At 37.8% G+C, this 56,769-nt stretch overlaps 6 protein-coding genes, 1 long non-coding RNA gene and 1 pseudogene across 13 annotated transcripts; 4 read left to right on the forward strand and 4 right to left on the reverse strand.

Annotated features, from left to right (window-relative positions):
• Window positions 1,504-4,336, forward strand: LOC18780892 (annotated as a pseudogene).
• LOC18781479 (pirin-like protein) lies at window positions 13,373-16,189 on the forward strand. The gene is made up of 6 exons (XM_007211641.2): window positions 13,373-13,619; window positions 13,771-13,820; window positions 13,919-13,957; window positions 14,054-14,082; window positions 14,603-14,769; window positions 15,509-16,189. Exons 1-6 carry the CDS (start codon window positions 13,513-13,515, stop codon window positions 16,011-16,013), a joined length of 897 nt encoding a protein of 298 aa, XP_007211703.1. The 5' UTR covers window positions 13,373-13,512; the 3' UTR covers window positions 16,014-16,189.
• LOC18778489 (beta-(1,2)-xylosyltransferase) lies at window positions 25,908-29,810 on the forward strand. Its single transcript, XM_007213779.2, has 3 exons — window positions 25,908-26,788; window positions 27,417-27,566; window positions 28,480-29,810. The coding sequence occupies exons 1-3, from the start codon at window positions 26,114-26,116 to the stop codon at window positions 29,200-29,202; spliced, it is 1,548 nt and encodes a 515-aa protein (XP_007213841.2). The 5' UTR covers window positions 25,908-26,113; the 3' UTR covers window positions 29,203-29,810.
• Window positions 30,395-31,605, forward strand: LOC109948866. Its single transcript, XR_002271328.1, has 2 exons — window positions 30,395-30,841; window positions 31,137-31,605. It is a non-coding gene; the product is annotated as an uncharacterized LOC109948866 (long non-coding RNA).
• LOC18779405 (ribonuclease P protein subunit p29) lies at window positions 32,475-35,708 on the reverse strand. 2 transcript variants are annotated; one of them, XM_020562638.1, is made up of 9 exons: window positions 35,174-35,708; window positions 35,034-35,069; window positions 34,859-34,935; window positions 34,521-34,786; window positions 34,138-34,206; window positions 33,901-33,959; window positions 33,594-33,695; window positions 33,303-33,409; window positions 32,475-33,165 (listed from the first exon to the last, which is right to left on the reverse strand). In XM_020562638.1, exons 1-8 carry the CDS (start codon window positions 35,403-35,405, stop codon window positions 33,312-33,314), a joined length of 939 nt encoding a protein of 312 aa, XP_020418227.1. In that variant the 5' UTR covers window positions 35,406-35,708; the 3' UTR covers window positions 32,475-33,165; window positions 33,303-33,311. The 2 variants fall into 2 exon arrangements, with proteins under 2 accessions (XP_020418227.1, XP_007211657.1); XM_007211595.2 differs by having other exon boundaries at window positions 32,475-33,170.
• Window positions 42,162-47,795, reverse strand: LOC18778446 (cytochrome c oxidase assembly protein COX15). Of its 6 annotated transcripts, none has more exons than XM_007213851.2 (10): window positions 46,851-47,795; window positions 46,449-46,503; window positions 46,155-46,263; window positions 45,328-45,589; window positions 44,362-44,660; window positions 43,760-43,985; window positions 43,433-43,678; window positions 43,214-43,324; window positions 42,611-42,742; window positions 42,194-42,488 (listed from the first exon to the last, which is right to left on the reverse strand). In XM_007213851.2, exons 4-10 carry the CDS (start codon window positions 45,490-45,492, stop codon window positions 42,318-42,320), a joined length of 1,350 nt encoding a protein of 449 aa, XP_007213913.1. In that variant the 5' UTR covers window positions 45,493-45,589; window positions 46,155-46,263; window positions 46,449-46,503; window positions 46,851-47,795; the 3' UTR covers window positions 42,194-42,317. The 6 variants fall into 6 exon arrangements, with proteins under 6 accessions (XP_020417127.1, XP_007213913.1, XP_020417125.1 ...); XM_020561536.1 differs by having other exon boundaries at window positions 45,328-45,582; window positions 46,828-47,795; XM_020561534.1 differs by having other exon boundaries at window positions 46,828-47,795.
• Window positions 47,882-50,168, reverse strand: LOC18780647 (40S ribosomal protein S8). The gene is made up of 5 exons (XM_007211936.2): window positions 50,057-50,168; window positions 49,814-49,886; window positions 48,842-49,175; window positions 48,310-48,497; window positions 47,882-48,135 (listed from the first exon to the last, which is right to left on the reverse strand). The coding sequence occupies exons 1-5, from the start codon at window positions 50,058-50,060 to the stop codon at window positions 48,057-48,059; spliced, it is 678 nt and encodes a 225-aa protein (XP_007211998.1). The 5' UTR covers window positions 50,061-50,168; the 3' UTR covers window positions 47,882-48,056.
• Window positions 51,782-53,667, reverse strand: LOC18779607 (berberine bridge enzyme-like 17). Its single transcript, XM_007212329.2, has one exon. The coding sequence runs from the start codon at window positions 53,612-53,614 to the stop codon at window positions 52,022-52,024; it is 1,593 nt and encodes a 530-aa protein (XP_007212391.1). The 5' UTR covers window positions 53,615-53,667; the 3' UTR covers window positions 51,782-52,021.

A 56,769-nucleotide genomic window follows, 5' to 3' on the forward strand; every position in this document is an offset into this window, starting at 1 on the left:
CTATATTACTTGAACGAATTTTGTGCTTGCAATAATTCCACAACAGTCACCATATAATAAATATGAGGTAGAGAATTTTAAACGTTTGGACCAGGGACGGAGCCATGAAAAGAATTCGATGGGGGTATCTCATTAAAGTTTCACAATGATCAACTTCATGCTTGTGATAAGTGGCAGCTAATAAAATTTCAGTAATGGGTGAAACCAAAATTTTTTGCAGGTGCCGTTTCTAGTCACATCAAGTCATTCAAAAGTGGAAACAATGGCCAGAGACACCACACCAAGTCAGGCAAAAATAGAAAGAAAAAAAAAATAGCCAGAGACACCGCACCAAAGTCAGGAAAAAATGGGAAAAAAAATGAAGGTCTATGTTCAGTTGATATGAAGAACATGGAAAACAAATGGAAATAAAAATAGAAAGGAAGAAAAAGAGGAGTGTACATTTTCAATGGTTCTTGAGAGGAGAGAAAGAGCTGAGAAAAAAAATAAGAAAAAAAAACCAAGAAAAAGGGATGACATAGACTGCGCTTGCTCCTTGCTCCTTGCTGATCAGTCAATTGGATACCTGCTTGAAGCTATTCTTTCTCTTTACTGCCCTGCCCGGAAGATCCGTGATTTTGATGTCTAGAAGAGAAGAAAAATGGGTTTTGTCATCAAAATAGGAGAAAAGGGACTGGACACAGTTTTTTGGAATTTACAAAGGGCATGAATGACAAAACTCTAGGTTATTTTATAACTTCTACGCTGAAGACCTCTCTTTTTTATGTATATATGAAAACAATGGGAAGTCAGTGTAGGCCATGGCCTATTGTGGGCACAAGGTGAAATTGATTCATCTCTTTTAAAAGCAAAAATCTAAACCAATCAAAGAGATGAGTGGGGGCGTCCGCACACAATGAACCTATGCTGGCTCCGTCCTAGGTTTGGACCATATATTAGATATTGGGATCATATATAAAGCACCGGTATATATTAGACTAGAACGTTGTATATCATCTAAATTCGATCATTTTCCTTGCAGTTAGGTATCGAGATGACCTGACAGTGAGGTATTAAATTAGGATGCTATATTATACAAGGGTCGCCCCAACTTTCTCCAAACACAGTGAGGATTTATTAGGGATTGTCGGCACTGTGCGCAATTTGAATCCCTCTGGTGTACACGTTAGAGATAACTGAGAGCACTCCTCATATAGTATAACATCATTTTCATGCAGTTGAACGCATATATTGTGATGGCACTGATTGAAGTAAGACATTATTAACTTAGGACGCGCATTATATAATGGCCAACTTTCTGCAGACTGATGTCATGCAACGAACGATCAACCTTCTTGTAATAAAATGGGGCTTTTAAGCACGGTTTTCGATAAGTCCTGTGTAGAGTTCTGGGGGAGGAAATGGAATATACAAGACATATGCGTAGTGGTCGTGTTTTTGGCTTTGCATTGCCTTTGTTTATTTGCACCCCTTCATTTCAACTGGCGTGCATTTTGGGTGGCTATGGCTCTCTCTCTTTTGACTGGTTTAGGAGAGACTCTCTCTTACCACAGAAATCTTGCCCACAGGAGTTTCACTCTTCCAAAATGGCTCGAGTACTCCTTTGCCTACTGTGGGGTTTTGTCACTTCAGGTATATAATAGGTACATACATGAAATTATTCTTATACATCGATAAATAAAAAATAAATAAAAGAAAGGTGTGACTGGAAAAGGATTTCTTGTGATGAAGAACGTTTCTCACCTTTTTTTTTTTTTTTTTTCACTGTATTAGCTATAGCTGTTACTTAGTAGAAAGATAAAAATATGTTTGTGCGTGCGTGTTTGGGTTTGCAGGGTAGTCCGATTGAATGGGTGAGTACACACCGGTTCCACCATCAGTTTACTGATACAGAGAAAGACCCTCACAGCCCCATCAAGGGTTTTTGGCATAGTCACATGGGTTGGATCTTTGATAGCAGTTGTCGGTTTGGACAAGTAGAAAACAAATCTCTCTCTCTCTCTCTCTCTCTCTCTCTCTCTCTCTCTCTCTCTCTCTCTCTCTCATACATACTTCGTCATTTTTATATAAATGAGAAATTTGCAGTATGGGGGGGCCTAAAGAACGTTGAAGATTTGAAGAAGCAGCTCTTCTATAGGTTTCTTCGTCATACTAACCTTCTACATTCAGTTCTTCTTGGAGGTTTACTATATGCTGCGGGTGGATTTTCCTTCTTGGTTTGGGGAATGGTGAGATTGGTTACTTACTGGTTAATTTCCATTAAATTTAAATGAGAACATATGGTCTTTAAAAATTTATATCCAAAAGTAAGTAAAGTGGAAACTGTATATACCATCCATGTGGTTCACGTAAGTCGATTTGCTTTTTGTACATTCATATTTCGTGGTACGTGCTTGCAATAGAGTCTAAAAACTACTCGCAAATTCTTCTCACAAATTTATCATTATATAACCTCTTTCTTTATATAATGGTCCTGGACGTGCATCTTTGACTCCTCGTTTATATACATACAATTTTTAATTAAACAACCTATGCTAATTAATGAGTCAATAAATACATTATGGGATGAGGAAGTATATATGAAAGTTCAAACTGTGGAATTTAAAACCTTGTGATGGCATATGTGTACTTAGTCAAGTTAATTAGAGTCGATGTGCTCCCCACTCTTTACCCGAGTTCAAATCCTCCTCCTCGTAGTTTAAATTAGATTAAAGTAAAAAAAATTCACATATAGCATAAAACCCACTTAAAAAGACACAAATACCCTCAAAATTAAAACTCACATAAACCTAAAAAATTTCTAAGTAAAATCGATTGCTTGAATCTCCACACGAAATTCCTTCCCTTCTTCTTTAACTAACTTCTCAAATTGTTTCACTGCAATGAGTTTTTTTTCCCTATGTTTAAACTCCTTTTGTAAACTCTCCCAACGGCACTTTCCCAATTCTTGTTTGTGGTAGTAATGACCATGGTAATTGGACTCTTGAGGATATTTATTAGATTGGTGTTGCTCTGAGTGTTGTTTATAGTGTTACTTGTTATGATGCCGACCTTGAAGACAGCCGTGATGGACTCCTTGAGATCCCTTCGGACATGTCTGAGTGGTAAGTTTTGTTTGGCACAAATATTACTCACACCATAGAAAACAGCAGCCCCGCCATTGCAGTCTTTCAAACAAGACCTTTATATCCACACAAATTAGCCAAAAACCTGCTTGATCAAACATAAGCAATTAATACACAACAAAAATATATTAATTTTGAGATGTTCAAACAAAACTTGTAAAGTCTAGTAAGAGATGATCACCTTCAAAAGATTAAATTTCTTTTTACTTTTAGGTTTATATGAGTTTTAATTTTGAGGATATTTGTGTCTTTTTAAGTGGATTTTCCGCTACATCTGAAAGTTTTTATACAAACTGATATTTGTGAAAATAATTGTCAAATTTTAACTATTTTTTATAAAGACTCGGTGGTGGGGGTGCCGAAGGTGGTTTTGTTTTTGGCTATATGTGGTTTTTTATATATTAAAATCATATTGTTTTGAGATTTTTAAGAAACAAAATTTAGGAGAATTTGGACATAAAATTTACGACCTTTTCATATTCTAAATTTCTTTCATGCTGAATTTAAAACTTCTTCATTTATCAACCCAATTAATAAATAAATTATAATATATCATTCCTTTAAACACGAATTTTTTCTAAATACCATGTTTAACTTCTCCATCCAAATATGTTCTAAATCTAAATTCCTTATAATTTCAGGGGTTGAGGATGGTACTTATTTTCCACGGCACTTTTCTAGTTAATTCAGCGGGCCACATGTGGGGAAAGAAACCATGAAACACGGGTGATACGTCTAGGAACAATTGGTATATTGTATTATTTATTTCCCACTCTGCCATATTTCATCTTGCTAGATGTAAAATTGGGATATTAATATATTTTATGCATAATCTTTAATAATTTAGGTGGGTGACACTGTTAACGTTTGGAGAAGGGTGGCATAATAACCACCACGCTTTTGAATACTCAGCTCGACAAGGGCTAGAATGGTGGCAATTTGATTTTACTTGGTACATAATAAAATTTCTTCAAGCTATTGGATTGGCAACAGATGTGAAGGTCCCAACTCAAATTCAAAAGCAACGAAAAGCTTCAAAGAGTAGAATCTTGGCTATTCAAAAGCTTCAAGCTATTGGTTTTCGGGCTAAACTTCAAACCGTTCGTTCTCCTTCAATTCTCCTCCAAATCTTTCGAGTAAGGTATGGATTCTCACCTATTTTTCATGCTCTAGCTGATGGTTAGATAGGTTTTCATCAATTTTAGCCGTAGATTGCCCAGTTTGTGAATTGAAATTTGGCCGGTTTTCGGCCTCCGTGTTCGGCCACTTCCGGTCAGTTTTTGGGGTTAGTCCAAGAACAAAAGTGGTTCCAAATATGGTGTTATACCTAGGATAGGAGTTTGGAGCCTTGATTTTGAGATTTTCCGGTGATGCGTTATCACTTTGGACACCCATCGCTGCAGGCGCGTGCGGCGGCGCGTGGGCGAGTGTGGTGCAGTGACACTGTGTTCTGATGCGATCCTTAGGTCGTCACGAGCGCATAGGAATTCGCAGATCTCAATTTGGGTACCGTTTGAGTCTCGAACGGATTTTTCATATTGTGCGATTATCGGGTTCAATACTGTTGAGCCGTTGGATCGTAATCAATTTTAGATATGTTATTCCCGATAAGTTTAGAAACGTGTAGGATTCGACGGATTATGAATCGGCGTCCTGGATACTCCGAAATCGCGAACCCTAGGGCTAGGGTTGAGAAATTATGCGATTACAGGATTGTGATCAATCCGACCATCCGATTGACACCAATACCCTCGGGACATGTGTCCTAGATATATTAGACCTTCTAGTGGCATCTGGATCATATTGTGAGGTCATGGACCCGTGGGGTTCCAGATTGAATTTTTGGACTTTAGCGCTTTTTGAGTCCCAAGATACCGCTAAACTACCCCACGTGGAAGGAAAGCTGTTATGGGCATAGGGATCACTTTAAATTAACGCACGTACTTTTAGGAGCCGGGGGTAGAGTTTTTAATTTAATACTATCTTGTATTAATAGAATATTATGGTCATTGAATCAGGCACCCGGGCACCAGTTGACCCGCAAGAGGGACCTTCAAGAGGTCCAGCGAGCTCAGACTATCAGTGAGTGGACTCTTTGTTTTAATAAATGAATTTAAGCAATTCAGTTTCAGTTATCAGCTGTTTTATTCTGTTAAATATTTTATGTTGCATGCTGCCGAGTGACATTTCCGTTAAAGAATATAGAAACAGATATTCTTGTTCATTATCAGATAAATGGCAGCAGAATTTTAAAGGTTACAGAAAGTTAATTATTCAACAGATTTCCTTCAGAAACTTTATATTTTCTTAAATCACCTTGTACCCAGATATTAAATGTTGCCTTCGGATTGTATTTGTTGCCTTCGGTTTAGTCAGCATGCTTGACAGTTGCCCCACGAGTTCCTTGGTACTCGAACTCGTGTGGAGCGAGTAATGCAGATAAAGGTGGACTACGGTTCCCTGAATCCTGCGAGTTGCGGCTCGGACTGACTTCGTGTCATTGAGACCTGCGAGTATGTGTCACCCATGGTGATGCAAGGAATTGACGGAAGTAAGGGTACACCTAGGTGATACTTTAAACTGTTTTCAAATGTATATAATTAGCTACATGCATTGATTTCAGAAATAAAGAAAATAACTAGTTTGTATAACTGTTTTTACAGTGGAGTTAGTATGTTCATATGGTATTTTCTAAACTTTGTTTTTTGGGTCCACTCACCCTTTTTGTTGTTTTGCGCCCCCAGGCAGTAGACGTGCACAGGAATCCACCACCGGGCCACTTCCCATCTTCCGCGCCTTTCTTTGATGTAGGATTTGTATTTTGTACAAAGATTCACTCTTTTGTAAATTCTTAGTAGTCGCTCTGATGTTTTGCCCTAGACTGAGCTTTGAACTCTTGCATGTGTATATATATATGTATGCTGGCAGTTGGTTGTATATATATACTTGTTTTAACAGGTGTAAATGTTTTGGTATTGAGCCAGTTACAAGGGAAACTCTGCCGGTTTTTCGGTAGAAGTCAACCTTGTTATTTTTATCATGTTTTGTATAGAAGGGCAAATAGGTCTTTGTGCCGACATTCGCCAGGTGTCGGACACGCACAGGGTCTGGCTCGGATTTCAAAGTGGAATTTGGATCGGGTCCTGTCAGAAAGTGTGTTTAGTTACTTGTTTGGTAAAAACAAAGTTACTTTCATTTGCATTTGTACACTTATTAATTAAAGTTAATCGTTTTATTAGTCCCTAAATTTAGATTCGATTTGCATTTGAGTTTCTCAATTTCCAAAATCGTTCCCGTCGTCGTTTAACTTTACTTTCGTTAGGACAAATGGTCCTGTCGTCAATCTTGTTAATTTTTTTTTGTTAAAATAACAACGGCAAAATGGTATTTTTATATTAAAACAAACAATAATAAAAAATCATATCCTTAAAATACCAATAAAACAAAATCAATAAATAAATCATAAATAAAGTTTTGGGGGAGTAAAAATTGGGAGAGAGAGAAAAAGTTTAATTTTAATTTTTTAGTCTTTAAATTTTTTATTCATATTTTAATCAATTTAATACAAAAATATCATTTTACTCCTACATTTAACAGAATAGTTAACAAAATTGACAGCATGACCATTTGTCCTAACGAAACTGAAGTTGAAGGACCATAGGAATGATTTTGGAAATTGAGGGACTCAAATGCAAATCAGGTCTAAGTTCAGAAACTAATAAAATAATTAACCCTATTAATTAAGATTAAAATAAGAGTAAATTACACATACATCTCCTGGGATTTCTCTTGTTTTCACATAATCCCTTGAGGTTTTGAAAATTACATGACCACCCCCTTGAGATTTCCAAATCATTACATGTAACCCCTTGATAGAATTTAAGAAAGAAAAAAGTACATACTACTGTCTTATCTTTCAATATTCGTTATAAGCAGTTGGGCTAGAGAATCAGCCCACTCATCCTATTCCATGTCTGTTTACTTTTGTTTTATGGAGTATATGTAGGCCCAATACATGGCTTAGGGACGGCAATTTTCCTCGCGGGTAAGGGTCTTCGCGGGGATACGGCCCTAATGGGTCGGATATGAAGGAAAAAAAACGGGTATGACGATAGGTACGGGAAATTTTTTGGGTATGGTGTTCAGGGAGGGGCGAGGATGGTATTTTAATCCAAAACCGAACCCTCGCCATTTAGAATATATGTAATTTTTTGATGACATAAATATGTTATAGTATATATAAATATGCTATTAAAGTGATTGTATCGACTAAGTTTTATATTTCCTATTATTATATTATATATTTATATAATTTATACAAATCTTAAGCCACACTACTTATTTATTTAGTTAACTTCCGGTCTATATGTAAACATTCTTATATTGTCTTATAAGTATATTATATATATATCTTGCCTTAGTACAAAAAAAATTTCTTCAACAAAGTAGTTTTATATTGTTTTTTTCTTCCGTAATGGGACGGGTCGGGGAATTCATTCCCCAACGAAGGTGGGGATGGGAAATCCCCGATATAAATGATAGGACTTGCCCCAAATTCCTCGAAATCTGTGACAAGCGCTGTAATTTTTCCGACATCAAACCGATGCCAGGCCCACTTACTAACATCCTCTTCTCCGAAAACAAAGGAAAAGAGGCTCGAAACTTTCTACTGACATTTCGGCAGAGACTCCCTTGAAAAACGGACTTTTTCCAAAATTTCAACCTGTCGAAATACAGTAATAATAGTCCAACTGGCAGCATGCACAATGTAAAAGCACACAGTTTACCGAATAGTCCTCCAGCCTTAAATCCAACCCTACATGGGCGATAACAGAGCAATTCTAAGGAAGACTTTAGTTACAACCAAAATGAAGTTCAATGGAAATTAAATAAATAGAAATGCCCTACAAAAGTTCAGGGCGCGAAAGTACAATTCTTGGTTCGGTTGCTCGGATTAGATCAAGCTACTACCTAAGGGCTCAAAACAGAAAATCGTGAAAGAATTAAAACAAAGTTTCCACATACTTGCCCCACTGTTTGTAAAACGATGCCAAAGCATGCAATTAAAATCATTTATGTACAATCATAAGCAATTCTAAAGACTCAGGCCAGAATCAATCATCAATCCAAACGGGTTTCAGACCCGTCATAACCACAAACACATTTTAACCACAACCATTCAGTAAAACTGAAATATAATCAACCATTTAATCTCACCTCGACTGGGCTTCAAGCCAACCGACATATTCAAAACCAAACTCAACAAAAGTAATAGTTTAATTCGTGGCTGCACCTAGGTGAAACCCCGGGCTACCTACGTACCCTTTAGTGAGAGATCAAGCCACACGTACTTCTTATGACAAAAAGAATCACAATTTAGAAACATACAGATATTGTCCAAGTAAAACCCACAATTAAATTTAGATTCATTCTCAACTTCAATTCCCACAAGGCATATAACTAAATATTTAAAAAACAATCCAACTGGGGGATTGTTTGACTAGACCACATGGAAGATTCCTTAATAACCATATGGCTAGGGAACGAGTCGTCCAATCGGGGGACTACCGATCTACAACACACATGCTTGAAAATCTAACGCCATGTATGGCCAATCTAAGTCCTATGCGCGCAGATTGTTTGTCAAGGCCTATGGCACACCTGACCAAAGATGCCTAGATCTTTACCACATGTCGAAAAATTTAACACCACGTGCGGTAAAGTGATAGTAACTAAGGGAGCCCACATGCCAGAAAATGGATGAGTTGTCCAACCAGGGGACTACCGCTCTACAACACACATGCCGAAAAATCCAATGCCACGTGTGGCCAAACCAAACCATGTCCTACACGCGCAGACTATCCCGCCAAGAGCCTATGGCACACGTTACCAAAGTTGCCCAGACCATTACCACACACTGGAAAATCCAAAGCCACGTGTGGTAAAGTAACAATAACTAGTATCCAAGTGACCAGACACGCAGGAAATCCAACGCCACGTGTGGGTAAAGTAACCAATATCAAATGTGTCCGGATTCTTTACCACACGTCAGAAAATCCAACCCTCGTGTGGGTAAAGTAACCATAATCGATATTCAAGTGAGCCCACATGCAGGAAAATTCAACGCCACGTGTGAATAAAGTAATCAGGGAAGGTATGTATGATGGTGAGATTCACAACCCATATATATATAAAATATAAAAAATAATATACCCTCCCCTTAATTCAATTTTTCCAAATTCTCAATATTCCAATGTACCCAAAATAGTTATTCAAAGTATAGAAAATAGACTCTCACAAGCATAAATTCCATAAAGACCCAAAATATTTATAGTCTCAATAATCCAAATAATCCGAAGTATATAAATATGCAAGACAATCCATAAAACACTTTCATAAACTAATATATATATATATATATAAAATAAAAAAATGATATTCTCGAATTCCAATTTCCAATTATCCAATTTCCATATATATATATAATAGTAATGACAATAATAATACTAACAGTAGTAATCCTTGGAAATCCCATAATCATATCTTCCATAACTCAAAATATTGTAGTATGGACAACAAACTCTCAAAAGCATATAATCCAAACCCCACACATTCATAACCTCAAACCAAAATATTAAATACCAACTGATTCGGCGTCCACAATTATAATTGAATTCCAGATTCACACAGGATTTATCGTCATTCAACATCAAATCATGCATCACTTCACACCATCCCCAAAGCTTCATTTATATCAATATAACAGCCAATAACCACAATTAAACAATATTATAATCTCAAAATTAAAGCACTATAAACATACCTTTCAAATATTCAGAGAGTAATACACACTAAATCAAAAGTCCAAACACTACCAAAACTCGCTATACGGCCTCAACCGCTCATATAAAATCAAACCTTAGTTTCTAGGACTTGGACCCTCCACCTTAGAGAAAACCTAAGGCTATTCTAGTACTTTTCAAAGGATGGGACGGTCTTAAAAGACCCGTGGTCAAAGGTTTGGTCAAACTTTCCATTTTTGGTCAACAGGGCCTGTGGGGCCCACGACCTCCGAATTCAAATCCGAAAGTTCCTAGAGGTCCAACAAGGTCTATTGAACACGTCCTAAAAGTTTGTTCTCGATCGAGTAGTCGGATTTAAACCAATCACACTATCGGAGGGCAATCACTTCACCTAACCGTAGACTCAAAGATTCGGAGTATCCAGGACTCCAATTCTCAATCTGCGAATTTCTAAACGATCCCAGAGGCACAAGGATGACATATTTGAAGTTGGAACCGATCCCACGGTTCGAACCTATCGAACCCGAATATCGCTTAAGAGGCGTAAATTCGTTCGATTGTCATACGATAACCAAATTTGAATCCGAGCATACCGTCCCGCTCGAAACGACATGCGGAACATTTTAGACCACAATAGGCCACTACACTATGGCCCACGTGCCGCCACATGGGTCGGCAGTGCTTGAATGGCTTGGGAAAATTCCGGCGACAGAAAATTCTCGAAACACCCTACAATACCTATACCTATACCAATAGCAATACATTCATACTAACAAGGGAAACACTTTTTGTTCTTGGACCGTGGCCAAAACGTGACCGGAGCTAGATGAAATCAAGGCCAAACCGCTAGCCTAATATGGGTATGTGGAACGATCTGTAAAACCTCAAAATTGATCTACAATACCTACATAAACAGATAGATCATGAAGAGTAGATGAAGTTTCGTACCTCACTTAATGAAAATGGCGGTCAGAGTCGCCGGAAACTTCGAAAATTCCCAAACTTCCAGCCCTTCTAGTTTAATTTCTTTGGGTGTTTGAGTTGGGAAAATGGGTGGGTTAGATAGAGGACGTTGATATGAAACTTTTGCAACCAATTTCGCCTAAATCGAACACCGGACGACCACAAAATTGCTGTCGAAAATTTGCTGATGCGCGCATAGGAGAGAGAGAGAGAGAGAGAGAGAGAGAGAGAAAAAAGAAAGGCGCAAGGGGAAAGAGAGAAGCGAGGTGATCTGTTTTTAAAATACAACTTCGAAAAATTTACGGTTGACCACAACTTCTTCGTTAAAACTCCTATTTGATCTCACTACGTGTCTACGAACTCGTGAGAGTGAGCTCTACGCAACAATGCCATTCATTTCCCCAAAATCCTTTTGGATTAAAAAGTGACTAAAGTACCCATATTCCCAAGGGCAATATTGTAATTTCACAAAAGAATTAAATTGGATTAAATCAATTAAATTGGGTCAGGGATGTTACAATAAATATTGCGGGTATGAAGGCAAGGACAGGGGGGAAAAGTTTAACGGGGATGGAGATGGGAATGGCATACCCACTCCCGATTGGACCCATTGCCATACATCTTTCCATGCAGGCCCCACCCATAGAATACGCAAGTTCGGCGATGGCATAGGGCCCAAAAAATAGGGCCTCCTATAAAACCTTTTAGCCCAAGAATTATAGTAGCAAAAACGGCATTTTTATTTGTGTAATTCATACTTTTTGGAATTTATTCTGAAATGTTTTAGGCATTTTTCTTTATTTTTAATATATCGAGTCTCTTTTACGTAAATTAACCAACTTAGCACCTAAACTGAGAATTTTTTTTGTTTATTCAGAATGAGATAAGCGTCAAACATAATAGGCCACAACTTTTATTTCTGAGAACCTTCAAAATCAATTAACCAACCCTGTTGGCAAGTCCATCATAGGTGCCTTCTTGTGCGTTCAAGTGACATCATTTTCACCTAGCAAGTATGTGTGTGTCTTTCTTTTCTTTCTTTTTTTTCTTTTTTTATTCTTTTTTTTAAAATAATGTATGGAAAAAGGATCTAATATATGTAATAAGGTGTGCGTTGTCTTTCTGAGTCTTGGTACAAGTGTTAATTTGTCTTTGTTTGTACCCAGCTCGCCCACACTTGTAATTATCTCATTCAACCTAAATATGTCTTCCCACAAGATTCACATATATCTCATTTGATTTAGCTGTTTGAATTGAATGGTTTCAAACTCAAAAAGTCTACACGTCATTGAAAGTGGGACTCTTCACCTTTGATTTGATTCCCTTTTGCTCCTTATTATCCAACGGTTGTCCTCACGTCATGCTTTTGTATCAATGATGTCAGTAAACCAAGGTTGTTATACTTATTTTCCTAATTATTTGAAAATTGTGGCTTAATCACATGATAAATGCAGTCCACTATATGATGAGGCAATATGAGAACAAATTAGATGAAAGTACCTAATTTGCAATTGCAAGTAATTAATCTTGGGAGGTCATGTGTTTGAGATCAATGAAACATTTTCCTTGTCCGGATGGGCCCTTTTCTTGTTTTCCTTGTCTGTTTTTTCTTCTTTGTCCATTCTCCAAACAACATAGCTTTTTCTACGAAAACGGGATTGGAAAGAAGCATATGCATGCAACCTTTTCTTTTGCCAACATTCTTTTCAAACGCTAGCACAACGTCATGTTTATTTATGTTAGGAATTCATTGTTTATGGGAATTTAATTTGAAAATATGGAAAATTACATTTTAAAAATAAGAGAAACTAATTGAAATCCTTTTATTATATTATAGGTGGGTGCACAACAGAACTTCTCTTGTACATGGTGACCTACAGAGATCAACTAATTTTTCGCCTAGTGATATTTATATTCGCTTTATTGGAGTATGACACAAGTACTCGGTTCGCATGAATACAAATTCAATACATATTTATTGTTACCCTGATCACTACTCGTGGTTTTATAAATGAAGGAAACAAAAAAATTTGTTAAAAAAAAATTGAACTTAAATTAAAATGCCATTTGTAGAGGATTTTAAAAAAATGAAACATACTTCCAATTCTGTGATCATAATTCACAAACCTAATGTATATGCCTCAACTTCAAATGAAAAGACAGAACCATTGCGTAGGAAGGTTCCATAATGGGAAGACAAAATATCTTGCCATTGCTTTTTGCGAACCAACTTCGGATTTTGTTCCCAGAAATTGCGTGCCCCCACACAACATCTCTAAGCATGCATAAGCATGACCCATGCATTCCATAAGCCGTGGCACTCATGAAACTAACAGCTAGGATCCTCAATCAAACCCACGACATCATCAAAACGTCATGCTGATGTCATACACTAAGATACATAATAAAGTCCCTGGAGCTCAAGCAAACCTGTCCCATTGGGTCTTATTGGCTGTCAACAAAATTCACTTTGACCTTCCAAAAACATACCGACTTTTTTCTCTCTCTAAATTCTCTCTCTCTCTTTGCTATATATACACCTACAGATATATCTCAATTTCCCTCACATTAATTTGAACCAGTTTTCAAACCAGAGTTTTTTAAGACTTATAACAGAGAATATGCCTGAGAGAGAAGTTGTCAAAAAACCTCGTCTTGTGGTGAGGAAGTTCTTGGCTAGGCCTCAACATGAAGGAGTTGGGGCAGTTGTTAGAAGGAGCATTGGGAGGTAAGTTGATCAGTGAGTTCATGACAGATAGACCAGAAAAGTTCTTGGTTTTCATTCAAGACCAGAAAAGTTCTTGTTTTTCATTCAAATGAAGGGAAAGATTGGGGAATTTGAGATGTTTGAATCAATGGGTTGTTGCATTTTTGTGCAGGTTTGAGCTGAAATACTTTGATCCTTTTCTTGTTCTGGATGAGTTCTCAGGTGGGCAGCTCTGTTTTTCCCTGTTTCTTTATTGTATGTAAATGTAATAGATGTGTTTGTTTATAGCTATTTTCTAATATTTTATTTTGCAATTGCAGTTTCTGCTCCTGCTGGGTTTCCTGATCATCCACACAGAGGTCTTCATCACCGTCCTTGTAATTAGCTATGCTCATTGAGATTAATACTGGGTTGAATTCTAAATATTTTTTTTTTCTTTCTTTCTTAAATTACAGGGTTTGAGACAGTGACCTACATGTTGCAGGTATAAAGTCTTTATAATTATTTCTTTGCTGTTTAAGTTACCTTTCCAGCTAATCTGTTTCTTGTAAATTAATTACCTGAAAACTTCCTCAGTGGACTAAGACATAATAATACCTTCTTCTTTTTTCCTTTTGTAATTAAAAAAATGAACCACCTGGAAACCAAAGTCTCCCTCATCTAACTGTTCTATGTGACTTTTTTTAAATAAACATGTTCAATGTGACTTAGTACATAATTAATCAGTCAAATTGTTATGCATTTTTTATTTTTTTCAATGGAAGGGAATCAAACCTTTAATCTAGCACGTAACGTTTTAATTTCAATGAAAAATAATACAAAATTCAAATAGCGTTCACTGCATGACGGGCAAGGTCAGCCTTCCAGACCTTGGTTTTTTTTTTTCTTTTTGGTTACTATTTTCTTTGATGTGAACTGTATATGGGTAGGGTTTGATTAATGAAGGCTATTTGTATGATAAATAGACTTACGTTAGTTTAATGAAATTGGTTTTGGGTGATCAGGGAGCTGTCACACATGAAGACTTTGAAGGGCACAAAGGGACAATAGGAGCCGGTGACTTACAATGGATGACCGCAGGAAGAGGTATTGTTCATTCAGAAATGCCTGCGGCCCAGGGAACCCAAAAGGGTTTGCAGTTGTGGATAAACCTCTCCTCCAAACATAAAATGTATGTATATTCTTCATGTATTTTTATTGACCATGGTCCATGGATATGTATGAAGGGTGTGAGTCGACTTTATGACATATACTTGTGACATATACTTGATGTCATCTAGGGTTCATTATAAAGCCTATACTAATTTGAAACATAAATAGGAAAACATTCTTTTGCGAGACAGTTTAGCAACATAAAATGCTTATGTTACGAGTTGTGAATTTAGACTATTTGATTGAGTAAGTTTTTATCGGAATATGTAGTGTAGATTCGCAACATGCAGCGTGAATATCTTACACTACTAATCTGATAAGAGAATATTACCCGAATATTGATATGGAATATTTGTATCATTGGTAATGATGGGATATAATCCTTTTCAAAAAGTGCTTTTGAATGCAGCGCACATTCTGTGTGTGCAGGCCAGCCTGAAATATCTGAGCCATACTAAAAATCTATGGGCATTTTACCCTCATATTCCGTGGTCATCAAGAAATCTTCTGTTCCGTGATGATACATCATTTGCTAGTGCTGGTATAGCTTTCAACTTTTGGAAACTTAGGATAAGTTTTGACAAATGGAGCTAAGACTTTTATAGTGGTTGATCAGCTTTTATTTCACACCATCATTTTTGCTTTTAACTCATTAAAAAAGTGACAGAAGTCCTTGTCACAATCAAATATTATTCTTCGAATTAGGTAGCTTTTTTTCTTTCTAATCTATAATCATTATGTAAATTTTTTTAACACAGGATTGAGCCAAAGTACCAAGAAATGCTGAGCAAGGACATTAAAGAGGCTGCAAAAGATGGGGTGAAAGTTAGGGTAATAGCTGGAGAGGCCTTGGGAACAAAGTCACCAATTTACACAAGGACCCCAACCATGTACTTGGACTTCACTCTGAAATCAGGGGCTATTTTGCAACAGCCAATACAAATATCATGGAATGCATTTGTGTATGTGTTGGAGGGTGAGGGTATTTTTGGAAGTCCAAAATCTTTGCCAGTGACAGCCCACCATCTTCTTCTTCTTGGATCTGGGGATGGCTTGGAGGCATGGAACAAATCTTCCAAGCCCCTTAGATTTATCTTAATTGGAGGTGAACCTCTGGGTGAGCCAATAACACAATATGGGCCATTTGTGATGAACACACAAGAAGAGATTGACCAAACCATTGATGATTTTGACAATTGTGTCAATGGATTTGAGAAGGCAAGACATTGGAGTTCTGGAGATGCACTTAGCCTTGATTTTTAGATCTTTTGTTATTTGATAATTTATTGGTTGATTTTGGAAGATGTGGAAATAAAAGTAGTTAATTGATTAATCAATTTGTCTACATCAAAAGTTATGATTTGGATAAAGAACCACAAGCAGTGTACATTTCTATTAAATTGACTGTACAATATACATATATACACACCTTTTTATCATACAAACTGGGTTTGATAATGACAAATAATATAGAACAAACATATAGATCCAAGAGATAATAAAGATGATGATCATTGTGAAGACAAAGTGCTTAAAATATTATGTGAAATGATAGAATGAGTACTGATGTTTTATCAACCTATATTCCTAAACAAATGCTTATATTGTTAAATCATCATCACTTCAACTAACATAAAACAATTTTCAAGATGAAATATGTTTATGCTCAATTTATTTAGTACTAGTGGTTTTTCTTAATACGTAAAGTATTTGATAAGTCCATAAATTTACACATTTATGTACTCTTTATGTTTAGGTTTTTTAGGAGAATTGAATTTTAAAAGGACTTATTACTTTATTTTCTCAATTTTCAGCTTTCAGGAGCAGTTAATTGATTTTCAATGAAAATACAAGTTTTTGGTTGATTTTTTGTACAAGACCAGTTGAAGATGAAAGCTGATATCTTAAGGATGATTGTGGAATTTTTATAGAATTTTCAAAGTAGCCAATGAGAGCAGTCTTTGAAGTTAAGTCAGCACAAGGTGCAATCCCGTCAAAACTGTGGTGCTGTGGAAGAATGATTATTTGAATATTTTCCTGATTTTTTCTCAAGACGTGCAATATATGGTTGGAATATAAGACAAAGATATACAATTTAAATATTTTTCCTGAATGATCCTGAAGGAGGAATTACCTCAAACGTGCCTAAAAAAACTAATCTACTTTCCCAGTCAAAGAAGGATTCTAAGTCAAGACTTTCCTAGTTTTATGTTTTTACCTATTCTTTAAGGATTGGGACGTCCTAAGTTATTTTTAGAGAACTTTTAGAACCCTAGGACATGATATAAGGAGGTGGAAATTTCAGAGAAAGGGGTTACGCTTTGAGGAGAAGAAAATCAACCCTAAAGTGCAATATCTTCAATTTTTGTGGATTCTATTCTTTTTCCATGTCTTTTCTTTTGATGTTACTCATAACTATGTGTAACTAAACACTTTCTTTTGATTGAAAGTTTTTTTTGTTAAAACAAAATCCATTAGGCTTCACATGTACTAGTTGATTAAAACCAAGAGATCGAAATCTCCTTTCCAAAATATCAGTTAATTGTCTTGCTTCCAAAAAAACAAAATATATGAAATTTATACAGTCCATGTAAATGCTTAACATAGTTCTAAAAGATCCTATTACAACTACGACAGTTCCATACTAGAAACTTCATCCTTCATTAACAGAGAAAGAAGACCCATCAGGGCTATGAAATTATTCCAGAGTGCCATCAGCCTTAGAATACACAGCATCAACAAAAACATTTCCTGGATTAGTTCTATATTCATTTGTATTCACAGAAAACGCTGATACATCACTTTACAAGTACGGAAGGGAGTAGTTGCGGCCATGCCCATGCTAATCCGCAATGCTGCGAGTGGTGCAACAGTTCCAAATCAATCACCCAAATACTAAATTCATAAGCCCAAATTAGGAATCAAACCATTTTTCCTCATTCACTTCATGTTCACCCAATTGAGGAATCATAATGGCCATGACGATCCGCATTACTGCAAGAAGAGAAACCCAAAAGTTCAACTACACACATGATATGCATCTAACCCATGCTAAAAGTGTTTGAATTTTAGTACCATTTCAATGCTTACATGATTGATTAATGTCGCCTATTATTAACCATTTTCGGAGTAAAAAATAGTATGATATTGTCTGCAGAAAGATTTAGCCAATATCATCTCTAGAGGATCACACATTTCCTTTTTCTTTTTTTATTCTTTTTCTTTTTTCAGTATTTTGTAGGGAAAATTTACCTCGACGGTTTTCAAACCACAAAATCAAGTTCTAATAAATATTCTAAATAAACACAAAAAATTATAATTAATTCCCTAAATAAAACATAAGGTTTGTAATCTGTGGTTCACATTCTGGTCACTTACTTAAATTATAATTACATGCAGGGCATCTTGGACCCTAGACATTCTTTGGACATATACATGCCTTGACAAGAAATGTGAGATATGGAAATATGAGGTTAAGGATACGATCTTCGATTTCCATGCCATGTGCCTCACCGGCTATGGAAAAATAGAGGGCAACAAAGATTTTTCGAGAGCTCAAAATTCTTAGGAAGAAGGCTAAGGAGAGAAAGGGTTCGTTAGGATATTGAAGGGTGTCAATGTCTTGGGCATTGATGCTAAATTAATTTCTAATAGATATTCCAAATAAACACAAAAAATGATAATTAATTTCCTAAATAAAACATAAGGTTCGTAAAAAAATGATGATGGGACTCTTTTTCAACAACCTTTTCCTCATGTTCTATGATTCTCATTCTGGTCACTCTCTCAAATTCTAATTAGATGCAAGCAGGTTCGGCCCTGACATTTTGGTGGTCCTAGGGCCAAACATTAAATGAGGTCCTTAATAAATAAGAAAAGAAAAATTGTTCATGCCTTTTTTTTTTTTACTTAAATAGAATAATTTCACGTAGAATGCTAACAACCTTCTCTACATATGTCATTCTTTTTCACTAAAAATAATATTTTTAATTATATAAAAATATTATGTATGTCCAAATTTACCTTTGGCAGAAACTAAAGAGTCAAAACTCCTTAGTTTTCCACTTTCTTGCTGGTGCACTGCCATTTTTTGTTCATTTAATTCTTGCATCACCTAATTCTTCATGAACTTAGTAAATCTTCCAAACCATGCCATGGAAAATTGTTTTCACCCATATAATGACTTTCTGAGCTTGCAAACTTGATTTTTCTTGTCGTGAGCTAAATTACATCTTGGTGGTAAATCCATGTATACCTCTTCTTCCAATTCATCATGTAAGAAGACATTTTTAACATTGAACTGATGTAGTGGCCAATCTAAATTTGCTGCTAGAGACAGTAGGACTCTAATAATGTTGATCTTGGCTACTAAGGCAAAGGTCTCCTGTTAATCCACCACATACCTCTATGTATACCCCTTCGCCACCAATCTGGCTTTATATCTTTCAATGGATCCATCTGCTTTGAGTTTCACAATATAGATTCATCTGCATCCCACCATCTTCTTTCTGTGAGGTAAAGGCATGAGCTCCCTTGTGGCATTCTTCTGGAGAGCTCGCATTTCTTCGTTCATGGCTTCTTTCCATTTTGAGTCTTCTAGTGCTTCATTTACACCAGATATATCGGCCAACTGTTTCACAAACTGTACATGTGACTCTGATAATCTGCTTAGAGATATATAATTATTAATGGGGTATTTTCCTTTAGCTTTAAGATTTGCTTTGTACTGTAATCGATCTTTACCACGGTTCTTCCTTTATGGAAGTTGATATATAAGGGTATATGTATCCTTTATGCTTTTTTGAAATCAAATCATCATGATAAATTTCATTAGTATTATCAGTTTCAGGTAGAGATGTTACCTGAATGACATCATCAGGAGGTGATTGGTATGGTTCTAGAGTTGAAGACAGGTCCGAAGCAGGCAAAATATCATAAAACGGATCAACTGTCTCCTTCTAATTGTGGCAACAGGGAGGCGACATGTCGTGTGGCTCTGGCGACCGGTCGTTTCTTGCCAGAGACACAAGGTGTAAACAACCCGAGGGAGGCGACTTGCTATTTTTGGGGGACGACTGGTTGTTTGGAGGCAGAGACTCCTCCTGTGCACGGATAAAGAGAGGCGACCGGTTGCTTAATCTAGAAAAGTTGGGGTGTTTGGCTCTAGATTCTCCTCATTTGCTTTTGAAAAATATATGTCGTGTTCTCAGAACACTACATCCATGGAGGTATATACCTTTTGACTTGAAGGGTGATAATATTAGTAGCCTTTCTGATGAGGGACATAGCCAATAAAAATACACTTTTCTGCACGGGGATTCAATTTATTTCGTTGGTGATCATGTAAGTGTACGAATACAATACAGCTGAAAATTCGTGATTTAAGGTTTAGGGTGAGAGGTATTGAATTAAATCCGTTTTATAGGGACAAAATCTTAAAACATTTTTGGTCAATGAGAGGGAAATTTTTGTCATATTGATCTTATGGTGTGTTTACTAGTCATGAATTGAATTTCATGTACGGGAGATTCCTGCGTTTACTTCACATCAAGTAATTGAAAAGTAAGTGGGGTCCATACAAAATTAGGAATTGAATTCGTGATTTTTGAAGAATTCAATTCTTGGGTGGGAGGTGGTATTCTAATTCCTATAGAACTAACCTATTAGGAATTCATATTTTTTACCCATCCTCACACAATTCTTAAAATTCCAAATTTGTCATCTACTCTAACCTAACAGTAAGGACATTTTAATAATTAGTACCACTCCTATCATAATTCCACATGATTTAGTAAACAACTTCAATAGGAATTTGGAATCTAACTCCCCTTAATCCATATGGTTTAGTAAACAACTTCAATAGGAATCCATAATCTAATTCTCCTCAATTTAATTCATCATCAATCCAATTTTCTCCTAATCCAACTACGGATTAGTAAACATACCATTAGTGAAATGGCGGCACAAAAGCAATTAGGCTGGACCTGAACCAAAAGAAATTTTTTTTTTTTTTTTATTGGGTCTGAGGACCAAAAGGTTTAGAAGCAAAATTTGCTAAAGAAGATGACTCTAAACAAGCACACAGCTAAACAAATGAAAACATATTTGCTAAAATAGGAAACCTAGTATGAGAATATTTGTTTGTGAGAATTTTTTGTGTATTCTTCTCCTTGTAAGAGGTCATATTTATAATACAACGGAACTTTAATAGGCAAGTAAATAATAAATTCATATTTCTATTTACTGTAGGAAATCAGGAATTAAAGTAAATCAACTATAATTATAATGAGAATCCTTGGTGTGTAAGGAAATAAAGTCAATGGTCCATAAGTCACGCCAACACTCCCCCTCACGTTGATGCATAGATGTCGCCAATGCCCAACTAGTCCAGTGAATTGTGGAACGCTTTATTGGAAATTTCCTTTGTCAAAATATCCGTCAATTGATCATCGGACTTTACGAAAGGAAACTAAATCACTTTAGCTTCGAGCTTCTATTTGATATAGTGTCGATTTACCTCAACATGTTTGGTGCGATCATGTTGAATTGGATTCTATGCAATAGAGATTGCAGCATTGTTGTCACAAAAGAGATTCATTACAGATGTAGGTCTATACCCAAGTTCAGTAAGCAACCTCTTTAACCAAATGAGTTTGCAAATTCCTTTGGTCATACCTCTGAATTCGACTTCTGCACTGGGTAAGGTGGACCTTCTGTTTCTTACTTCTTCATGTAACCAAATTACCTCCCACGAATGTGAAGTAACCGAATGTGGATTTCCTATCTGTTATACTTCATGCCTAATATGCATCTGTGTAACCACCAATATTCAAATTACCATGTTTTAAGAACATAAGTCCTTTTCCAGGTGCAGACTTTAAATATCTAAGTATCTGAATAACTACATTCATGTGGTCTTTACTCGGAGAATGCATGAATTGACTGATGACTCTCACTGCATAAGCAACGTCTGGCCTAGTATGAGACAAGTAGATCAATCTTCCCACTAACCTTTGGTATCTTTCTTTGTTAGTTGGAACTTGATCCGGGTATTCTCCAAGATGGTGATTCTGAACAATAGGAGTGTCTACAGGTTTGCAATCTAGCATTCCTGTGTCTGTCAATAAGTCCAAGACATATTTCATTTGATTGAGAAATATGCCTTGTTATGATCAAGCCACCTAAATCCCCAAGAAATATTTGAGTCCACCTAGATTCTTCATCTCAAATTCAGTAGCCAAATAGTCTTGTAGCTGAGATATTTCATGTTTATCATTCCCAGTAATAATCATGTCGTCAACATAGATTATTAGAACTGTTACCTTCCCTTTCTGATGTTTCAAGAACAAAGTATGATCTGAGTTACTTTGTTTGAAACTATTGTTCTTCATTGCTAAGGTGAACCTTCCAAACCATGCATGTGGTGACTGTTTCAGTCTATACAATGCCTTTCGTAATTTACATATTGTTCCATTCTTAGTAGTATTATATCCAGGAGGAATGTCCATATACACCTCCTCCATGAGTTCTCCATGTAGGAAGGCATTCTTTACATCAAACTGGTGTAGTGGTCAGTCCAAATTAGCTGTGAGGGATAGTAAGACTCTGACTGTGTTCAATTTTGCGACTGGGGCAAAGGATTCTTCATAATCTACACCATAAGTCTATGTATACCCTTTCTCCACAAGTCTTGCCTTGTGTCGCTCGATAGATCCATCCGCGTTGTGTTTTATGGTAAACACCCATCTACATCCGACAATCTTTTTTCCACGTGATAAATTTTCCAATGTCCAAGTTTGATTCTTCTCAAGAGCTTTCATCTCTTCCTTTATAGTTTGAACCCACTTAGGATCTTTAAATGCTTCATTAACCTTAGTTGGGATATGAATAGTAGACAACTGATGCACAAAGGCCTTGAATGGTTCATATAGCTTCTCAGTGGATACATGATTCAGAATTGGATCTTTGATGTCTTGCTAATATCAGGTGAATAATGATTTGGTGGCTTTCCACTATTCTGCCTGAAACGTAATTGGTATCCAATAGATTTATCATCTAAATTCACAAGTGTAGTCAGAGCAGTTACCCCAAGGATATTCTTAGGAGATTGGTATGTTGGTACTGTTAAGTTAGAATGGGTCTTCATCTTATTATTATGTATTGTTCGTAGGTGTGGGACTCGGATCAGAAACATCTTCGCAGGGATCAGGTGGGTCAAGCGATTAATCGCTATGAATGGGTGATTGATCGCTTTTCGGCAGAGAGTAATCTCGTGCTTTGGACTTAGGACTATCGATCATTTTTGTACATTGGAGAATTTCTTCGTTTTTCAAGTTGCTTCAATTCTACTCTTCACTTCGTATCTCTCCCTGAAGCGTAGAATTGGATGATGGGTCATGGAAGAACAGCTCAGATTCCAGAAAGGTCACATCTAAAATGACATAGGTACGTCGGGTAGGAGGGTGATAACAGCTGTAGCTTTCTGATGAGTGGCATAACCTACAAAAACACAACAAAGCGCATAGGGATCAAGTTTGCTACGTTGTTTTTTGTGGAGATGAACGAAAGCCACACATCTAAAGATTCGGGGTGTGAGTACTAAAAAAGAGGGCATGGGCCCGTGTTGTACAAGCACTTGTAAGGGAGTTTTAAAGGTCAATACACTAGAAGGCATGCATTGATTAGGTGAACTGCGGTGACAATAGCATCATCCCAGTTATGGCGAGCAACATGAGCGCCAATCAGAAGTGCTCGGGCAGTTTCAAGAAGATGTCGATTCTTTCATTCAACAACACCATTTTGTTGTGGTGTCTAAGGATAAATCGTCTCATGGATAATTCCATGTTGTTGGAAGTAAGCCTGAAAGTCATGATTGACAAATTACGAAGAATCTATTTTTGAGCATTGAACTAAGTTTTCATTTGTTTGTGGAAAAACTAAAAACGGGAAAACACTTTGTTTTTATTCTTCAGCAAATAAAATAATGTCATCCGTGTACAATCATCTATAAATGTGACAAATCACCGAACGCCAGAAGGAGTAGTGATAAGTGAAGGTCATCAGACATTGTGAATTAATGTAAACGGAATAGTACATTTGTTCGTACTCAATGGATAGGGCACACAGTGACTCTTGGTCAAAATACAAGTATCACATGTGAAGTCAAAGTCCTAGAAACCTGAGAATAAATCTAGTATAAGATGCTTCATATAACTAAAAGACGGATGTCCCAATCGACGGTGCCACAACCAGATTTTCTTTTGTTTGTTATCGAGCGATGCATCACATTGTTAGCCATGCCAGGACTGAAGTCATCTACATAATATAGCCCCCCCTCTTACTACCACGACCAAGAATCTTCTTAGTGTGAATATCCTAAAGCAAACAAAAACTCAGGTAAATGAGTACACAATAATTCAATTGTTCAGTAAGCTGACTAACGGACATCAATTTATTGGATAAAGATGAAACAAGTAAAGTATTAAACAGTATGAGAGAGGATGAGAGTGCAACAGTGTCAACCCCTATCACATGATAAGTAACTCCATTGGTGTTAGCAATACAAGTTCGTCGAGGTTGAGTAGTATTCAGAAAATCATCAGGATAAAATGTCATATGATCAGTTGCACTGGAATCAATTATCCAACTCTTGGAATCAATCTTATTCGAAGCATGGAATTCATAACCAGTACCATTACTAGTCGTATCGCGTTGTGTTCGATCTTTAAGAGTAGCCCACCATTCGAGGTAGCCATGCAATTTTAAACAAGTCTCACAAGTGTGTCTCAGATCACCATAATATGCACAATCTCATCCATGTGTCGGGGTTGTTAGTCGAGAAGTCATAATCTGTGCAGCGGAAGATGCATAGGATACAGGTTTAGTAAGAATCCGAATGGAGATCTGAGTTTGAGTCGGGGCCGGAGTCGGAGTCGAAGTCGGGATCTGGGTCTGAATCAGAGACAAATTCGAGGTCAGGGTCGTCGAAATAAGATCTTGATTCAGGATCAGGTTTGAGGTCATCAAAATAGGATCCCGATTCATGATCGAATTCAGGGTCAAAGTTTGCATCTGTAGGAGCTGAGCCACTTGGGCACTCAACTCGGCTATGGTTGGTTGAGAAGAAAAGAATGAGTTGGTGGTGCTACCTCTATGAGGGTTGAAAAAATCATTAACCCCCATAGCGGCGGGCAGGGTTTGAAACTAGAGTCAGCAATTTTAAGATCGCCGCTCTGATACCATGCTAAAATATGAAACCTAATATGAGAAAATTTGTTTGTGGGAATTTTCTGTCTCCTTATAAGAAGTCATATTTATAATACAACAGAATTTTAATGGGAAAATAAATAATAAATTTCTATTTCTATTTACAGTAAAAAATCAAAAATCAAAAAAAATTAATTATAATTATAAGGAGAATCCTTTTCTGTAAGGAATAAACTCAGGGCATGTTTACGTATCAGTAATGGAGAAAGTAAGGAATCAGATAATTTAGGAATCGGGGAACTACTGAATCGGTATGGGAAGAATCATTCCCATTAAGCTGTTTACTAAACATACGAAATTAGTAAAGGAATGGGGTTGATTCCCATTGTTATTGTTTACTAATTTTCATGAATCAGAATCCAAATTAATTTGATTACTAAAATGCCCTACACATTTTCACCACATCACATATATAAAATTCACCCAAAACCAAAAGCTATAGGAAAAGGGGTTTTGAATTAATGAGTAAGAGGGATAGATAGATAGATGGAGTGACTTACATAGTTTCTGCTGCTCCAGGGAGGCTGTGTTGTAACGTTAAGGGTTTGAGTTGTTTGAACTCCTTCTGGCGTGTATTTTTATTTTTTTTAGGGTTTGAGTTATTTTGGAATTATAGTAAAGTGGTAAGGGTATTTTTGGAAGTTAATAAGAGAAAGCAGGAATGGGAATCGTATCGACTAGTCCCCCCTAGTCGATCTGATACCTAGTTTTGAGGGAATGTGATTACGGATTTTGAGGTGGGGCCCACTTATTTTTTCATTCCTGATTGCAAGTAAACGCAGGGGAAGTCAGGAATGGAAATCATTCCCTTTCCTCCCATACCCATTACTGATACGTAAACATGCCCTCAATGATCTACAAGTAACGCAAACACTATTTAATAGGAGCAGATCGAGAACTTCCTGATTAGATCTCCCAGAATGTGTAAAAGCATATATAAGTCTCCGCACTGGCCAAACTTCAATTGGTCCCGGCAGTCCACAACATAAGGTACTCAACTGCTGCACTTCTTTCCCTTTTCTCACAAGGCCAAAAGAACCCAGAAACTCAGAGCCAAAGACTGATCAGTTTTCTCAGAGAGAGAGAGAGAAGGAGCCATGAACAATAGGAACTTGTTACTGCTGAAGATCCTTCTGTTTCTCTTTGCCTTAAACTCTCTCTCTCTCTGCCTCTACTTCACTTCTCACTCCAGAACATTAACTCCAAGCCAAACCGACACCCAAGCCCGCCATTCTTTGTCCCTGAACCGCCTCCCCTTAACAGATCAAAATCGCCACCCGTACCGCTATTCGAAGCCATGGCCTATTTTGCCCTCTTACCTCCCTTGGTCTCAGACAACCCAAGTTCCCTTTCGCTCCTGCGAGGCCTATTTTGGCAATGGGTTCACTAACAGAGTCGATCTCTTAAAGCCCAAGAAGGATTTGACCTTGAATCGCATGGGTTGGTTCAAGTGCTGGTTCAGTGAGACCTTGAGAAGCTCAGTATGTGAAGGAGGGGGGCTCAGAATGGACCCAGGGAAGATTAAAATGTCAAGAGGTGGTGAGATTTTGGAGGAGGTCATTGGGAGAGGAGAGGAAGAGGAGCTGCCTGAGTTCCAAACCGGTGCCTTTCAGATAGACGGAGGAGATGGGATTAGTGGAGAGGATCAAAGGCTTGTGACCCAAGAGTTTCTTGATGAGTATGTGCCTCATGGTGAGATTGTGAAACACACCATGAGAGAATTGATTGGGTCTGTTCGGATCGTGCCCACCACAGAGCTTCAGTGCAATGAGGTTAGTTGGGTTTTGTTAGTTTCTATTTTTGGATTTGGCAGTTGATTGTAATTATGAGAGGTTTTAATCCATTTGTTGTGAGGGTTGATGTGATTTTGGTTTATAGGGTTTCAAATTGCTGAGTTTTCTTTAAGGAACTGCTGTTTTTTTGGGGGTTTTGTTATATGTGAGTTTAGTGATAGGTTTTGGTTTCCTGGGTTTGATTTGCATTATGGTAATGTATTCTACGTTTTGGGAGTTTCCAAGATTGGAGATTTGCTATATGGGTCTGTTAAAAATGATTTTTGATGGTTTCGATTTTTCAAATCTGTGGAATTGAATGCATATGGTGCTGGAAGAAAATTTAATGGCCTAATTACTTGGAAGTAATGTAATGCAATTGTGAATGCAACTTTTGTTAATTACCGAATAATGGGGAGTTTCCTTATCTAAAGTGGATGCAGATTAATTGTCTGCTAAAATTTGGTGTTGAAATAATTTATATAAAGAAAGAAAAAAAACTGCAACTTTGAGAGAATGGTTATAACTCAGCTCTTCTTTTTCTTCTTGTAATTGTAGTTAATGTTCTATAATGATTATAGTATTATTTTCTTCTTTCTAAATCTGGTATAAAAGTCTGTACTTGCAGTGGATTGAGGAGCCAACACTTCTGGTGACACGCTTTGAGTATGCAAATCTTTTCCACACATTCACGGATTGGTATAGCGCTTATGTAGCTTCAAGAGTCACTGGCTTACCTAATCGACCTCATTTAGTCTTTGTAGATGGACACTGTAGGGTACGTGTGATTGACTTTTCTTCTTTGCATATTTTGTTCCTTTCGTAACATTTTCGCTATAATACTTCCCATTCTACTGGCTACACAAGTATGTATGTGCACGCAATGCTAGGGGTGTAAATTAACTTTTTATCATGATTTATCATTCGAGGCATGCAATAGTTATTTTTTATTTCCTGTTTATTGAAAGGAAGAGGCATACACTATTTCTTTTAACAATTTAAAAGAGTCCATATATTTTCTGGAGCAAGGAGGGCAGTTGATGTCCTTTTATATAAATTTTAAGAATATTACAATGATGATATTTCAGATGATGCTCTATACCCCTGGTTTCTATAATCGCCTGTCTAAGTTTCTGTGTACCAAACTTGGTGTAAACCAAGAACACACCTTTACAAGGCTCATGACTGATTGCGAGAAAATCAAAATATGAAACTCCTAAATTTTTTTCTGAACTAATCCTCATTAGAAATGAGATCCTTTGTATATGTGATTAGATGGGATGAATAGAATATTATCAGCCATAAAAGGAGGGACTTTATAGGTGAGCTGACTGTCAAGTTCTGACAGAAACCAGGACAGGGTACCAGGGAGCCTCTACAGTCCGTAATATATTGATAGTGATGCTCTTACTAAATATTTCTTCAATGGATGGTTTTCGCTTAAGATGGAAGCAGTGAGGATGTCCTCTTGAGGATAGAGGAGTATCGTTTGTTGGTTATTCTGTTTTTGTTGTTCTATATTCAATTCTTCCTCCTAAGATTTCAATGTTACTATTTATAGGAGTATAATGCAGCAATACTTTTATCAAATTTCATCATTTATAGTGAAAAGCATGTTGAGTTTGTTCTGTTTGAATGCTGGTCAATGATTCCCTGTTTCTGATCTCTCTTACTTTGGTGGTCATTTTCAGGCATCTCTGGAAGAAACATGGAAAGCATTATTTTCTAGCCTTAGATATGCTAAAAACTTTAGTGGTCCAGTTTGTTTTCGTCATCTTATTCTCTCACCTTTGGGATATGAGACTCCACTATTTAAGGGGCTGAATGAAGATATAAATTGTCATGGTGCATCTGCACCCGACCTGTGGCAACACCCTGATGACCAGAAAACTGCGCGATTATCAGAGTTCGGTGAAATGATTAAAGCCGCTTTTGGATTTCCAGTGCATAGACATCGTATTGAGAAGCCAGCCTCAGGTCATAATGTCCTTTTTGTTCGACGTGAAGATTATCTAGCCCATCCACGTCATCATGGTAAAGTTGAGTCGAGGCTAAGTAATGAACAAGAAGTGTTTGATGCCTTAAAGAGCTGGGTATCTAATCATAAGGAATGCAAAATAAACCTTGTGAATGGACTGTTTGCACACATGTCCATGAAAGAGCAAGTCCGGGCCATTCAAGATGCTTCTGTTATTATTGGTGCTCATGGTGCAGGTCTCACACACATAGTATCTGCAATGCCAAAAACCGTGATTCTGGAGATTATTAGTAGTCAATATAGACGGCCACATTTTGCATTAATTGCCCGGTGGAAAGGGTTGGAATATCATGCCATTAATCTTGAGGGGTCATTTGCCAGTCCACCAGTTGTTATTGACAAGCTTAACAACATAATGAGAAGTCTTGGGTGCTGAAAATTATTTGGTTTTGGCAGAAACAAATCCATCTCAATGCTGGAAGCGGGAGTGACTGAGAATCCTTTCTGCCTTCTGTGTCTGTTCCATGTACCACCATTTCTTTTTCCTCAGGAATGCTAAGGCCGTTTTACACAATTCAGATAGAAGCTTGTTTTACTGAAGATAGAGTAGATAAGCAAAGTTCTTGGACAATTGATCTGTAATTTTAGGATTTACCTTGTGAAACTTAAAATGTGGGTACCTAAGCAATGGTACTGGAAACTTGGAAGGTGTTGGCCTCACTGTGCAAAGGGATATGGGCATTGTGCAAGATTGGCCAAAAATCAGCTGAGGGAGGTAAAAACAGTATGTAGATGTGTGCGGGTATGGTATGATCCCTTGACACCCAAAATCATTGTGTTTTTGAGTTCATTTCATCAGGTAAATCGCCTGACCGGTTGAGGCATTGTGTTGCTTGTAGAATACTGATTCTTTTCTACACTCACACCATATCATCTTGTACAATAGATTAATGCGTGTATGATTGTATCCCATTTTTGTTATATACTAATAAATGTGTTTCTTTTTCGTTGTTAAAACTAAGGTGGATGTTGCATATGCCTTCAGCAATTTAGTCTCGTACTGTTTCGTCAGAATAAAGTTTTCGAATGCTACGGATTGACAGGAAAATTACCAATGTACATGCATTTGCACAAAGGATTTGAATTCATTTGATGTGTAATATTTGCTACCTCAACAATATCACACCTATTCAATTGTGATGGTGGCACATGAATTGAGATGGTTCTTTCCAACTTAAGTGATCAAATTGAAGCGGTGGTTTTGAAAAGTACTTCAATTATTCTGTGGAACCGAGGTTTCTAATGTCCAAACCACCAATCCTGAACCACTAAATTTAAGCTACACGACTAAGTGGTAGCCCTCCCTTCTTAAACCGCTAAACCAAGAAACCTAAGCCATTAAACCACATTAAGGAATAACTAACAATACAGTCTCTTTTTACTCTCATTAAAAGAGATCTACAACAATTGGCTACTCTCACTATTAAAGCCAAGGCAGATTCACAATCCCGAGCCAGAAGAAATTACGTGTGACACCCAACTGTCAGCTGCCATGGGTATGGATTTATGTAAAAAATTACAGATCGCGCACCATCTAACACTAGTGACACTACAGACAGTGTAGGGACTTTACCAATTAAACCAACCCTCGTTGTCAAGATCCCCACAAAGTTGTTGGTTGCAAGTCCAATATTAATCATCCATGCTGTAGTGGCTTAGGGTCTGCAATTTAGGGTATTGCAATTGATGAGCTGTTTGCTATTATAAATTTGGGAAGGCCTCAAACTCTAATTTTTTTTTCTTTTTTTTTTTCTCAATTCTTCTATATGATATGTGATCCATCTATAACAGAGAATTGACAAAAGGCCAAAAAAAAAAAAAAAAAAAAAAAAAAAAAAAAACAGAAAAGACAAAAAATTGAATTCTGGTATGTTACAGTTTATGGACATCGCAAAGCAAATTGACTTCTTGGTCTCTTTCCGTGGTCAAGGCAAAAGCTCTCTGCGTCGTCTTTCCTTGCTCTGCCTGAGCCTCCGCGTTGTATTCCAAAAGGCGTAGCTCTCTCTCTCTTTCAGGTACAATTTCTCTTTGACCGATATTGATCTCTCATCAATTGTCTCTCAAATAAAACTGGTATCAGCTTAATTCACTGCTTAAATCACCAATATGGAGTACCCTCTATGTATATGATGAAATGCCACACCGAGATGTTTGTTCTTAGAACTCATTGCGTATGTTTTCTTTTTCTTTGTACAAGGAATGGATAGTTGACTCACATAAGTTCATATCTGCATAGAATTTCATTTGGAACCGCTTTGTTCTATAAGTTAGGTTTGTGAGATTGTGTTTCTTGTTTGATGCATTGCGTAGGGAAATTTGCAAGCAAAGGTCCGAGGAAATGGTGGTTTGCTTTCCGTCCACGCCCAAGAGGTTGGCTATGACAATAGGATGCTTCATTTCTGCTGCTGCTCTTTTTGCTTTTGGTGCTCATATCTCTTATGTCAATGTTGCCCCGCAACAAGCTCGAACCAAAGCTCGAAATGAGTTTGTGAGAGAACGGCTGAAACAGAAGTATGGCAAATGATAGAAAACGCAGTATTGGCATATCGCAGTTGGGTTTTCGGATTGCATGCCGTTGAAAGAAAAGAGACGATTGTAAATTTTATGATCATACCATTCAGTGATGAACATCCTGCTCTTGTTTTTCTTTTCTTTTTTTCTTTTTGTTTACATTGTACGACATACAACAGGGATGATAAATAATTTTGATGGCCATGATTTGATTGCATTTGGATGCAATTGATAGGTTTGAGAATCATACTTGAATCTGCGTTTTAAACATCTTTTGAGTGCAATTTGGTGGATAGTAATGGTTACTTTCACAAAGAAAAGCATGGTGGAAAGGTGCCTGATTGCTGCTTCTCTGGCTGCTCTGGTTTGCCGTCCAAGCTCCACCATAAAGTGTTTCAAGCCCAAGCCACGACCCATATCCCCACAAAAACGAAAACCAGAAGACCCTTTCTGCTTCTCCACCAAAGGGTTCAAAACAACACGGTGTTGTAATTGGAAAGGAAGTGCCTTCAAAACCCAAGGAAAAACCATGCCCCAAGGCAGCTTCTTCTTCTTCATCTGCAAGCAAGTCCAAAAAGAGCACAAAGACAAAAGCCTAAAAACCCATTAACTTGATCTCGGAGCTTGTTGGAGGGGACCCTTCCATTGGTGTTGTGGAGAGTATTATCCGCTCAGGTTGGGTTGGTGAAGTAGGCCTCACAATTGAGAAGGTGTTGAAGGTGCACCACAGTTTGGATGTTCTTCATGGTTTTGAAGAGTAAAGGAAGATGGTGAAATCCAAGTATGAAAAGGATCGGATTTGTAAGAGGGTGGAGAGGTTGGTGGTTGATGGGAATGAGTTTCCGCAATTCCATGGTGCCGCCATTACTTGTTCATTAGGGATCAATGGCTTATCAACCATTTGTAAAAAGAAATGCTGCCAAGTTTGCAGGATAATAGCTTCTGGCTTTGACACCAGAGACAGGACCATTTCTTCGTCCACGAAAGTTGGAAGGCACATGAGAAGGCGGCCAAGGAATGTGCTGAGAAAGGAGAGTGTGCAAGGAAGGCCATTGTGGTGTGTAGAGTGATTACAGGGCGCATTGCTCATTATCATGCACATGGACTCATGGATGAGGAAGATGGTGAGTTTGATTCTGCCATGGAATGGGGGGGGGGGAGCAATTTAGTGAGCCCAAACGGCTTGTGGTTTTGAATTCGGAGGCTGTGCTTCCATGCTTTGTAATCATATATAATGTCAAAAATAAAAATATTCCATGATTAGGAAGATAACAGATTTTCTTATGACTGGAAATCCATGTTTTGCACAAGCAAAGATAGATTTATATGCAAATAGCTGTATGCCTTCATTTTTTCCTGAACTCTAAATTTATGAGAATGCCATACATCATCATAATCTTTGTTAACCAAAAAAAGAACTCCCATTCTGTAGTGGTTCAAACAGAAGGCCAGGCAGAGAAAAATATAGAAGACCCCCCCGAAAAAAAAAAGGATTGCAAAAAGTTCTTCAACTATTCTCATTTTGTGATGCACAGCAATGGATTGTATAGCGGCATACTAAAGACCATCTGGTACCTGCAAGAGTCCAGTCTCCATCCCGCTGTGATCAGTACTCTTCTCGAAGGTTCGGTGCTAAAGTCATCTCAGCTGCTCATCCGGCAACCAGCATTGTCAAACGACTCAAACCAACGAACCACCCAAGAGAGCACCATGTCTTGATAACAAAAGGGGATCCTTTTAGTTGACTTTCACTGTTACTCAACATTTCTGCAGAACTTGTTGACTGAATCTCTGATATGACTATCAATGATATTGCTTGAAAGTCCGACTGTTCTGCAATTTAGCACGGGTTGGAATATGGAATAAGTTATCACGGTACATTGAATATGAAAACAAAGTGGATTGTAGTAAAGTTGATTCATTATCAAATATTCTTATTATCATTATCAAATATTCTTTGATCACCTGAGACAATCACAAACTCAAGTTTCTTGAAGTGAGTTTGTCCCCGTGCAAGGTAATCTTCCAGCAATCAACTTGAAATATAAAAACAGAAAACCTTTTGGGCACCACTGCAAATAACCCCCAAACAGATAAATGAAACCATCAGCATTTCCAATATTAGTTCACAGGGTGAGAAGAAAGCAATCATTTGTCATGCACGCACGTTTACATTCAGCGCAAAGTTTCATCAACACATTAGTTGTACCAAGAACATCTTAATTAATTTAAAGTTTGAATCAGCAGCTCAGTTACCTCTGAATTTATCATCCTGTGTAATTATCCCAAATGTTTCTGCTGTTTCACGAATCATGATACCACTCACTCCGGTGTAGGAAGTTACTTTACACTCAGCAACTGCCAGAAAATAGACAGGGAACTACAGTAAGTACTGACAGAGAGTTGGAATTTCAACAAGCCATGGTACATAGGTCACTGTAGTGTCATAAGAATTTCGGATATGACTTGGAAAGTTCTGATTAGAGGTGGATGAACAAAATATATGTTCATGACAAGAAAATCTTGATGGCTAACTGTTAACGAAACAAATTAAGAAATAAACCTGAAATAATAGCACCATGTAGATCTGCAGTAAGAAGACATTGAGCCAGCTGATTCTTCCTGCAGTATTGAATGAAAGTATAGTTAATTACAACATCAAAGACCAAACAGATGCCAAGAATATTGCCCCCTAAAACTAAAATGCTGAAGAAAGAAAGAAAGAACAAAATTATTGACCATTAACTAAACATGAAAAAGCGCATAACTGTGACATCTGCAAAGAACAAGACATACTCACCCAGTAGTTTTCAGAAGTTGCACAATATAGTCTTTCCACATCTCATGCATTGGCTTAAATTTATCAAAGCTGTAATCCAAACATCGGCAAGCATCAGGGTAAATCTTTCAAAGTAGAAGGCAAAATATAACTAAAAAAAGTGAAACAAAATTCTTCAGATCTTATCATCCACCACACAAGACAAATCTCTCCAGCTACTGAAAGCAGAATAATGTGATCATAAACAGTAAAAACAATCCATTCCAATTCGAATTTTAAACTTGTGACTGTCAAGATCAGCAACAAGAATTTGGCCCAACCTATCCTTACTTTGACTTATTTTATGAAAGAAAAAAAAAAATTGTCACACGTGGCAACCATAAGCTGAAAAACACAAATCTCACCAATGGAAATCTTGGGGCAAATCAAACAATCCATGCTTTTTTAGCTGCTTGATCGACATGCATTTTTTCGAGCGCTTTGAATGAATCTGCAACGCCCTGGCACGAGAGCCAGTCAAAACGCCACGTCCTTGCACGTAATTGTCAAGGAGGATCCAATTGTCAATTCTCTTGCTTCTGGATCCTTGCATGTACTTCTGAGCCGAGTCTCCACTCTGAAGAAGCTCGTGCAAAACCTTATCAACTTTACTCTCCTTTCTACCAGAGACCTGCATTTAGCAAAGCAGATGCTAAGCCAACAAGTTAAAGCAAATTTTTTGCATCAATTCACAAACAAGCACCTCAACATTGGTTGTCAGCAGATTCTCATGTACAGATTGAGAGAGTTTTGCATACGTTGGACCGCTTTCGTCGATATCTGCAGATGGAATTACAAGCAAAACAAACACACAAAATTAATCCAATTTACCTAAATTAGATTAAGAGAAGTTTATATCCACAAAACTGAAACAGTACCTTGTGAATTAACATAACCAGAAAAAGTGAAAGCCCCTACAAATAAGCCACAAGAAGAATAAAAATTAAGTAAATTCAAACTAATATACAAAATAAGAAATAAATCAGCAAAAACAGAGCTAAGATTCTGCTGTGAAAACCTTTCTTTGATGGCGTTGAACTTGAGGCTGATGCATTGGATGACTTTGCTGAAGAATCAACAACCGAAGAAGTTGGGATATGCGATTTCTTTCCAGCTTCCTCGGTTTTTGGTCTTTTTACAGTCTTCTTTTTTTGTAAATCAAGTTCAGCTTGGGCAGCCTCGAACCTTCGCTCCAATGCTTTCAAAGTTCGTTGCCGTTGTTGATCTTCAACGACTGGCTCACCAGCCATGGCTGCTTGAAAAGATTCAACCTTCTTCCTTAGCTAAACAACGACACAGAAACCTTAGGTACTTTCATCAAACACATGGCATGCACCAAAAACCAGAATCTCATTAGCTTAAGTGGCGCGCGAAGACGTTGAGAGCCGAAACGCACCGTTTGGTTAAGACGGAGATAACGTTAGGGTTGTTACGAGTTTGCGATTCGGTGAGGAAGCGAAGTTGATGATGCACTCGTTTGGGCAAAGTTCAGACGATTTGGAATTGGTGCAGAAATTCAAAGACAGAGAAAGGAGGCCTATGCAGATGTGGAATTTCCCCTGACTTCCGTCGATATCTAAAAATTTAAAAGGGCCGGTGCAAATATGTATAATATAGCCGCGCGGCTATACTATGTTTTCCTTTTTTATTAAAACAGTATAGCCGGGCAGCTATACCTGTTTGACACGTGGCGCCGGGAGGGGTTATCTTTTATCTATAAATAGTACCGCCGCACGGCTATACTCGGTTTTTTTATTTTTTTTTAAAATTATCGCAGGGCGGCTATACTATTTTGACACGTGGCGCCACCCTCTTATATGTAAATAGTATAGCCGTACGGCTATACTTGGTTTTTTGAAATTTTTTTAAAAAATAGTATAGCCAGTTGGCTATACCCAGTATAGCCATGCGGCAATACTCCGTAAATAAAATATTCTTATAGTATAGCCAGGTGGCTGTACTGGAAAAATGGAATATTTTAAAAGTATAGCCGCCCGGCTATACCTTTTAAGTAGCATAATATGTATCTCTCTTAAAGTATAGCCGCCCGGCTATACCGTTTAACCCTAAAGCCGTTGGATTAAATTTGACGGTTGTCTCAGCTTGGATTAGGCACGCAAACTATCCATAAATACTTTTCTCTTAAAGTATCGTATTAATTAATTCAATCAATCAATTATAATTTATAAAGTCTACTGTATACTCTAATCTAATCTAAATAATAATATCAATCAATATAAAATTCTAATTCAATTATCCAAATAACAAAATCAATATCAAAATTATATCAATAAATTCTAATTCAAATAAGAAATAAGTAAATCAATCAATATCATACCAATAAATTCTAAAATTATATCAATTTCATTAAAATGATAAATCTAAAGCCTAAAATAATATATGTAAAGTAAAGGATTATCACTCACTTGGTGGTGGCGACGGTGATGGCGGGCAAGAGGTGGTTGGTTGTGGTGATCAAGGTCCAAGGATTAGTTAGGGTTTTGAGTAAGGAGAGGGAAATTTGAAAATAATTTGGATTTTGGGCATTTGGGGGCTACTGTAATCGAGTAAGAGCCTCTTGCGTGGCATTGAGTCGTGTCATGTTGGGTTCATATTGTGTCAGGATGATAATCGTTTCAAGAATGCTCAACCAAAACCTAACCCATTTAATAAACGTGTCGTGTCAAGTTCGGGTTGTCTTAAACAAGTTATCTCATTAATAACCTATTTAATCATTCCTAGTTTCCAATAGATTCGTACACTTGTGGGTATTTATAGTTGGATGATTAGCACATTAATTTGTATCGTCAAAATTTTAAAATATATATTAGAAAAATATTTATTTCACATTAAAAAAAAAGGGGGGGTGGGGGGGGGGAGAACATGGGACTACATTCATTTTTTTAAAAAAAATTTAAAAATAACAACAACAACATGGCACGCTTCCTGATTCCACAATAAGAGCCTTTACTTTGGCCATCTGAACCCCTTCTCTTAGGTTTTCATGCACAGCTTCTTGACACTCATAACTTGAGCTCCCAAAGATCACACCCTTAGCTCGAGCATAACTTATGTCATGATCTCGTTGTTTGCGTTCACCTGGTTGATCCAGGGCCTCCAACTGCTTTTGCATGTCTTGAGAGTAAAAATCTACCATCTTTGATAGCTTTTGATTCTCTTCCTGAAATATTTCAAGCTGATGTCGATTCACCTCCGTCGTTTTTGCCTTCTCCTTCTTTAAACTCCTTATAACACGCTGACAATCTTCAACCAAACTCCACTCTGCCACCAATTGAGCTCTTAATACATGCACCTCATGGGATTATGAGGCAATGCCCCACACTTGAGGCAAATGTCGCACATTGCACTCTCAATGTTATGGCATCACTCACCACTTGATTATTATCCCTCATCCCAGCACATGCACATCGCTAGGAGTCACCAAACTCCTTGCAACTCCAATGGAAACATAGTTATCAATGACTAATGAGTTGTTTACGATCACTGGTCCTCATGAAGACGCAAAGTAAGGCAGCCCCTTGCTTGCCCCCATGTATGTGTTGGCGGAGCTAGGTTTAGTGAAAGGACCCGCCCCGAATTTTCTCAAAACCCGAGACGAACCCTTTGGAATTCCTGACATCACCCCGATGTCAGGCCCACTTAAAACCGAGACTTCCTGCCGAAATTTCGGCAGAGTCTCCCCTATAAATTGGACATTTCCCAAAATTTCAACCTGCATAAAAACGCATTTAATATTCACAACTGGCAGCATGCACAATATAATTTCATGCAAATTCACACAAATGGCCTTCGGCCTTCCAATAATTCTCCAACAACTACCAGACCATTCAAATACAATTTATGACTAACATTTAGTCTGCGGCTGTACCTAATAACCTTAGGCTGCCTACGTACCCTCCTTGAGGGATCAAGCCACACGTAGTTCTTCCCTAAAACCCAATTCCACACTTGGGTGATACCTTATTTCATTTCTCTGGATTTCATATAATCTCCCCATACGCCGGTACAACCAACGCCACGTATGGGGCCTGTCAACACGCCGGATAACCTACGCCACGTGCGACCATGCCATACTATCATAATATCTCCCCATACGCCGGTACAACCAACGCCACGTATGGAGCCTGTCCCAACGCCGGATAACCTACGCCACGCGGGACCTCAATATCATATCACAAATCTCCCCATACGCCGGTACAACCAACGCCACGTATGGGGTCTGTCGACACGCCGGATAACCTACGCCACATGCGACCTCAACACACTATCACATAATCTCCCCGTATGCCGGTACAACCATCGCTACGTACGGGGCCTGTCTCAACGCCGGATAACCTACGCCACGTGAGACCTGAACATCATATTACAAATCTCCCCATACGCCGGTACAACCAACGCCACGTATGGGGCCTGTCCCAACGCCGAATAACCTACGCCACGCGGGACCTAACTTTCACTTGGTGGTACTTGTAGTGGATCCAACATCCGAGGAGGTACCTAAAGTAGTGCGTATAGCACTCTAAACTGACATTCTAGACTCTGTTGTACCCTTGTACAACCACATATAATTATATTTATATAAATTATTTCTAATATTGTGTAACCCTCCACAATAGTCTAGCTCCCGATAATTCCCCCTGGAAGGGTGAGATTACTCCGGGAGACTCACGGTCAACCAAGGGTCAAACTACTCTAACCCTGATCAACCGGACCTGCAGAACCCACGACCTCCAATTTCCGATCCGGAAGTCCCTATGGGTTCTACCAGGTATAGGACACTTGTCCTGCAAGTTTGGTTCGGATCGGACGGTCGGATTTCTCACGATCGCACGATCCGACGGTTAATATAAAATATAAACTTAAAATTATTATTCAGAACATCCGGGGCTCCGATTCACGATCCGTGAATTCCTACACGATCCTAGAATTACCTAGATTAACATATATTAAATTTGGGACCATCCGACGGTCCCAACCTATCGAACCCGGATAACGCATACTATGTGATTATCCGTTCGATAGTCAAACGACGTCCGAATTGAGATCCGCGAAATCCTACGCACTCGTGACAACCTAAGGATCTCATCGGAACACATCGCTACTTTTTCTACAGTGCCCAAGCGCTGCCGCACGCGCCGGCAGCGAGTGGGTGCCCAAAGCGATAATGCTTCGCCGGAAAATCTCAACATCTCGGCTCCAAACTCCTACCCTAGGTATAACACCCTATTTGGAGCCACTTTTGTTCTTGGACCTACCCCAAAAAGTGGCCGAAAATGGCCGATCACGGCGGCCGAAGTTTCGTCCTATTTTCAATTCGAAAATTGAGTTGCCTACGCTAAAAATCGATCTAATCCTACCCAACCATCAGCTAGAGCAGCTCGAGAGGTTCAAAATCCATACCTGGGTTGACGGAATTGGTGGCCGGAGGAGGGAGATCGACGGCGTTGAAGTTCCGGCGACATCCAGGCGAAAATCGCCATTTTCCGACGGCTGGAGCTTCGGCCGATGGCGGGGATGGGCTGGGTCGTGACGCCGAGGTCGAGCCGGTTCTTTTGACACCGGCCCCGTCCGCAGCCGCGGCAGGTGGCCGGAGTTACGAAGAGAGAGAGAGGAGAGGCCGACGGGAGAGAGAGAGGAGTCGCGGGAGAGAGAGAGAGAGAGAGAGAGAGAGAGAGAGAGAGAAAGAAAAACCAGATTTTATAAAAAAATCCCATTTTGAAATATTTACGATTATGCCACTGGACTTCTTTTGACCATATCTCTCTCGTTACAACTCCGATTCGAGCCCACTACGTGTCTGTGAACTCGTCTCAGTACGACCTATCCAAAAATATAAGTCACGGTCCCAAACTCTCTCCGGTTAAAAATATGACTAAAATACCCTTAAATAATTAAATAATTAAATAAGGGTTAAATTTGGAGAAATTTGGGGTCGGGGTGTTACATTTAGATCTAGAGAAAATAGGAATAAATATACCATTTTATTTTTGAGTTTAAGGAAATAGGTTTAGACCGAGAGAAATGGGAAGGAAGGAAGGAAGAAAATTGGCAGAGCTAGGTTTTTTGTTTTCTGAGTTTGAGGAGTTGTGATTTTTTTTTTCTCCCCTTGTTTTCTTTTATAGACGTCCATTATGACACCCATTTTTTATTTTTCCCACATTCCTCGAGCTCCACACCTGTAATTTATGCTCCATTTTTTTCCACTCCCTGTTATCGTGTTTTCCGCTTCTTGTTATCATTTCCGTGTTTTCCACCTCGAGCTCCACGCCTCTGTGATAATGTCTTAATAATAATAATATTTTTTAATTTAATTACTATATATATAAAAGTTAATTAGAAAAAAGAAAAGAGAGAAGAGAGACGGAAAAGAAAGAAGAAAAAAAGAGGGAAAAATAAAACAAACAAACAAGAGAGGGGGAGCAAGGGGTTTCAAACCCATAACCTCTTTTCTTAAAGCCCAATAGCTTACCACTACTCCAAAAGGGATCCTTCATCCTTGTATTATAAGTGTATAATTGTAATATTTATTATAGTCTAGCATAATTTAAACGGGTTGGCGAGTTGACCCAAAACTCACCCATTTATTAAATGGGTCATAACAGGTTGACTCAATCGTCCGAGTTAGGGTCGTGTTTTTCTCATGTGGGTTTCGAGTCATATAACGGGTCGTATATGAAATTGTATTTGTTTTGTTTTCATTTTAAACCTGGCTCAAAACAACGCCGTTTTGAAGTTAGGTTTTTAGAAAAAAAATTAACTCGCCTGGACCAAAGCCGCGTTATTTTGTCTAGGCGCTTTTTAAAAAGGCTAAAAGTCACTTTTGGTCCTTATAGTTTGGCACTTCAACTACTTTTGACCATGTAGTTTCAATTCCGTCAACTTTGACCCTATAGTTTTGTATTTGTAGCAATTCAAGGACAAATTAATATTCCTATCAATTTCTTTGACAATGCAAAGAGCAATTTCGTCAACCCAAAATCCTTGAGCGTAAAAGCTCGTCTGAAATTCTCCCTATTTCATATTAGGGCTCGAAATTCAACCACTAATCCCAATTTTTGAAGAACCCTAAACCCAAATGACCAATTTCAAGCCCTAATATGAAATTAGGGGAGTTTCAGATGAGATTTTATGAAAAGTCTTCAACGGACCCTCAACCCTTGTGAGTTTCGACAGAAAAGAGATGTCATATGCTCTGTTTTTCTTTTAGGATGCCGGAAAAAAACCTTGAAGGGTATATCACTTGTGTCTGTGCGGAAACAGATTAGCAGAGCTTGTTGGACAATACCAAATGATCCAAACACAGTTATCATGCCATGGATAACTGTGGCTAATCATGCCATTTATAAACTCCTTGATCGCTTAGCCAAAAAGAGAGTGATCAAGACAAGTGAAAAGCCATATCTGGGTGGGATGAAAATTCAAAAATAAAAAATTATCATGGTCAACCATAAAGCAACTGATCAGTGAACAACTAAAAACTGTACAAAAATACGAGATACACAACACTCCTCCTGCGTTCAGGAATATAAGTCGTCTTGTCTGCAAGTTATATGTGCTAGGGGTAGAAAATGCCAACGTTTGATCAATTTTCTAGCCAATTCAGAGTTCCTAAACTGTTAGACAATTATTAGTCCCAAAAGTTAGGACACGCAAATTCGCGTGCGCCATGAAAACTAATAAGGAAATGGGGAATTCAAGTGCACCATGAAAACCAATAAGCACAAAATCATATTACGTTTCCACGTGAGTTACATTAGACTAGTGGCGACGTTTACTTGCAGCTCATTACCTTTTGCGGTCGGAAACAAATTATTAGCAGCGTTACATTACATCAACCTTTTTAATCACCAGCGGAAAGACCCATGTCTAATCTTACTATTTGGATTCGATTTAATCAGCCTCTCTCTCTCTCTCTCTCTCTCTCTCTCTCTCTCTCTCTCTCTCTCTCTCAAAGAACTCGTGGTCACTCGATAACAATGGAATCATAGTCCGAACTACGAGCACATCTCTGCACATCTAGAAAATAACTCCCAGTTGGATCGCCAGTGACATATACGTAGAGCACAAGAATCAAATAAATCTTTTTCCTTCATCCAATTAAAATGTCAAATAGTTGTTCTCAAATTGTACTACAAAGTCATCTAGATTGTCTTTGCAACTTGAGGTAGTGATTTAAGAAGATACGGCGATGGCCTACGCAAAGTGTGATTGAGAAGGATCATCAGTGTCAGGAGAGTCAAAGCCCCAGCTTGATGTGCTGTACCAAGCTCTACAGGCACATATGACAACAGTGTAGATATTCCCAGTGTGACCTGCGACAATAACACAACGAATTGTGCAAAACAATTAAAATCAACCTGGTCAAGCTAATGAAATAATTTGAAGGAGAAGAGAAAAAAAAAAAAAGGAATGAAAAGTTGGAAACCATATATACCTGAAGGCCAGCCATGCCTACAGCACTTCCAATCAAAGACCGAACTGCAGGATGTATGTCAAACTTCCTTGTTGACCACCACAAAGCACCAATTGAAAATAAAGTTGCAGTTGCAAGGATACGATGATCAAGCTACAAACAGGAAGAACAACAATTAATCACAACCCTACTTCATGTTTGAAATTTGAAAAGATTAAAGAACAAGCTAATACGCAGTAGAAGATTTAACAAGTCCATAATTTCACAAAAGCATAGTCGCCTCAAGAAAATGGTTTTCATCACAAGAAATTACAGTGTAACCTCAAAGAAGACACAAAAACTGCTGCTAGCCAAAAACATTTCAATGGCTTTAAAAACAGTAACTTTCCTGTCAAGATGACGACATAATCACATTTCATTTGTTCCTACAGAAAACAGATGTTTTTTTTAGTGAAGGAAGAACCTTAAAATAAGACATCTTTCCAATTTTTAACTCCTTTTTTTTTTTTTTTTTGTAATATTTTAATTTCCCTTGTAATCATAAAAGCAACCTTGGAGATAACATATAGCAACATTACGTCGCAAAAAACTAAAATAAAATATATTCTTTGGTCAGAAAGATACCTGCACAGTAGATGTATTCTCAAAGAAGTTCCGGATTAGTGGCTTCATGTCAAAAACATCCTCTGGGATCCATGTATCCCCCATCTTTGGAAAAGTATTATAAGCATGCCCCTGGAATTTTCACACATAAGCATATTTATAATCTCTTACTCAGGAAAAGCCACATATCATCCATTCAATTCATTGTGAAAGGCAAGAAGGAAAACAAAAATTACATACAGCATCATTCCCGGCAACAAATGCTCCTGAGACAGCAGTTACTCCGACAAGTAAGCTTACAGGAAGAGCAAGTTGCTTCACCTTTGCTGCCCCACGAACCCAAGCTAGTGATTCAGAAGGTGGTTCAGGCATGACAACAGAAAGACCTGTCCATAAAAGGCCACAATATATAGCAAAGGCTGAAGTAAGATGAGCTGCAAGACGGTAAGGGCTTACTCTTGGCTGAGCATATTCAGATGCTGGCTCCTGTGAGAGAGAATTATTTCAAAAATCCATCGCTTTTACTAAATTTCAATCAAACCCACGACAAGAGAAACCATATCTGACCTCTAAACCACTTTTAACCATCCACCAACCAATTAAACCCTGCCCAGCACCAAGACCAAAAAGAGCAGACAGTCTCAGTCCAAGTTGTACAGTAATATACCCCTTACGGAGAAAATATGAGAAGGGCAATGCAAACATAATTCCCAGTGCCCTTCCCCACATTCGATGTGCATATTCCATCCAATAGATGAATTTGAAATCTTCAATACTCATCCCTTTATTTACACTACATGAGATCAAAAACCAGGTAACATTAGAAGGGTCCAAAAGAACAACTCCCGTTGAAAGCAACAATGTAACATCAAATATGTAATTCGTCAATCCTAAAAATTTGGGTAAAAGTAAACTACAAAATGCTAGAAAGACACATGAACAATAAAATTATCATCACTCATATAGCCCTTCAGTTCAAAGCACATATTTTCTGTTTTGCTTCCAGCCAATAGAGGATTGCATCTGTAAACAAACTTAAGCAATTCTTGAAGACTTTTAATGTAATTTCAAGTTTAGAGGCAGATCACTACGAGCTATAAAGTGCTTAAAATGAAAACTAAAAATTAATGATGCAAAAATTTCCAGTGTTGTTTCCACTTCGCACTAACCGCTTAAACTCAGGGGACTGCTTGTACTTCCCAAACTCAAGCAACCAATCCTCATCTGAGAGAGGAGGAAGCCTCCCAGTAAATTTCCAATCAGTCATCGAAAGACCAGATCGCGTTAGTCGTGTAATACCGCCAAGTATCACCATACTAAACACCCATGCAGCAGAGCCAAAAAGCCAAATGCCAACCATTTTCTGAGCACGAGGTCCTCCATTTACAAGAAGCTTCAATCCCTCCTTATTTTCGATGCCTACAGAAGCAACAGTGGACATATTCCTTATAGATGGTACATAATTTCCCTGAAAATGGCATAAGAAATTCCCTTTTTATTTAATATTTTGCAACACAGCCCAGCCTAATTAAGTTAAATTGCACAAATTTGTTTTTGGCACATTTTGTGCATTTATTCATCATAGAAAAAGGAGTTACTTCAAAAAATGATAGTCAACCTATAGAAAAATAAAGATTAAAAGCAGCTGCATTCGATGATACGCTACAACTGAAAAGCCTTAGTTCCTGGCTCTAACTCTAATACACGTCTGCAGTGTCATCCTAGTGAATCGATATTATATTTTACGTTTTCCCGCCTCAAATACTCTGTTTCAACAACCATTTTATCATTATTAACACTCACAGATTTCAAGGTTCTCTAATTCCAATCTAAATTTCTTTTCCTTTTTCAAATTGGTTTCAATGACAAAATGAAATTTCAAATCCATTAACTCATAGTTGGATCTCAAAATCATTGAATGATTTTGTTTGATTATCAGAAAAAATACTGCTTAAATAGAAATTCAGCTGAAAATGAAACTACAAAGCTTGTCCTAGCTCCGAAAAGCTTCCCTAATTCGACATTCACAATCCACCACACAAAATCTAAAGCACTGAACTTTAATATACTTTTTTCGAATTTACTTACCAAAAATGAATTCAAAATAATTTATAAAAACAAAGTGAGAAAGGAACCTTAGACAAAGATCGAAAGCCATCCAAGCATTTTCGTGTGGCTCCAGTAGAGAATAATCGATAAGATTCCTCGTTCAGAACCCTAGACGGCGTCGTTCCCCAGAGATTGTACAGAGCTTTGCTGTTCTTCTTCACAAACAACGGTACGACTCGGCTCCGAAACATTTCTCTCTCAGCTCTGAAGTCTGAAACTGAGAGGGTTGTGAGGCGGTTTTGGTTGTTCGAAGCTGATTTTATGCCTTCTTTCTCTTGGACCTGCAAACTACACTGGCTTTAAACAAACGAACACATTGTCGATCTTCAAACCACGTAGAAAGTTTTCATATCAAAAACCACAAAGTTTGATTGCAACAGTAACATACAATATTAAAATTAATGAAAAATATTGCAAAATCAAACCCTCTCTCCCCCAATCACAACCCTCCCACAACACCCACGGTTTAGGGGGCATTATCGAAATGGGCCACGGATTTTTCATTTCATCAATTTGCACCCCAACATTTAATTTACACATTCCGTCAATTGGGTCTGCAAAAACTCAAGCCCCACAAAGGAATACCAGATGTGTGTCTTGGTTGGTGTGAGAGCAGATCTAGGGGTGAGGATCTCTCATGATCTTGTCAGGTGGTGATAAGAAGCAAAACAGAAAATTTAAAAAGAAAAACCCTAAGATATAAGCATGAAGTTTTCAATAGTGTACCATAGTTGGAATCATACTCGTAAGAAACTAAAATAGTTTATACAACTTGACCATGCATGACACTCCCACTTATGTCAAGGAAAATAAATCAAAACTCGACATAAAAAAACGGTTCTTCAAATGATACCTGTTGCCTGGTGGTCAGTCCCAACCTCTTAACCAATGTTGTTCAAATTGGATGTTGAAAAGGGCTTCCTCCAATTTTGCTATCTGCTCTAGCAAGGGTGCAAAATGCTCTGCATAAATCCATTGAACATCCAGTGATCACTCTTCCGCTTAAAAAAGAAGATTAATTTTGAAACAAACTGCGGGGGCAAATGGAATAACAAGTAATGGACACCATCTGTAGCATGCTAGTCATAATATGTAAAGTGAGCAGCATGAACATCAAATTCAATGGTTTCATGGTAAGGAGACTTACTAGTGAAGCAGAACTGGTGAACACCTTGCTTCTAAAACCATAAACTCAAACTTATCTGGAGACATTGGAAACAAAACTCCAAGGTAAATGATAGACTATGTAAATTGATTGCCAACATTACCACTATTATATCATTCAACAAACAACAATGTCCCAATCGGAAAACCAGCTCGGATTGTCTTATAACTTTTGCTTAAACCAGTAACCAAGAAAAAACAACATTCTAATTTATGTTCTCATTTCGACACTTCCAACTTCACAAATTAACTACACAACAGCTTATTACAGAGTATATACAGCCATCTCCACCCCAATATTACCCATATACCTATTATCTAATTAACAACACAGCAGCTTATTAAAAGAATAAGAAGAAAACCTTAAGCTGCGTAAGAAACCCACCCAACCAAATGAATCTGAGACGGCGCTGGGTGCGACGGCGATTGCTGGTGGGTTCTCTCTCTTCCTTCTTCCTCCTCCTCCTTCTTGTTTGGTTGCCGTCTGAATCGCCCAAAAGCCCTCAATGGAGTATTGAAGCCGTATCGTAAAGTCACTCAGCTCGTGAAGGGCTAAAAGTTTACTTTGGCTGTAAAAAATTTAGAGACTGTTTTTATTTCAGTCTCCAATAAAAGGTCCCTGTTGAGCCTTTTTCTAGTTAGTGTCTCTCTTGTTAATTGAAATCAAAATGACACCATACCAAATATTCCAGAAAATAAAATAAATGTAATTCAAAAATTTCAACATCCAAACACCCTCACCCCTCTCTCTCTCTCTCTCTCTCACACGCACATGTCTCAGACTCGCAGAGATAACCTATTAATTAATTATTAACTTGAACATAATTAAATCCTACAATACTTTCTGATAATTTGGTCCAATTTGTCGAATTCGGCAGTGAAGACGAGGCTCAATGGTCTCGATTGACCAATTTATGGATCACTTGAGTATGAAGAATATTGGTGGCTTGCTTCCCAACTCCATTCTCTACAGATCCCTCTTCACAGCTCCTCTGTCCTTTGGTTTCCTGATGGAGGCGGCAACGGCAGCCACGGTGGCAAGTTGGTCTGGTTAGGGTTAGTTATTGTACTTGGGGTTTCTCTAATTTGGGGTTATTTTGTTGTATTGTGCAAGGACTGAAGAGAGGACAGCTCTTTAATTGGGCATGTCTTATTTTGTTCTAGCTTTTGCTTTCTTTATGGCTGGATGGGCAACCTTCCGTTTCCTGTGTGGTTTGGGCCCTTCTCGTATGTTTTCTGTGATCTTTCTCACTCATGGATCCAATTTTCGGACCGAAAAAACCAAAAGCATTGATATCGCTACTTAATCCCAAACGATTTCAAAGTTCCAGCAAGCTTTGTTTGTTGAGAATTGAGTAAGAAAATAAACCAACATTTGAAACTAGAGGATCCAACTAAGTGTTGACGCTTAAGAAATGAAAGGGAAAGATCCAAAATGAAATATAATTGCTGATTAAACATTCAACCATTGAAACAGTGTTTACCAGTTCAACATCAAACCGAAATAAAATGCAACCCCTCAAAAGGTAGGAAAGGATGAAGGAAATAACATATTCTGAGTCTAAATGACTAAAGTTCTGGTAACAAAATTCTAAGCAGCAGCACCCTTCCCCTTCTTCCTCTGGAGCTTCTTCATGTAAAATTCCAGCTCTTTGCCCTCCAATATATATCTGTAAAAATTTCATAAGACCCATTATATATGACATACCTTACTTTAAAACAACAATAAAAAGAAGCTGATATCATCCATATTTCAGCCCTTACAATACTGCAACTACAATAATAATGTGCCTATTGAAAAATCTGCTGACTAGAAACAGACATAGGCAGATTAAGTCACATACCCATCAGAACGGCCACACTGTCCAGGTCGTGATGAGATACAAGCCAATAGACGACCACCACCAAATTGCTCTTCAATATGCTGGTCAAGGGTGCGACTCTGTTGACGCTTCTCCAACTTTCTTACTACATGGTTGCTCTTCTTCACCTCCTCAGCGACGGCAGCAGGAGCAGCAGCAGCATCACCTTCCTATTAAACAAATAACACAAAAATGCCATCAAAGACAGTAAAGCGTAATGCTGTTGACCACATTCAATGTGGTCATCAGAAGTAAATTAATCTTCCTTTAAATTTTGTTACCCGCGCACAAATATATTTCTTTCCACCATCAAGTGAGTATATTAACACAATGCCAGAAACCATCATATATTTTTTCTTTAGGATTCATAAACTAATACAATGCTTCCAGAAATAAGGAAAACACGAAAGGCAACTCCAACCTTAACATGAACAGAAAAATATCTTAAATCATTAGGACAAACAAAGATAAAATTAATAAATTTACCAACCCAAAGCAGATAAAAGAGACCTACCTCTCCTTCTTTCTTGGCAGCAGCTGCAGTTTTCTTCTTGCGGCCAATTTCAACTCCGTAGTGCTGGAGATACCACTGCTTGAATGGTGCAGCATCAACCTGAACAATGGCACCCTTCACCAAAGTTTGAGTACGGACCAGCTCATTGTTAGATGCATTGTACACGACATCAAGAAGACGGGTTTTGCGGGTCACAGCCTCACTACCCCATGAGAAATTTCCTGTGTCGAGCCTCAGAGCACGCCACTTCACATTCCCACCTCGTACTCTGATTCTCCTCACTGTCTTGTTGCTTGACAACTTTGTGTTTGCAGGTTGCCTTCCAAGCTCATACCTTCAAACAACAAGTTGAAACTAAATCAATTCTGCAATCATTGAGGCTTTAAAGTAAATTCATTTTACACAAATATAAAAACTGTTTGTAATCAAGTAATATCAAACATAATAGGAACCTAAACCACTTAGCACTACGGGATTTGTGTTACTTCAAATTTTGCAAAAATTGGCAACCAGAGTTTGAGGAAAAAAACTAAAAAACACTTCTCATAATCTAAGAAATGTAGGCTTTGTGCTGTATTCCCAACAAAATTAAGACAAACGCTATGACCAGAGGCATTAGATGGTGAAACCCACATAATAAAAAAATTATCAGAGAAATAACAAGAACACAACTTGTAAATCATTTAGAGTTCTAACAACATATGCAAATATATAGCTAGTTCATAAATCATCCATTCACCAGAAACGAACACAAAGGTTTCAACTACTTGTTGGAAAGAAAGAAATAATTACATAAACAAAAGAAGCACATTATTCAGAAGTACGACAACTCTGATTCATTTATCAATTAGAAAACCTCAGTCTTTGTTTGGCTGACCCGTAAAATACAATAAGAGAAAAGGAACCAAAACACGGTAAACAATCTGTACCAACAAAAGCATCTAAATCAAAGAAAAGCAATTCAAAAATTACTTTCTCTTCTTCCTCCATGCCTTCTTCTTGCCTCCAGTGGCACGTCTCTTGTGCATGGAATCTCGGGAAATACCTACAAGCCATACAAAATTTGAAGATTAGCATAACAAAAATGAATGCGAAAACCGAAAAGAGAAAACAAAACATCACAAGAGAAAATTCACAAGTACCCATCACTGAAACGAAGTTGAAAAACAGAAAATGAATATGAAATCAAGAAGATGAGAGTGGTGTGAGATGTACCCATCTTGGGAGAAGGAGAGTTCTAGGGTTTCTCTGCTCCTGGAGTTGCGGCAACGCGGCTAGGGTTTGAGACAAGTGAGGCAGCCGAGCTAGGTCTTTAGTACAAACGAAGTGAACGAAATTACGATTTTGTCCTCAATAGCCCAAACCAACTCTTAACTTCGAACAAGTTTGGATTGGGCTTTCCCAAGAATATAGATCCCCAATAGAATTTGGCTTGAAGTGACGTCGTTTAGATCTTTGTAGGCCAAGCGGCCCAAACCCTAACTTAGTTCATGGCCAAGTCTTTGGACACCCACGTTATATCCTAAATATTCTTTGGACACCCATAACAAATTAATAATTTAACAGTGGCATATTGCGATTTTAATAAATTAAAAATTAAAAATAAAATTTGGGGTCCATTTGAATGGAGTGATTGTTAATCTAGAAATTTATGTGACATTACAAGTTTAAATTATTTTTTTAAACTATTGCAATAATTTATGCACGTTGAGAATTAAGTAAGGAAATAAATTCTAATCCATACGATGCAACATGAAGATAAATGAGAAATGTGTAGAGCATTGAGCTCAAGACTTCAATGCCTATAGAAAGCCACTTATAGGCATCAAAGTTTTTCTTAAATACATACTGACTTGAACATCAAAGTTTTTTCTTATAGGAACCTCCTCCTCATTCCTTTATTGGCAAGAAAAGATGGTGGCCTCAATCTCCCACATGGATTAGAATTAGAAGATATATTTATCTGCTTGAAAGCTTACAAATGCGTTTTTAAACTGCTGCCAAATTGCATAACTGCTTTATACTTGCAGGTTTTTCTCTGCTAGGAAGCATTGGTTGGTAGATGCTGCAGTTAGAAGCCGCAGTTCTGATAGGACCGCTGTTGTTACTCTACCTGGTGGGATATTGGTACTCTAGATGAAAATTTTGAGATATTAGCATTAATTCAGCTAGAAAGGATCGGATCGGAGCTTCCAGTTCCTTTCTTGTTGATGAACTATGACTCATTCTATTCAAAGCTTCTAGGCTTCCTTGATGATTGTAAGGACTGCGGCATCCTCTCCAACGGAGAGATTACATCTCTGTGGAAGGTTTGTGATGGTAACTCAGAGGCTTTGGTTTATTTGGCAGGGTTAGGTAGTTTGGCTAAAAAGAAGAAAAATCCTCCTTCCAGCAGACTCCTTACTTGGCTCTTTATTTTGGAGAACCAACTTTTGACTCTCTACATCTAGCAAAAAGGAGAGAGAACTGGAGGCTCGCCAAATTGAAGAGAAAGAGAAAGAGAGAGAAAAAGGGGGAGAGAGATAGAGACATTTGAGAGATTGGTGGGGTTGAGTTTTTACTTTTCTTTTTAATATATTTGATTTGCTAGAGAAAGATTCAAGTATGCATGCTAAACATGAGGGATATGCCATAAACCCATGCTTGGTTTTTGTGATTTTCATGAAGAAAACAAAAACTTGACCACATAGATAAATAATGGCAATTTCAAAACAAAAAGAAGAGAGTTTGCATTGATCCTAACCATTGCAGATGTTCTTAGGAATGAAAAGGAAAATAAGAAATCAAAACAAATGATTCATGAACATTATTAGATAGAGAGGTGTAGATAAGTGGTCAATAATTTCTTCATTTCTTAGACGTAAGGAGAGAGTTTGAGGGTGTGCTTCAACATTTTTGACCAGCCTACAATTGATAATGTACCAAAAGGATTCATTCGTATATGAGAAGAACTTGTTATTTATATATGCTAATTTAAAAAAGAATACATATTGTAGAGGTTACATGAGATCGTCATTGTAGACTACAAGCTTTCTTTTACAATAAATGAAATGAATAATTTGGTAACATCAATAAGATGATTTATGTTAACCTTCCACTTATTCTATCTCTCTCTCTCTCTCTCAGAGGTGGAATTTATTCGTTACGGATATCACATAAACATATAGTATACATCTCTCTCTAAAGAGGAGGGATACTTTGCTTATGCTTGAAAAAATTATGAGGATCGACCATGGTTTTCACACGCACCAATCTATCAAAGTTACCTTTGAAGTACTTCCTTCCATAGAGTGTAGCAGTTTCAAAGTTAGTCTTATTATCCTGGTTCGAACCGATGTCGAGATCCCTGTAGTTTTGGAACGCCTCTCTTGGATTCTTGGAGACATACGGTGTCATCATGTCATACAACTCTCTTGTTAAGCGAACGTACTTGTTGGTGGCCTCAATCCCTTCGTCATACCACGACGAATAGTACAGAGCAAAAAATAGGTTTCCGGCCCTGTGAGGGTATGGAGTTGCTGACTCAGAAATCTCACTCATTCTTCCACCGTAAGGGTTCCAATCCAACCAAATGTGCTCTATCTCAATCATCTTCTTCCATATGGAATCAAAAACATGTTTCGGAATTGGTTCCTTCACATAGTCTGACTTACCTTTGTAGAAGGTCTCTGGTTCAGTTGGCTTGCTGAGAAGAATTTCTATGGGGGTTCCAATGGGACTTTCAGCCCAAAATACAGTGGATTCCACCCAGCTCACTTCATAGCAGTCTTTTCGTTGCAGGCCCAGTTCAGGGAAACTCTCATTCAACAATGCCACAACCTTGTCACTTGTTCCCAAGAAATGGCCGATGAATGATACTCCCACAGTCTTGTTTCCCTTGGTATCAATATTCTTCACTTGTGGCTGTGCTCTGAGGAAGACATCTTTGGGAAGCTGGGGTGCAAGAGTTTGCCACTTGTAAACCAAATCTGTAACACCTTCCTCTATGGTCTTTGTAAGGTTGAACACAGTCACTTTGGGTGGAACTGGAACCAGCTTGAGCTTCCATGAAAGAATAACTCCGAAGCTAGCTCCACCACCTCCTCTGATGGCCCAGAAAAGGTCCTCTCCCATTGACTTTCTATCAAGGATTCTACCATTGGCAGTAACTAGCCTAGCATCCACGATATTATCGACGCTAAGCCCATACTTTCTCATCAAAAACCCATAGCCGCCGCCACTAAAATGGCCACCAGCACCAACTGTTGGACAAATCCCAGCAGGAAAGCCGTAAACGTTGGTTTTTGTACCAATTGCATAATAAACTTCTCCAAGAGTAGCTCCAGAGTGAACCCAAGCGCTCTTATCAGCAACATTAACATCAATGGAGTTAATGTTAAACATGTCGAGAATGACAAAGGGCACATCCGACGTGTAAGATAAACCCTCGAAATCATGGCCACCACTTCGGATTTTAATTTGCAACCCATGATGTTTGGCACAAAGCACAGTTGCTTGGACATGGGACTCATTCTTGGCCGCTATTATGGCCAGAGGTTTTGGAGTTGCAGCTGTAGAATATCTGCGGTTATTAATATGTGCTACCAAAACAGATTGAAATGAGCTATTTTGAGGGGTGTAAATTGATTCTTGGATTGTGTGGGCAGGGTGAGGATATTTTGTGAGGCATTGGAGAAAGCGATCAATGGAAACTGTTCCTGCAGTTGTCCATGGTATCGAGAGTGAAAGGACAGAGAGAATGAAAAGCAGGACTGGAGGGTTTCTGAACTTCATTGGTAATATGTGGGATTGTATAGCTCTCTTGATTTAATATTTGGCAGTGTGATAAAACAACAGGCTTGGGGTAGTATTTATAATGGAGCCAAAGCACCCAACTTTGAATTTGTTTTTGGTTTCTCACCGACTCGTGTAGGCTTTTTATTTTCTATAGCATTATTGCTGACTTTTCTAATGTCAGCGTTAACTTGTCAAACTGACCCACAGAGGTGGCTCTGTTGGGGAGCAACTCAAGAGGGCCCCCGAACTTTTCCTAATACTTTGCTGCAGTCCATATGGCTGCAATGGTGGATGAAATTCGAAAAATTTAACTGTAAGGGCTAAATTGGTTGTTTTAATTAATTCAAATGTTAAATTGGTTGACTTTTTAGTTTCAAGGGTTAAGTTTGATTAGGGTCATAATTCGGGAGTAAAACAACTGAAAATCCTAACATAAAAATGGAACCCATATTTATCATGTTAATATTTATCATATATAGTAACCGTATGATTAACAAATGAGATCGTGTGTAGAATTTTCTCGAATTTGTGTATGAGTTTGTAAGGTCTTAATTACAAGATCGGATGTCAATTTGGAATGGGATATGACCCTAAAATCAAACACATAAGATCATGTTTTTCACATGTACATACAAAGTCATCTTTGCTTCTTAGTTCGGCACTTGAGGACCATTTGGGGTGGCGGACCATGCACTTTGATTCATATATATCAAATACGTTCACTACATCTTTTGTAGACTTTTCTAACAAAATTATTCGCAATAGTTTTATTGTAGTTGTAGACAATATATACATGTATATACATGACATACCCATATATATATTATATATTATAATGGGGGCCGATCCGTGAGACTAGATAGGTTTTTGACACAATTTTAGCACAAATTTCACACCTTTAAATTAACCCACTATTAATGGATTTGATTAAATATAAACTAATTCTTTCTTTTTTAAATTATTATAAATTGAAATTAATTTTAATTAAATTCACCACTCTATTTTCTCTCTCTTCACTTATATTTTCACATTCTCCTATAAGAAAATTGCAATTGTGAGATGAAAAAACCATTTATTTCCCACTATGCCATTACAGGGAAATTTTTTCCTTCCCCCATTCTCTTTCTCCTCCTCTTTCATTTGCAACCCAAACTTGAAACTCTCCACCAAAAAATACTCAAACTTAAACCAGAAGGAAAGTAGGACAAAGTTTTGATCATGAAGAATGTTTGTAAAGGTTTTTATGGTTCATATCATTTTTCTTAGAGCCTGAAGATGACATTTTTAGCACCTAGAGAAGAGAGTGGGAGCCTGGCTAAGTAAATTTTTATCAGATTTTACATGAATCTTCACATGCATCATGAATGCATGTGTAAGATTTGTCTTCAAATGCTTCCAAATTAAAATGATGATTAAGTTAAATCCCGAGAAATGATTAAGAGAAGCCCACTTTTACAAAACCAAAATGCTATGTGATTCTTTTTAACGTGGAAATCATTGCGATTGGGGATGAGATTTTGGTGAATAGATACAACATATAAGGTGGAAATCATAGCAAAAACAAAACAAAGATTATTATTATTTTTTTTATACCAATCCAAACTGAGGATTATTATTATTATCTTTAGACTTTGTATTGCTTGTTCTCAAGCAATTGAGAACATAAACATGACAAAGCTTATAAATCCGCCTTCAGGGACGGATCCAGGAATTTTCCTTCTAGGAGTCAACGTCTTAAAGGTTAAAAAATTTATATTCAAAATAATAAACAAATAAAAATGAAACGATAATATTATAATTCATAATTAATTATAAAAAATCATATTACAATTTCCCATGATATTATATTACTAATTAAAGCATACAAACTAACAGCTACAATCTATTCAAAAACCCCTAATTTATTCAAACTAACTGAAATTGGTACTTAGGTGACGATGGGTAAACTTAAAAGATATTCAACCAAGAACGCAACAAACTTCACACACTCTAGACCTTGACCAAATACTCTTATGACTAGTCAACTGTCAGATATGAATTATACGAAATAATAATATACACAGAGCATACCAAGATGTACCTGCAAGCATAGAGAATTACTAGTGACAACCTAGGCACTCAGAAGGACCCGTCAATCTAGGCATCCCTTGTGCTAGCAACAACTATGGTGAAAGTGTGTGAAGACAACATAATCAAGCAAACACCAAACAGCAGATAATGATGACTAGTCAACTACAAGGATACAAACCCAGAATTCATACAATGACTAGTCAACCACTAAGAACACAAACCCAAAATTCATATGATGACTAGTCAACCACAATTCATACGATAACTAATCAACCACCAAGAACACAAACCCAGAATTCATACGATAACTAGTCAACCACCAAGAACACAAACCCAGAATTCATATGATGACTAGTCAACCACAATTCATACGATGACTAGTCAACCACCAAGAACACAAACCCAGAATTCATACGATGACTAGTCAACCACCAAGAACACAAATTCAGAAAAATTACGGAGATGCAAACAGAAATTGTTCATCTAGAAACCCACCATTGGGAAAAACTGGGGGTCATCAACCGACCAGGCAATTCACTAAGTAGAAAAAGATTCTTACAAAGGAACACAAGCAAGCTCAAGAAAAACCTAGATCTATTTAGGAAGATGAGATATACCTCCTTTGTGCAATCTTCTTCTCCAACTTAGCAAAGCTTGAAGCTCAGTTCTTCATGGCAATGGAGCTCCTTCTCCAGCTCATTCATCCCATGGCACCAGCTTGCAAGCTCTAACTCAAACAAAACTAAAATTTGGATTCAAATGAGAATGACCAATTTCTTCAAGAAACCATACTCTTGAAGAAATCAATCTTGAATCTGACCCAGATATAAATGAGAGAGTGTTTTAAGTAGCTAGATACAGATTAGTATTTCAAATGCAGTTTTTCAAAAAGAAATCAATTTGGAAAAACTCATAGATGAAAATAAGACGGTTCTCTCTTGAGGAAGAAGAAGCGAAAGATGGCAAGCCAAACTTTCTAAAACTTCCACCCAAAAGAGACTACTGCCCAAAGAGGAATTCCTTAGCCTTTACAAACAAAAATTTCCTTAGGTCAGAATGACACATGACAGCAGAGAGAGAAA

The sequence above is a fragment of the Prunus persica genome, chromosome G4, assembly GCF_000346465.2.
Source record: "Prunus persica cultivar Lovell chromosome G4, Prunus_persica_NCBIv2, whole genome shotgun sequence".
NCBI lineage: Eukaryota > Viridiplantae > Streptophyta > Magnoliopsida > Rosales > Rosaceae > Prunus > Prunus persica.

Bases quoted from the DNA above. Each gene is read 5' to 3' on its own strand.
- LOC18781479 (XM_007211641.2), top strand. From the start codon at position 13,513: ATGCCTGAGAGAGAAGTTGTCAAAAAACCTCGTCTTGTGGTGAGGAAG. The intron at 13,958-14,053 runs GTCTTCATCACC...CTTAAATTACAG, and splicing joins TCCTGATCATCCACACAGAG to GGTTTGAGACAGTGACCTAC. The intron at 14,770-15,508 runs GTATGTATATTC...TTTTTAACACAG, and splicing joins CTCTCCTCCAAACATAAAAT to GATTGAGCCAAAGTACCAAG.
- LOC18778489 (XM_007213779.2), top strand. From the start codon at position 26,114: ATGAACAATAGGAACTTGTTACTGCTGAAGATCCTTCTGTTTCTCTTT. The intron at 26,789-27,416 runs GTTAGTTGGGTT...CTGTACTTGCAG, and splicing joins CAGAGCTTCAGTGCAATGAG to TGGATTGAGGAGCCAACACT. The intron at 27,567-28,479 runs GTACGTGTGATT...GGTCATTTTCAG, and splicing joins TTGTAGATGGACACTGTAGG to GCATCTCTGGAAGAAACATG.
- LOC18779405 (XM_020562638.1), bottom strand. From the start codon at position 35,405: ATGGCTGGTGAGCCAGTCGTTGAAGATCAACAACGGCAACGAACTTTG. The intron at 35,070-35,173 runs GTTTTCACAGCA...GCTTATTTGTAG, and splicing joins TTCAACGCCATCAAAGAAAG to GGGCTTTCACTTTTTCTGGT. The intron at 34,787-34,858 runs GTGCTTGTTTGT...TGCTAAATGCAG, and splicing joins TGCTGACAACCAATGTTGAG to GTCTCTGGTAGAAAGGAGAG.
- LOC18778446 (XM_020561538.1), bottom strand. From the start codon at position 45,492: ATGTTTCGGAGCCGAGTCGTACCGTTGTTTGTGAAGAAGAACAGCAAA. The intron at 44,661-45,327 runs GTTCCTTTCTCA...TGCCATTTTCAG, and splicing joins GCTTTCGATCTTTGTCTAAG to GGAAATTATGTACCATCTAT. The intron at 42,489-42,610 runs GTATATATGGTT...TTATTGTCGCAG, and splicing joins TAGGCATGGCTGGCCTTCAG to GTCACACTGGGAATATCTAC.
- LOC18780647 (XM_007211936.2), bottom strand. The intron at 48,498-48,841 runs GTAGGTCTCTTT...TTTGTTTAATAG, and splicing joins CTGCCAAGAAAGAAGGAGAG to GAAGGTGATGCTGCTGCTGC. The intron at 48,136-48,309 runs GTATGTGACTTA...AAATTTTTACAG, and splicing joins CAGTGTGGCCGTTCTGATGG to ATATATATTGGAGGGCAAAG.
- LOC18779607 (XM_007212329.2), bottom strand. From the start codon at position 53,614: ATGAAGTTCAGAAACCCTCCAGTCCTGCTTTTCATTCTCTCTGTCCTT.